The following is a 52,236-nucleotide window of genomic DNA, read 5'->3' on the forward strand; positions in this document are numbered from 1 at the left end:
CATCCTCTTTTACGCCAAGTCCGAACGGTGTGCCGCATAGTGACTCTATTTGGTAGAGACGTTTTAATATGGCAGGATACCTTACAAATATAGCCAGCATTAGTAAGGGGATAAACAGCGCTGAAAATTTGTTCTGTTGTTGTTGACTTGGGTTATAATGGCACACGCAAAAAAGGCTGTAAATAACCTACAATTGTACAACATAATCGTTGTCAAGGGGCAAGAGCCAATGTAGAAAACCTGAGCATAATCGGAAATCGGGACAAGGAGAGTGTGGTGCAAAACCGATTGCAACAAAACCAAGAAAAAACAGCATCTGCAGCACGCCCACTATGCCCAACCATACCATAACTCTTAAAATTGAATCGGACAGCACTCATTGATATGTGAGAAGCGTGCCCCAGTTCTTTCTTTCACAATTCTAAAGGATGGTGCTTCATCACCATATATAGAGTGGTACTTTATTAAGCTCACTGTTCCAAATTTCAGCAAAATCGGGCAAAATATGAGCCTGTTATGAGATGTAAATCCTATACTGGGAGATCGGTCCATATGGGGTCTATATGAAAATCTGGACCGATCGGGACCATATTAGTAGCGAATATTGCTAGTACATCTCACTGTTTTAAATTCGTGGGAAATCGGGTAATTAATACGCCTGTTATGGGTTCAATACCCTAAATCGGTAGATCGGTCTGTATGGTAGCTATAAGTTATTATGAACTGATCTAGTCAGTTAAAGAACTTAAACAGAGTATAGAAAAAATAAGGGTCTATGCCGAGTTTAAGCGCAATCTATATACTTTTAAAGGCTATAGCATGATTTCAACTGACGGCCACACAATTGTAATAGATGAACAAACGGACATCGTTAGATTGTCTTAGAATTTTACGACGATCAGAAATGTTTATACTTGTGGGGTCAGAAATGTCCGATATGTTGAATACGGAAGGACTAAATGAATAGATAAGGGATCCTATGGTGGTGAGTAAAAAAACATATGTTAATGGTTTTAATACCATAAATACATATATTACAAAGTCGACTCCAGAGTCGGAGTCGAATACATTTTGAACTTGAAGTTGGTGTTGAGCAAAATTTACCCTGTTTGTGACTTGAGCCGCAACTATTTATAAACAGATTCTATAATTAGCTGAATTGAAAATCACTTCTGGATTATTTATAGTAATCATACATTTCCAATTAGATGAGATTAGTTTAAATCACAACTGATATTAATATAAAATTCAATACACTCAACCGACTATAGTTCTACACATTTACAAAAACGATCTCTACACACTTAATCAAACTAAACTTTTATGTACAATCTTTGATGTACCTTAAACAAATGAAAACAGACCATTACACTCTAAACATTCTCTTTGTAAATAAATGCTAGTTCTAAATCAGAATACCTAATTTCCTATCCTATATGCCTAAAACTGGATAAATAATGATGGAAAAAAAACTAGAGAACATTTTCAATCAAAAGCTTGTCAAATTTTCAATTTTATAAAATCATTAAAATTTTTGGAGTAAAAAAAACTGACATGATTTTTTGTTATAATTTGCATTTAAAATGTGTTGTTAACAAGTTTTGGGATTTAGACACCAAACTAATCATTAACCCAAAATCTTTGTCTAAATGTACTATACGTAGTAAATACAAATATATTTTTATAAGTAGTATAACAAAATTTAATAGGATTATGGAATACATGTTATTATCTGATTAATTTTGTCTTTTTGATTGGGATATAAAAATATTAATTTCGAAGGTAAGTGGGTTACGATTTAAATTATACTTTATTTGAACAAAGTGATCATATAGACTGAATTCCATTAGAAATCTTTTGAGCTACAATATTTTTTACCTAACCAGTAAGGAAGGGCAAAAGTCGGGCGGTGCCGACTGTATAATACCCTACACCTACCCTATAAGTACAATGCGGGATCTATATCCAATTCTGAACCATTTTTGATGGACCTCGGAGAGCAAAAATATGTTAAAACTGTAATAACTACGGTTGACAAATGACAACATTATTGCAAATTATCCAAAATCTGACGAAGATATATATGGGAACTATAACTAATACTGGACCGATATCCATGAAATTCATCAGTAATGTCGAGAGTCAAATTTCGAGAGAATCGGGTAACAAATGATCATTTCATTGCATTATTACTGCAAATCGGACGAACATATATATGGGAGTTATAACCAAAACTAAACCGATTGCTATAATCATCATAAGTCATAAGAAATTCCTTCCTGCCAAATTTCGAGAAAATCGGATAACAAATAACTATTTTATTGCAGTATTACCGCAAATCGGACGAATAAATATATAGGACCTATATCGAAATCTAAACCAATTTCTATGAATTTCACATGTAATTTCGGGAGTTCGGGAGTCCTGCCAAATTTCGCGAAAATCGGTTAACAAATGACCATTTTAATGCAGTATTACAGCAAATCGGACGAACATATATATGGGAGCTTTATCCAAATATGAACCGATTTTTTTCCAATTTCAATAGGCTTCGTCTATTGGCCGAAAAACATGCCCTACCAAAATTGAAGACGATCGGATGAAAATTGCGACCTATAGTTTGTACACAAATTAACATGGACAGACGGACAGACAGACGGACTTAGCTAAATCGAATCAGAAAGTGATTTTGAGTCGATCGGTATACTTATCAATGGGTCTATCTCTCTTCCTTTTGAGTGTTACAAACTAATTCACTAAGTTGTAATACCCTGTACCACAGTAGTGGTGTAGGGTATAATAAAAACTCTACACTAAAATACAGAGTATCGCATTATGTACTTTGCTTTACTTTGATTGGCTATGACAGAACATTTGTCCCATTAGCCGAGCGTAGAATATCGTTCCAAGCGCCTCGATTTTCTGCGCTTATTCTAAAATCTAAGACACCAAGTTTAGAAGTGTCTCCAACCACTAGATCTTTCCATCGAGCTTTTGATCGTCCCGGTTTGCGTGTACGACATCCAAAGGCTTCTTTGCTAGAGCTTCTTCATCCAATCTGACAACACGACCTAGGCAACGCAACCGTCGTATTTTGATACCTGTAACTATGTTATCGTTGTCGTACAGCTTGTGATTCATACGACGCAAATTCAAATACTCCAAGCACTGCCTAAACTGTTTCCATATTGTGTAATCTTCGTCTGTCAAGAGCTGGCCTTGTTTCTGAACTACCTACTTAATTCAAAGTAGCCTATGTTTGCCAGTATTATTTTTCGCTTTATTTTAAAACTGGTGTCGTTCGTTTCGGCTAACGCGTTGCCGAGGTAGATAAAGTTACGGTGTCCAACTTTCTTCAATCTCTTTATCCGATCGGTTTTAGAAGGCTTTTCTGAAGTTTAAACCATCCATTTCGTCTTATCTCCTTTTACTGCCAGACCCATTTTCACCGACTCTCTTTCGATTCTTTCAAAGTCTGCAGTTACTACATCCGGTGATCGACCTATGATGTCGATGTCGTTGGCATGGGCAAATGAGTTCTCTTGTGAGTAGTGTGCTATATCTATTCGCATCTACATTTCGTATAATCTCCCCCAGCAACATATCAAAGAGATAACACGATAAGCTGACCCTTTGTCTCACTCCTCTTTTGGTATTGAATGGTTCGGAGAGATTCTTTCATATTCTACTGAGGGACGTGTTTCAGTAAGTTTCATCTAAATCATCATCGTCTCATGGCAGCCCTTTAATATGGGCGCCACACCACACGGTGTTGTTGTGGACATTCCCGAGCCATCGCACTTTCTGTGTTGCAGTAGTGTCAGACATTCCATACGCAAATCATGGTTCCTAAAACGTTTGCGGGAGCCGTCAAAATGGTAGGATCCGTTTTTATACCCACCACTGAAGGATGAGGGTATATTCACTTTGTAATTCCGTTTCCAACACATCCAAATATTTATCCCCGACCCTATAAAGTATATATATTATTGATCAGCGTAAAAATCTAAGACGATCTAGCCATGTCCGTCCGTCTGTCTGTTGAAATTACGCTACAGTCTCTAAAAATAGAGATATTGAGCTGAAACTTTGAACAGATTCTTTTTTTTTTGTCCATAAGCAGGTTAAGTTTGAAGATGGGCTATATTGGACTATATCTTGATTTTGCCCCCATATAGACCGATCTGCCGATTTAGGGTCTTAGGTTTATGGGCCTAACACATTTATTATCCGATTTTGCTGAAATTTGGGACAGTGAGTTGCGTTGGGACCTTCGACATCCTTCTTTAATTCGGTTCAGATCGGTCTATATTTGGAGATAGCTGCCATATAGACCGATCTCTGGATTTAAGGTTTTGGGCCCATAAACGGCGCATTTATTGTCCGATGTCGCCGAGATTTTGGACAGTGAATTATGTTTAACCCTTTAAAATACTTCTGCAATATGGCACAGACCGGTCCACATTTGAATATAGCTGTCATATAGACCGATCTCTAGATTTAAGGTTTGGGTCCCATAAAAGGCTCATTTATTGTCCGATGTCGCCGAAATTTGGGATAGTGAGTTATGTTAAACCCCTCGACATACTTCTGCAATATGGCACAGATCGGTCCACATTTGAATATAGCTGTCATATAGACCGATCTCTAGATTTAAGGTTTGGGGTCCATAAAAGACACATTCAGATTCAGATTTGCACACATTCTTTTTTTGTCTATAAGCAGGTTAGGCTTGAAGATGGGCTATATCGGACTATATCTTGATTTTGCCCCCATATAGACCGATCCTCCGATTTAAGGTTTTAGGCCCATAAAAGCGACATTTATAATACGATTTTGCTGAAATTTGGGACAGTTAGTTGTGTTAGGCTCTTCGACATTTTTCTGCATCTTGGTCCAAATCGGTCCGGATTTGGACATAGCTGCCATATATACCGATATCTCGATTTAAAGTGTTGGCCCCATAAAAGGCGCATTTATAATCCGATTTTACTGAAATTTGACACAGTGACTTGTGTTAGGCTTTTCGACATCAGCGTCGTCTATGGTTCAGATCGGTTTTTTTTTAGATTTAGCTACCAAAAAGACCATTATTTTGTTATACACAATTGAACAATGACTTGTACTTAATAGTATTTGGTCCAAATCGGAACATATTTCGATAAAGCTGTTATGGGGCATAAGGTATGCATTTTTCACTGGATTTTGACAAAAGTTGGTTTACGTATATACCCGAGGTGGTGGGTATCCAAAGTTCGGCCCGGCCGAACTATACCCCTTTTTACTTGTTACTCATCTGCGTTCGCATTTATTGTCCAATTTCTCTGAAATTTGGGATTAAACCCTTCCGATATCCGACTCAAATATGGTTCAGATTGGTCGTTATTCAGATATAACTGCCATATAGATGGATCTGCTGATTAAGGGTCTTAAGCTCATGACACCGTGACTTGTATTAAGCCTCCCGTCATCCGACCAGCTTATGACTACATTTAGATATATCTGTCATATAGACCTATCTTCCAATTTATGGTCTTAATCCCATAAAATACGGATTTGTTGCTCGATTTCTCTAAAACTGTGACTTTTATTAGAGTTCTCGGGACCTGAATTCAATATGATCCAGGCCCCATTTGCATATTACTATGAATATGGTATTGGTGTTGTTATAAAAAAGAATGGTTAACTTATACATTGTGGTGGGGGTATCCAAAGTTCGGCACGGCCGAACTTAACACATTTTTAATTGTTCTTTGTTTGGTTTACGAGCTTGTTATTTTAATTTAACCCGAGATAATTTTAAAGATAGGTTTCGTCAAGAGATATTAGTGAACCGATTCCAAACCGTAGAGGGACGGAAGAAGGGCAGATTTATATTTAGAGTTGTTATAAACGAAAAAACTGAATTAGTTTACCATCATTCGATGGTAGCAGCTTTAAAGCCTTTAATGAGCTTGAAACGGTAAATCGGGGGATGGGTATATAAAGGAACCTTTTAAAGATATAGTCCGATATAGACGGAGATCAAGAATATATATAATCAGAGTTGAGTATTGCTAGATGTTGCATAGAACCCATAACGGCGTGTATAGAAAGAAAATTGAAAAACAGGTAAAAGCGCGCTAACTCTGGCAGGGCTGAATCTTGGGCATCGGGGGATGGGTATATATAGAAACCTTATAAAGATATAGTCCGATATAGACGGGGATCAAGAATACATATAATCAGAGTTGAGTATTGCTAGATGTTGCATAGAACCCATAACGGCGTGTATAGAAGGAAAATTGAAGAACAGGTAAAAGCGCGCTAACTATGGCCGGGCTGAATCTTGGTCACCCGCCACAATAATTCCACTTAAAATAAGTGACATATTTATACTTTACGTACAACAGCAAATGCGATTTTCAGTAGCTTAGAACTTCTAATTGAGAGAAACGTTTATTTGGGAGCTATATCAGGTAATAGGTCGATTTGAAATGACACGATTGTTTGAAGTCGTAACAGAAGAGTCCGTACAAAAAATTGTGACTTCCCTGAGCTCAAGATGTCAAATCGGGAGATTGGTTTTTATGGGAGCTAAATAAGACTGGGCACCTATTTAAACCACACTTGTCACGATTGTTAAAAGTGATAACAGAACATTTAGTGCGAAATTTCAGTTTTATCGGATAACAATAGCGGCTTCTAGGGGCTCAAGATATCAAATTGAAAAAATAAAGTTGGTTTAAGCTAACCGAAATACTAATTTATAGTTGGGATAAATCTATTGTTGGTTTTCTGGTATACTTTTAAGGTAATTTAGAAGATATGGCAACACTACATAGCAATTAGCAATTACAGTGTTCGCGTTCTTAAAAATTTACACAAACTTTTACTGAATGTTGATCGTTTTTTAGTAAGGGAGAGTGTCACAGTGAAAAACATTTGGAGAGTTTTGTAAATGAGAGGTTGCAAATTTCTGCTGGATGTTTTTTCCTGCAAAGTTTCTCACTTTTTGCAAATTTTTATTGGCAAACTGTTACTGGATAAGTAAGCGAAAACACCGTTATATTATGCCGCAATCGGTAGACAAAACACAGCTGTATTTATCGCACGATAAGTCACTAAACGGTACCCATCTAAGGGTTAAGGTTTATTGTTAGGATAAGAAATAGCATATATTCAATAATTCAAATTCCTTTAATCAGAAGAATATCGATACGATGACTAGTAACCGGAGAATGAGAAACCCGGCGTAAATCTTGCCATTGTATAGTGCTCTTTAGCATTTATTGTCCGGCATATCGCTACCATGTTTTCACGCTGAAACCAAAACTGAGAGCGAATGTAATTTTACATTCTCTAGCTTGTGGTTTCAATCGTATTAGCTTTGAAAGAATAATAATTCTCAATCGCAATCTTTCAAAGATAAGCTTTAGTATTATTTGTGTAGACTTATTAAAAGGTCGATGAAAGTGAACTACGCGTCATTATAATTCGCACATTTTACTTCACATTGAGTAATAGATGATTAAATTAAACCACAACTATATCCAATGCCGGAGGTAAACAGCTTAGAGATTTATAAACTACCCAATTTTCTTCTTATCCTTATTTACGAATTTAGGTAAATCGCCACTTTGAAGACCGTGTACATGGTGTGGATTTTGTTTTGGCTTATTACAGTAAAGATCAGCAGGATGATCGTACGAAAAAACGAAAAATATTTGAGGCGAATCTGATTAGAGAAGGCCTGCAACTTGAATATGACAAAACTCAAGATATTCATTTCGTTAAGATACACTCACCTAAGGAAGTACTGTATCGCTATGCCGAAGTTCTCAAAATAAAACTGCCGATGAAAAGGGTATGTTAAATCGAATTCACCCCATATTGATTTATCGAACCACAATATTGTGATAAATGCGAGACCTTACATATTTCCTAAATGACTCCAAGATTGATGATATTGGATTAACTATTTGCAAAGCGTGTGTGCTATTTAGTGAAAAAGTGACAAGTTGAAAAATACTACTGGATTACAAATGAACTTATAAAGAAGTAAAAATGTGCTGACTTTGCCCGGGCCAAATCTTATATACCCTCTACCATTGATCGGTTTCTATTTATAGCAAGAAACTTAAAAATATAATTAGAGGTCAAGCAATAAATGAATAAGATTTGCTCAAGAAGTCAAATCAAAAGATAAGTTTATATGGGAGCAATGTCATGATATGGACCTATTCAGATAATACACAGCATGGATGTTGTTGGTATTAATAGACGTCAATTTGCAAAATTTCAGCTTAACTGGCAAATACTTGCGTCCCAAGAAGTATGAGTATAAACGGGAGATTGGTTTACTAGCTATTTCAGGTTTTGGATCGGCTCGGACCATTCTTAGCACATCTGCTGTATGTAATAGAAAACATCGTAGTACAAAAGCACAAAATTTAGGTCAAGTCGGATATACATGGCACTCTCTAGAGGATCAAGAAATCTAATCGTGAGATTAATTTATGTGGCCCATTTGCAGTCCCTGCCGACCAACATTAATTGAAGTATTTTTGAAAAATTTTAAGTGCCTAACTTTACTTCTTTATAAGTTAGCGTGCTTTCCACAGGCGGAAAGGCAGACGATCAGACGGACGGGCATGGTTAGATCGACTTAAAATATCATGGCGATTGGAATATAAATACTTAAAGGGGTCGTGGACCAATATTTAGATGTATTACAAGCGGGATGACGATGTTAGAATGCACCCATCCTATGGTGGAGGGTATAAAAAAATAAAATGTCTAATAAACCCGTAAATTTAAAGGCTGAGGCAAAATCTATTTAAAAACAATTCTTTTTGTACACTTTATTTTGAAGTTTATTATTAATCAAGCAAATATTTAGATTAGGACCTTAAATGGATGATTTAATTATAACTAAAGTCATAATATTATATTTCTGGCATATTGGGTAAATATTGTTGTATTTAGGAAGTCCAAGCGGTGTGTATGATATTGCAAGTCATATCGATTTATATTTAAATGCTATTGGCGCTTAAAAAGTTACAGTTAAACATGGACCGTTTCGGTCCATTTACAATCTCCCACATCAATAAGACCCACATCAATAAGAAATGTTTATGTAAAACGTCAAGCGATTAGCCTAATTCGTTTGAAAGAAGAACAAACAAAAGCTTGCTGAGTTCGGCAGTGCGGTATCTTAAGGTACCACCATCAGGATGCTGCTAAAAATATATCCTTGTTAACTCAGTTACTGGCTTAGGTGTATATCCATAGTGGTATGGGGAGGATTAATATTCGCACCCTCTTTTCAACCTAACCTAACTCAGTTTGTATTTGCATTATTTTGTAACAATCAAATCGGTTATTGATTGAGATTTATGTGGTCTCAAGAATTCATATCGGGGTATCGGGTTTAAGGGTCTATTTATATTATTAACATATCGGGCTTCTAAGGGCTCAAGAAGTCAAATCTGAGGGTAGGTTTATATTGGACCGATACCAGCTTATAGATAGATTTGGGTCTTACTTGGCATGGAAGACAGACCAGAAGACTTTTTTTCAGTTTCCATCAAAATCAGGAAACAATTTAGGCTTCTAGGGGCTCAAGAAGTCAAATTCGGGGATCGGGGTCTATGGGAGCTGTATCAGTTTACAAACCGATTTGGATCACAGTTGACATAGATGATCGAAGAAAGAATAAAAGTATATTTTTTAAATTACATCAAAGTCGTCTCAAGAAGTCCAATTCGGAAATCGGGGTATATAAATGAAATAAAACACTATCTTATATATAAAAATCATTTTGTGTTTGTTTGTTTGTATGTTTGTGTGTTCCTTATAGACTCAGAAACGGCTGAACCGATTTTCTTGAAATTTTCACAGATGGCAACAATATGGCACTCAAATGAAAGGTATTTAGGATAAAAAAACGTATCTGATATCCATTTGTCGAACCAAGTGCTAGGGGGACCACCCCAACCCCAAAAACACCCTTAAATCGGACATATTTTCCGACCATGGCAATATGGGACTCAAATGAAAGGCATTTGCGAGTAGAATACGAATCTGATATCCAAATGTTGGACCACGTTTCTGGGGGTCCACCCCTTCCCCAAAACACCCCCAAACAGGACTAATTTACTGACCATGGGAATATGGGGCTTAAATAAAAAAATAGTTAGTATTTGCCGACTTTTGCAATATGAGGCTCAAATAAGAGGGTTTTTAGAGCGGAACACGAATCTGATATATATTTTCAAGGCCAACTCACTGAGTGGCCGCCCATCCCCCAAAACACCCCCCAAGCCGATCATGTTTGCCGACTATGGAAATATGAGGCTCAAATTAAAGGTATTTGGGAGTAGACCACGTATCTGATATCAACATTAGGGAACAACTGTCTAGGGGACGTCCCAACACCATAAAAACCCCCAAATAGGACGTATTTGCTCACCAAGACAATTTGGGTCGTAAAGAGAGTGGAACTAAATATTTATAGTTTTTAGGGCCAATACCCCAAACCGGACATATTTGCTGAAGCCTCATCGTGTAAACTCCCCTAAACCAATGGCAATATGGGGTTTAAATAAATGGTTTTTGAAAGAAGAGCACGATGCTGATATTTTTTCACGGCCAAGTTCCTGGGGGACCACCACACCCCCGAAAACACCACTAAATCAGATATCATGAGAGTAGCGGGCTGAAATAAAGTATTTCAAGAATGGAGTACACCTTACATCCAAACTTAAATTCGTAGACCAATAAAGATCATATGAGATTCGAACAAAGGCACTTATGTATATTGTTAAATTGTTAGTCAAGCGATATACTATTTTCGTAGCATGGTATTTCACTAAAAGCTCTTTAATTGTCGAAAATAAATATTCCAAGGAAACTTTTGTTCCATATAAAGTAAAAGAAGGCGCAGCGGAGCGGGACCGGGTCAGCTAGTTAAAATAATAAAATAAAATTTTTGGAAATAAAGCCAAAAAAAAAATTAAATAAAGCAACTTTTTGACAAAACGCATTATTAATTACTGCATAGTTAGCTAATGCGTTCGCCTGAACTTTAGTGGTGCCGGTAATAACGCCCAAATAACTGAAGTTAACATGATGGTCTTCGCTGTTTAGATGATACAACGATTTCAGCCGCTCCTGTCGGTGGTTGTAAGCCGTTTCTTATACTCGTAGGATATTTTGGATATGTGAAATATTATCACGTGTTCTTTGCTTCATGGTTCAACTTTGAATTGAAATTAATACGCAGAAAAATTGCTCCAATGTCTTTCACTGGACTCGAAAACAAACTAAAATCGATAAAATTTAAATTTTTTAACCAAATGAAATTACCATCAGAAAAATTAATAATTCCGAAAAATTTTTTTGGAGTTTGTTTTATTTATAAAATAAATGATATCGGCGAAATTAACCCAAACGAAGATGAAATATTCTCCAGATATATTTTAAGGTTTATTTTAATCTTTTGGCGTGGGAGGTTATTTCATCTATTGATTTTTAAATCCAAAATTTATTTGAAACCAGTAAGGAAAGGCAAAAGTCGGACAGAGCCGACTATACAATACCCCACACGAAAACGAATTTGATATCCAATTTTGAGGCCAATGGCAATATGGGGTTCAAATAAATGATATATGGATATATGAGAATAGAGCACGTTGCTGATATATTTTCCGGGCTTGGAATTTGGGGACCACCCCACTCGCAAAACACCCCTAAATCGGGCATATTTACCGACCATGACAATGTGGGGCTTAAATGAAAAGTTTTTGGGGGTAGAGCAAGAATTGATACCCACTTTCGGAAATGGAGTACACCTTACATCCAAACTTAAATTCGTAGACCATAAAGATCATATGGGATTCGGAAAGGCACTAATATTGTTAAACAATTAGTCAAGCGATATACTATATTCGTAGCATGGTATTTCACTAAAAGCTCTTTAATTGTCGAAAATAAATATTCCAAGGAAACTTTTGTTCCATATAAAGTAAAAGAAGGCACATCGGAGCGGGCCCGGGTCAGCTAGTACTTTTAATATATGGCACTTATATCCAAATCAAGTCAGACTTTAATTTTGCATACCTATAGCCCATATCGGATATATATATGGAAGCTATATATAAATCTGATCCGATTCTGATGAAATTTTTTGCACACATATTGGGATGTCACAAAAAGCATTTCGTGCCAAATTTGGTAAAGATCGGACCAAAATTGTGCCTTCTTTAGCCTTAATGGATCAAATGGAATGAAAGTTATATATGTGACCTATATCTAAATGTGAACCGATTTAGGTGATATTTTGCACACGAAACATCTCATGCCAAAGTTGATAAAGATCGGACCCAAACTGTGGCTCCTACAGCTTTAAAAGGGCATATCGGATGAAAGATATACATGGGAGCTATATCTAAATCTCGACCGATTATTGGGACTTCAAAAAATCTTTGATCATTAAGCTCGTCTTAAAAGAGAAACAGATGAAAAATGTCAGTACATTTTTGTGTGAACCATCAGTTTCCGTTCTGTCTGTAAGAGCCACCTTCTGGGTCAAAGAATCCAGGCTCCTTTTGTCGCCCAGCCGGGCGCATAGGTGGCTTTGGTTTCTAACCTCTGATCCCATTCCAAGAGGAAATATTGCCATATGCAATGCTCTAGATACAACTGTGTAAGTAAACCAATACGTCACAGGCTGAGCCTCTTCGGTTCATACGTTCCTTTTTGCAGAGGTCTGCAACTACATATTCTTCGCTGGAGAAACAGCATGCCCCGAATTCGAATTTAATATGAACAGTGGCAGTGTTTTTTCGCGGGGGCAGATAGCAGATCATCTCCAGAAAGAGCACCCACCATCGTGAGTACGGACGTTTTTTCAGTCAAAATTTGTTAGTAAAGTTCGAAGGGAAATTTAGCATCATCATTTAAGCCGAATGTAGATGGCTCTTGGTCAACATTTTTTTATATCCTACACCACTTCCTGATTCGGTTTAGCTATGTCCGTCTGTCTGTCCATGTATTCCTGTAATCAAGGTACTGGTCGCATTTGTTGTCCGACTGATTCAACATTTTGCACAAGTCAGTTTCTTGGTCCAAGGACGAACGCTATTGATTCATATATATATCATTCATCCGATATGATCTATTAATGCTGTAGAAGGCACAATTTTTGTCCGATCTTTACAAAATTCTGCATGAGATGTTTTATTTTATGTCTTAATTAGTGTGCAAGATATCATAAAAATCGGTTCAGATTGAGATATAGCTCCCATATATATCTTTCATCCGATATGGCTTTTTAAGGCTATAGAAGCCACAATTTTTGTCTGTTCTCTACAAATTTTTGCACGAGATGTTTCATTTACCGTTCCAATACGTGTGCAAAATTTCATTAAAATCCGTTGAGATTTAAATATAGCTCCCATATTTATCTTTCATCCGATATGGCTTTTTAAGGCTATAGAAGCCACAGTTTTGGTCCGATCACTACAAAATTTTGCTTGAGATGTTTTATTTGACGTTGCAACATGTGTGCAACATTTCATAAAAAAAGCGGTTCAGATTTAGATATAGCTCCCATATAAAACTTCCATTCGATATGGCCTTTTAAGGCTATAGAAGCCACCGTTCTGTCCCGATCTTGGCAATATTTTTCACGAAATGTTGTACTTGGCGTTTTAATACGTGTGCGAAATGTTATAAAAATTGGATTAGATTTAGATATAGCTCCCAAATATATAATTTATCCGATATGGCCTTTGAAGGCTATAGAAGCCACAATTTTGGTCCGATCTTTACAAAATTTTGCATGAGATGTTTCGTTTGACTGAGGTGAGACGAGATGAGGTGAAACGTCCCCCAAACACTTGGTCTCAAAATTGGAAATCAAATCCGTTTTTTACTATCAAATACCTATTATTTGTGTCCCTTATTGCCAGAGTAGACAAACATGACTGGTTTGAAAGGAGTTTAGGCGGCGGACACTGAAATAACATCAGCATCGTGCTAGGGCACGATTTTGTTTGGCCCCATAGTGTCAAGCACTTTGAAGGTGACTATCAAGATATTCAGGGCAACGGGTCTCGTACAGATCCACACTAATTATTATTTTGTTGTTGTTTTGGTTATCTACATTCAAAATGATATTTAAAAGCTACCACTTGGCATACCACATTTTTAAGGATCTATAGGTCCTCCTGTGTCTATCCCAATTTGAGGGTAAAAAGTGTATTCTACTTCCAAAGACCTTGTATTGCTGTCCCATTCTATCCTGATCGGCCTTCATATATTGTTTTTTGTACCCCCCACCATAGGATGGGGGGTATGCTAATTTCGAGAATCTGTTTGTAACCAATCTAAATATTCGTCTGAGACCCCATAAAGTATATATATTCTTGATCGTCTCGACATTTTATGTCGATCTAGCCATGTCCGTCCGTCCGTCGAAAGCACGCTATATTCCGAAGGAGTAAAGCTAGCTGCTTGAAATTTTGCACAAATACTTCTTATTAGTGTAGATCGGTTGGTATTATAAATGGGCCATATCGGTCAATGTTTTGATATAGCTGTGTTTTGTTATGATATCCAATAACTGTGCCAAGTATGGTTCAAATCGGACCATAACCTGATATAGCTGCCATATAAACCGATCTTGATCTTGATCTTCACTTCTTGAGCCTCTAGAGTGTGCAATTCTTATCCGATTGGAATGAAATTTTGCACGACGTGTTTTGTTACGATATCCTACAATTGTGCCAAGTATGGTTCAAATCGGTCTATAACCTGATATAGCTGCCATATAAACCAATCTTGGGTCTTGACTTCTTGAGCCTCTAGAGTGCGCAATTCTTATCCGATTTGAATGAATTTTTACACGAAGTATTTTGCTATGATAACTGATATAGTTGCCATATAAACCGATCTGGGATCTTGACTTCTTGAGCCTCTAGAGGTCGCAATTACTATCCGATTCGCCTGATTTTTTGTACGACGGATCCTCTCATGACCATCAACATACGTGTTTATTATGGTATGAATCGGTCTATAGCCCGATACAGCTCCCATATAAATCGATCGCTCTATTTTACTTCTTGAGCGCCCAAAGGGCGCAATTCTTATTCGAATTGGCTGACATTTTACACAGGTCTCCAACATATAATTTAATTGTGGTCCAAACCACACCCTATCTTGATATCGCTCTAAGAGCAGAGCAAATCTTTTCTTATATCCTTTTTTGCCTAAGAGAGATGCCGGGAAAAGAACTCGACAAATGCGATCCATAGTGGGTATATAAGATTCGGCCCGGCCGAACTTAGCACGCTTTAACTTGTTATTCCTTTTTTTCGGGTTGAATAGGGGGAGGTGGATTGCCCTGCAACACATCCATCCTACATGACAGCTTGGTGTTGTTTTTATTGGGAGGAGATTGTCGCTCGCCCAGACGCTAAAACCCGAAAGGCAATTTATTTGAGTCCTTTATTGTTGCGATATACATATTCTGCTGAGCGGCAGGAGGGCTTGACGTGACCCAGATTCTAAAAACCTTATACCAACATTAGATTCGAACTCTACCGACATAGACCTTAATTTTAGTTCACATATTATCCCACTCGAACTGCAAGTCCTATTGAAGGGCATTTAGTGGGTGGGCCGGTTCCAGACTCTATCTCAAATATGTATACCAGATTCGTAGTCAACACCCAACGACCTTTCATTTGATACCCATTTTGTGACGTTGGACATTCACGCCCGTTTAAGGGGTTGGGGATCCTTATAACAGATGTTCACTCAACTTCTAAACACCTCTAATTTGATATCCATATTGTCCCAATTGGTAAATATGCCCTGCGGGGGGGTTTTGGAGGGTGGTGGCGTTTCAGATACCAAGGAATGCATTTTTATATCAGATTCTTACATAAGTGTGAAATAGCTTTCATTTGATACCCATATTGCCCAAACCGCTGAGAGAAATCTCTTGGGGGGTTATTTGGGGGTGGGGGACCCCCCGTACACTTGGGGCGAAATTTGTATACCAAGTTCGTACTCTACTCTTAAATACCCATATTGTCCCAATCGGTAAAAATGGCCGCCCGGGTGGGTTTTGGGATGGGGCCAGGATATTGGACCCAAAAATCTTATACCAATTTCGTGTTTTTGGGATAGCATAAGGTGGCATACAAAATTTCGCTTAAATCGGTGCACGTATCTCCGAGATCTGACGTTTTTGAAAATTGAGGTACAGGGGAGGGTCCGTCCCCCCTTCGCCCCCTTCGGATATCAAAAAATGTAGTACCCTTTTTTTCACCGGGGGTCCAAACTCTACCATCTGCGAAAATATAATGATAATCGGTTTAGCCGTTTTTGAGTCTATACGGAACAGACAGACAAACTAACAATCAAAGCGCAACAATTTAATTTTTATGTTATAGATGGTCTTTAAGGCTCTAGTTGCTATAATTTAGGTCCTATCGTAAGAAAATCTTACAGGATTCTATTCAATATATCAACTATATTTCTATGACTATATTTCAACATAGTTTCCATGCATTAAAAGTAGTACGCAGACTGGGTGGTGTAGGGTATTATATAGTCGGCTTCGCCCGACTTTTGCCTTTCCTTAGTTTTTTTTATTATTTAACAATTTTGCTTAAAGTTTTCAATTTAGTTGGGTAAAATTTTATTGTAATAAAATTCATTTCGAACCAATTGACCGACACAAACAATATCCTATTGAAATCATAAAACTAGTTTGAGAGCAAATTAAAATGAGCAAAAAAGAAGAAAGTTGATCTAAATACTGAAGCTGATTCACCAAAATATCACAATAAAATAATAAACAGTGCGTTGGCAAGCAGTACAAATTATAGCTCTGACTTTATGACAAAGGGTCACCGCCGTAGGTCAGTTCATGCACCCAGCAGCGACCACAATTTTCAAAAAAATGTGAGATATCCATACTAATTTCACAGCAACAGAAAAAGGAATTTGGCAATTTTTCGATATTGCAAAAAATATGAGGTGCCCATCCCTTCCCCTCCAAGAAAAACAACAAAATAAAATAAAATCCTAGCTATGTCCCTGATGGGGACTATATCCAAATTTTAACCAACATGGCCCATTTGCAATACCCAACGACTTACAGCAATAAGAAGAATTCAAGCAAACATCTTTATTCGTTCGAACGCTATCGTGATTTTGACAGACGGATGGACGGACATGGCTAGATCGACTCAGAATATCAAAACGATCAAAAATATATATATATACTTTATAGGATCTCAGGCCAATATTTCGAGTTGTTACAAACTGAATGACTAGACTATTGTACATACCCTCCATACTACCGTCATGGGTATAACAAAGTTATTATAAATAATTTTAATAGCCTTGGGTATTTGTTGCGGTATGTGTATGGTAATAATAAATGTTGGCTTTTCCAAAATGACAGTTGTACAACTTTACAGTAAAGAATGTTTGCCCTTCAAACATTTTTCATAATTTTGCACGATCGTTCGTCCCAATCCACTTTTTTCGCATTTTTTCTGAAAAATAATGAGGTCATTTAATTATTTTGTAAAAAATTTCAGCAACTAAACTTTAGTATTTTAATGACGATTTTTAAACCCTGCACCACCACTGTGGTACAGGGTATTATAGATTTGTGCATTTTTGTATGCAACGCTAAGAAGGAGAAGAGCTAGACCCATCGATTTGTATACGGATCGGCTTAGAATCACTTCCTAATTCGATTTAGTTATGTCCGTCTGTCTGTCTGTCATGAATTCTTGTAATCAAGGTACGGGTCGCATTTGTTGTCCGATTTTCACAAAATTTTGCATAAGCATATTTTTTGGTCCAAGTACGAATGCTATTGATTTTGAAAAATCGGTCCAGATTTAGATTTAACTTCCATATATATCTTTCATCCGATGTGCACTTTTAAAGCTGTAAAAGCCACAATTTTGGTCCGATCCTTACAAAATTTGGCCCAAAGTGTTTTTTTCAGCGGCCCAAAATGCTTGCAAAATTTTATTGAAATCGGTCTAGATTTAAATATAGCTCCCATATATATCTTTCATCCGATATGCCCTTTTAAAGCTGTAGGAGCCGCAATTTTTGTGCGATATCTACCAAATTTGGCATGAAATGTTTCGTGTGACGTCCCAATACGTGTGCAAAATTTCATCTAAATCGGTTCAGATTTAGATATAGCTCCCATATATAACTTTCATCCGATTTGATCTATAAAGGCTGTAGAAGGCACAATTTTGGTCCGATCCTTACAAAATTTGGCATGGGCCATTTCATTCAACGTCCTCATATGTTCGTAAAGTTTCCTAAAAATCGGTCCAGATGTAGATATATATCCGATTTGACCTATAAAGGCTGTAGAAGGCACAATTTTGGTCCGATCCTTACAAAATTGGGCATGGGCCGTTTCATTCAACGTCCTCATATATGCGGAAAGTTTCATAAAAATCGGTCCAGATGTAGAAATAGCTCCCATATTCATTTTTCATCCGATATGGTTTTTAAAGGCTGTAGAAGTCACAATTTTGGTCCGATCTCTACAAAATTTTTCATGAGATGGTTTAATTGACATCCCAATACGTTTGCAAAATTTCATCAAAATCAATAGATAGATAAAACTCCCATATATGTATATCTTTTATGCGTTTCGACTTTAAAGGCTGTAGAAAATCGTATAAGGTTCTACTCCATATTTCATTAGGTATGCAAAATTAAAATCTGACTAAATTTGGATATAAGTGCTATCTGTTAAAAGTGTTACGTATACTCGGTGGTGTAGGGTATAATACACCTTTCCTTACTGGTTATACCCTGCACCACTACTGTGGTACGGGGTATTATGGATTTGTGCATTTGTTTGCAATGCTAAGAAGTAGAAGAGCTAGACCCATTGATAAGTATACCGATCGACTCAGAATCACTTTCTGATTCACTTTTTCGGCCCAAGGACAAATGCTATTTGATTTTGAAAAAATCGGTTCATCTTTAGATCTAGCTCCCATATATATCTTTCATCCGATATGGCTTTTTAAGGTTGTAGAAGCCACAATTTTCGTCCGATCTTCACAAAATTTGGCATTGGGTATTTTTTTTGAGGTCTACATATGTGTTTCTGAAAAATCGGTTCAGATTTAGATATAGCTCCCATATATATATTTCATCCGACAATGGACTTTTATGGCTGTAGAAGCCACAGTTTTAGTCTGATCTTTACAAAATTTGGCATGGGGTGTTTTATTTGACGTCTCCATATGTCTCCAATTTCATAAAAATCGGTCCAGATTTAGATATAGGTCCCATATATATGTAACGCCCGATTTGCACTTAAATAGCCGTAGTAGCTAAAATTTTCAACCGATCTGCACAAAATTTGGCACGGACTGTTTTGTTACTGATCATAATATATCTGACATTTTAAGGCTGTAGAAGCCACAATTTTGGTAAAATCTTTAAAAAATTTTGCATGAGGTGCTTCATTTCACGTCTTCATAAAAATCGGTTTAGATTTAGATATAGCTACCATATGTATCGTTCATCCGATATGGCCTTTAAAGACTGTAGAATTCACAATTTTCGTCCGTTTTTACATGAGATGTTTAAATTAACGTTCCAATACGTGGGCAAAATTTCATTAAGTCAGTCCTAATTTAGATACAGCTCCAATGTGTATATTTCATCCGATATGGACTTTTATGGCAGCAAAAACCACGATATTGGTCACATCTTAATGACACAGGTTTCGATATAACTCCCATATAATCTTTTATCGGATATGGCCTTTTAAAGATGTGGAAATGCAAATCTATTGTCCTATGGTAGGAAAATCTTACAAGGTTCTAAATTGCTATTTCAATATGTAGAACTTATCTAGATTTCGAGATAAGTTCTACATATAAAAAGTACTGCATGTTCTAGGTGGTGTAGTATAGTCGGCACCGCCCGACTTTTGCCTTTCCTTACTGGTTTTAATATCTTTCTAAAAAGTCTCAGAATGCAATTTTCATCCGATTTGTCTAAAATTTGTCATTGATTTCTCTCATGATTTCCAACTGATTTAATTAAATCTCCTTTTAATCGGTCTATGCATTGAAATTGTTTTTATAAACCGATCTCCTGACTTTTACTTTTCGTTTGTATTTGAAGTTGATAGGGAATTAACGATAGTGTCGATACTAAAATGCAAATAAAAAGTTTGCCCATGAACATTTCACTAAGGAACAGGGCAAATTATCTATCGACATTCATTATAAACTATGATATCGATTTTTATTAAAAGAAATATCGAATATTGCGAATATAGATAGTTTGCCAGCTCTGAAATTATATTGCATAAAAATACGGAGATTAGTTTTTAATTCTCTGGAAACTCAAAGCTTCATGCACGTAAAGTTTTAAAGCGATTGCATCACTAGGACTGATAGGAAGTAAGAAGGAGGTCAGTAAAGCTATTGGTACCATGACGGGACACGTAAACCAACTTAGGGGAGCGGCATGGAAAATAATTATGGGTTTTGTAAGTAGCATGGAATTCCTAACATAGATTTTCTTTTTCGAGATTTTTTTTCCGATTTGTCTGAAAATTTTCACATAGTTTTCTGTTATGACTTTCAACAACTTTGACAAGTAAGGTTAAAAACCGTCTATAACCAGATATAGCTCGCATATAAACCGATCTCACGATTTAACTCAGGAAGAGTTCCTTGAAGCCTCAATTTTTGTCTGATTTGGCTGAATTTTGCATAAAAGATTTTGTTATGATTTTTAACATTTGTGCCGAGTATGGTTTAAATCTCCCGTTTTGACTTCTTGAGCCCCTGGAAGCCGCAATTTTAGTTCGATTTGGTTGACAGTTGTTCAATAACTGAGCCAAGTACGGTCCACATCGGTTAGGAACCTGATATAGCGCCCATGTAGACCCTTTCGATCATCCTTGTTCGATTCCTGGTGCTTCAATTTTTGCTGGAATGACAGAAGTTTGGTACTCGTATGTAGCATAAATTTATGCCCATCAACTAAAATTATTTTGTGATCATTTTTAGCAGAATCCATGGTGGTGGATTCCCAAGATTACTTTTCGAGCACACAAAAGCCGATTACTGGCTTAGGTGTATGTCCATAGTGGCAAAGAGGATATCGTGATTTCGGCTATCTGCTGAACGGACGGTCGAATCTGGGTAGACTGACTTAACCCATTAACGACGAATGGGTAGAAATATATCCAAGCGTAGAACTGTCTTAGAAACATGAAAGAAAGTGAAAAAAATTTGCTGTCAAATTAGGTCTTGTCGAAAATTTTTACAGCTAAAAAATCTAACAATAATTTTTCTCAATTTTCTTAGGAGTGAAATTTCTGGAAACCGTTTTAGAGTCTTGCCGCATTTGATGGTTTCTATATTAAAAAACAAATAAATGGCGATACTACTTTTGGCAGCAGGTGCTGTTTTATGTCAAAGTCATTAATATCCACTTTCCCTCGCTAAATGGTCAAAAATATTAAGAAAATTATTTTTTGTTTGCTATAAAAGCATAGCTCTTTAGAAAATATTTTTTTTAATTAAAAAAATTAAAAAATTTTAAGTGCTCGGAGTCGGAGTCGAACAATCTTTCCAGAGGGAGTCGCTGTCGAATTTCGACTCAAAATTGTTTGACTCCGCAGTCCTGGGTTTAATAACCGATAGGCAAACCTAATGATATTTAACATACAATTTTTCATTTACAGATTCCGGGCCAATCTCAAATCTATGAAGAGGACAATGAATCCAGTGATAGTAAAGTTAGTTCTTGTTGGAAATTGTTTCAACCTATACAAAATACTGCTTCGATATTGCCGTGTAAACAAAAACGTATATATGCCGAGTTTCAAATGAAATATGAGCAATTGTAAGTATTGTACTAAAAACAATTAAAAGCGTGCTAAGTTCGGCCGGCCGAATCTTTTATACCCTCCGCCATGGATCGCATTTGTCGAGCTCTTGCCACGGTATCTCTTTTTAGGCAAACAAACGATAAAAGAAAAGAATTGCTAGGTTATTGGAACAATATCAAGTCATGTTTCATTTCGGACCATAATTTATGTGAATAATGGAGACCAAAGTAGAAGTCATTGTGTAAATTTTCAGCCAAATCTAGTAAGAATTGCGCACTTTAGGGGCTGAAGAAGTAAAATAGGGAGTTTAAAGGGTAGCTGTATTAAGTTATAAACGGATTCACGCCATATTCGACACATATGTTGAACGTCATTAGAGAAGCCGTTGTACAAAATTTTAGCCAAATCGGGTAATACTTGCGCCCTTTAGAGGCTCAATAAGTCAAGACCCCAGATCCGTTTATATGACAGCTATATCAGGTTATGGACCGATTTCAACCATACTCAGCACAGTTCTTGGAAGTCATAATAAAACACCTAAAGCAAATTTTCAGCCAAATCGGATAGAATTGTGCCCTCTAGCGGCCCAAGAAGTCAAGATCCCAGATCGGTTTATATAGCAGCTCTATCAAGGCGTGGACTGATATAGCCCATTTACAATCCCAACGGACCTACACTAATAAGAAGTATTTGTGCAAAGTTTCAAGGGGCTAGTTTTACTTCTTCGATAGTTAGCGTGCTTTTGACAGACAGACGGACGGACGGACGGACGGACATGGCTAGTACCAAATTCTTCCCCAAATGAAATGAATTCCTTAAAAAGGTGGAGTGCCTTGTGTGACAACTAACAGTAAATTTTGCCCATGAACATTCCACTAAGGAACAAGGGCAAACTTCTCCCATATCAATGAGCGCAGTCCGGCGTGCCGCAGTGCGACTCCTCTTTGGAGAGAAGTTTTACATGGCATAGTACCTCACAAATTTTGCCAGCATTAGGAGGGGAAAACCACCGATGAAAATTTTTTTCTGATGGTCTCGCCAGGGTTTGAACCCAGGCGTTCAGTGTCATAGGCGGACATGCTAACCTCTGCGCTACGATGGCCTCCAACGTACAGTGAAATGGTGGAAATAAGTGTCACATTTTCGAGTGGATAAAGATATCTTCGTGAAATTTTAAAAAGTCATGGCTTATGTCCATTGGTGTGCCTTCAAATTTGGTCACCTCGGACCTACAAGATTTTGTACGGGCTGACAAAAAACTACAGAAACATGCTTAAATGTGCGGGACATCTTTTATAGTATTCAAAAAATTCGACTAACAAATTATTGGACATTTTTCCTGCTTGTGAAGGCGTTTTAATTTTTTAAACGATTTGCATTTTATAACTCTACTACTATATCCATAGTTATATCCAAATAGGGGCTGGTCTCGATCATATTTTTTCATGTCCTGAGAACTCTTATAAAAGCAACAATTTTAAATAAATCCTCTTTTTATGGGACTAAGACCCTTAATTAGAAGATCGGTCTACTGGATAGCTATATCTGTATAGTCTGATCTGATAAGAAAAACTCTGATCGGAACCATATTTGCGTCGGATGTCGGGCGGCTTAAAATCGCTCACTGCTCACTCTCACGTACAGCTTTTTATGGGCCTTAGATCCTTAACTAGCAGATCGACCTGTATGGCAGCTATTTCTGAATATATTTCGATCTGAGCCATATTTGAGTCGGATATCGGGAAGCCTTAGACTATTTACTGTTTAAAATTTCAGCGAAATCTTGTAGAAAATACAGCTTTTATGAGCTTCAGACATTTTATCGGCAGATCGGTTTATATAGCAGCAATATCCAAATATGGCCCGATTTGGCCCGTTCAAGAACTTAACCAGCGTGCATCAAAAGGACGTATCTGTGCCAAATTTCAGCTCAATATCTCAATTTTTGAAGGCTCTAAAGAGATTACAACACGGACATCGTTAACTCGTCTTAGAATTTTACGACGATCCGAAATATATATACTTTGTAGGGTCGGAAATTGATATTTCGATGTGTTGCAAACGGAATGACTAAACGAATATACCCCCTATCCTACGGTGGTAGGTATAAAAACAAAGCTTTGTAGTTAAATAAAGCCTTCCTGGCCTTTTCCTATAGGGTATTGACATGTCTATCAAAATATGAAAATTTATCCATATAAATCTCGACATCTGACGTAATATGGTTCAGACCGGATTATATTTAGATATAGCTGTCACATATGCCATAAAAGCTTAATTTTTTAACCGATTTCGCTAAAATTTGAAACAGTGAGTTATTTTTAGCCACCTGATACCCGACCTAAATATGGTTCAGATCGGACTATGTTTAGATATAGCTGCCATATAGATCGATCTGCCGATAAGGGGTCTGAAGCCAATAAAAGCTTTATTTATTACCCGATTTCCCTGAAATTTGAAACAGAGAGTAGGTTAAGACCTCCCAATATCCGACCTAAGTATTTTTTAGATTGGACAATATTTAGATATAGCTGCCATATATATCGATCTGCCGTTAAAGAGACTGAAGCCCATAAAAGCTTTATTTATTAACAGATTTCGATGAAATTTGAAACAGTGAGCCTCACGATATCCGACCTTAATATGGTTCAAATCGGTTTATAATTGGATATATCTGACAAAGAGACCAATATTTTGTTCTACAAAATTGAATAGTGACATATATATTAGACCACTCAATGTCCGTGCCGAATTTTGGTGCTTAAGTTATCCAAATTTCACCGGATTGTGACGACATGGGATTTACATATATTCCCGAGGTGGTGGGTACTTGTTTCAAGACAAGTTTCATCAGATGTAAATGTACTGCCAGACTTTAATACGACCTGTGGTGACGTATGGTTGTGCTATATGGTTCAATATTTCGCCATCTTATACGGAACGAATTCGCAAATTTGAGAGAACATGCTTACGTTCCTGTACCAACCCTTTTAGATCGAATAGAGTAACTACCAGAAATATGTTGCTAACAAGGTATTTTACAACAAAGCTGACATACATAGAATAGATAACTTTATGATAAACTAATAAGAAACATATCATTAAGACAACAGAATGTCATTGAACAATTTAATAATGGCGCCATATTACACAGACGATCTTTATATAGAGTCCACGCTTCGACAGGATTGGTGCCACCTGAGGCCTTTCTATTCTTGGACAGGAAGAACCTTATTCAAAAAGATGAAGGCATCCAAATATTTCACCATAAGTTTGGAAGGGCAAATGTAAAGGCCTCTAAATCAAATAGAGGCATCTACAAACAACGAATTTAGTTTCGTTACCAGTGTTTCCGACAGCGATCGTCTGTCAAGATAAAAAACAAATTAGGATATATATTGGTGGATTACGAACTAAGCTTTCTCCTTTTTGTTAATGTATTGACCACCCTTTTTAAACCCTCCATCCCAGGATGGGGGTATACTAATTTCGTCATTCTGGTTGCAACACCTCGAAATATGCGTCTAAGATCGTATAAAGTATATATATTCTTGATCGTCATTTCATTTTAAGTCGTTCTAGCCATTTCCGTACGTCTGTCCGTCTGTCTGTCTGTCGAAAGCTCGCTTACTTTTGAAGGAGTAAAGCTAGCTGCTTGAAATTTTGAACAAATACTTTTAATTAGCGTAGGTCGGTTGGGATTGTAAATGGGTCTAATCGGTCCATGTTTGGGCCGCCATATAAACCAATGAACCTCTAGGGGGCGCAATTTGCGTCCGATTTGACTAAAATTGTCCACGTAGTGTTTTGCTATCACTTCCAACAACTATGCTAAGTATGGTTGAAATCGGTCCATAACCTGATATAGCTGTCGTATAAACCGATCTGGGGTCTTGACTTCTTCAGCTTTTAAGGGCCGCAATTTTTATCCGATTTGGTTGTAACTTTCCACGTGGTTTTTCGGTATCACTTCCAACAACTGCGCTGAGTATGATTCAAATCGGTTCATAATCTGGGATAGGTGCCATATAAACCGATCTTGGATCTTGACTTCTTGAGCGGCTGGAGGGGGCACTCCTCTTCGGATTTGGTTGAAATTTTGCATGAGGTGTTTTATTATGACTTCCAATAAGTGTGCCAAACATCGTGCAAATCGGTATATAATCTGATATAGCTGCCATATAAACCTACCTGGGATCTTGATTTCTTGAGCCTCTAGAGGGCGCAATTCTTATACTATCTGGCAGCAATTTTGTACAACGACTTCTCCCATAACCTTCAACATACGTGGCCAAAATGGTCTGAATCGATCTATAGCTTGATACAGCTCCCATATAAACCGATCTCCCGCTTTTGCTCCTTGAGCCCCTACAAGGCACAATTCTTATCTGAATAAACTGAAAAAGCACACAATGACTTCTACAATGTTCGACATTCAATTCATTTATGGTCCGAATCGGATTATGACTTGGTGTAGCTTTAATAGCATAACAGTTCTTATTCATTATTCTTTGTATGCCTAAAAAGAGATACCTCGCAAAGAAATCGAAAAATAGATCCATGGTGGAGGGTATATATGATTCGGCCCGGCCGAATATGTTATATATGTAAATATATACTCGTAGATGTGTTTATTTGCATTTAAAACTAATTTTTCTCCTCTTTCACTTTTAGGTTTGATTGTGATCAACCAGATTTCTTTGATGCCGGCACACGTATCTTTATCATAAATTTTATATTGGAACGACAACATTTTGTTGAGGGCGAAGAAACTCCCAATAATCTTGGGATTGAGAAACTTTTAAATGATAAGGTATATGCTAGTGCATACGCCCTGCATGATGTGAGTTATAAAACATTAAATAAACATGAATTAGTGTCAAAGCTATAATAATAACATTTATTATATAACAGAAAAGCAATCGTGAGTTGTTGGTACGCGAATGGTCTGACTTAGCAAACTGGAAGCAGTAAGTCCCTAACAAGGCATCCATAAAACCCATAATTACTGTTGGACTTTTCCTTAGCTTTCAACCCCTCGATGAGATCAAGGAATATTTTGGTGCTAAAGTTGCTATTTATTATGCATGGCTTGGATTTTACACTCGAATGTTGATTCCTCTTAGTATTTTTGGAATACTGTTCTTTCTTTATGGATTTATAACGTGGCACTCTGATCCCATTAGGTAAACCATTTTGTAAATTTTTCACAATAAGTATCCAATAGGCATCATTATACTTAGAGTTAGTTTAGATCATCTCAGAATGTGATGTTGGAGACCAACATAGAACTCTATATACAAATTTTGATATAAATTTGTTAATATGGAGTTAAGTAAAAATGGACCCATATTTGGCACGACATAATTGGAAGTCATGAACAATTTTAGCTAAATTGAAAGTTAGTGTCATTTCAATACTCAGATGGGCAAAAATCCCTGTAATGACTTAAAATGCAAGCTAACGCCAATATCAGCCATTGCCATGGTAAATGACTATTCGAAGGAGAGTTGTCGCCTGATGGAAATCTCATCATTGCTTTCAGTGAGCAACTGGGAGTTTTTTTTTTTGCCAAAACTGCTGCACTGTTGCTAAGGAAACTAAAAATTTTCTTTGCAATATTGACATTAATTCGTCACTCTTGATCGTTCCATTGAATCTTGCGGGGAGGTATCGTATCGAATTGGGTCAATCGATTGTGGTACCCCGCACTGTGGGCTAAATGACCGAGCGCCTCAAAGCTTGTGGCGCTTAGGATAATTTTTGTTTGTTTTGCTAATAATTTTTTTAGTCAACAATAGATTAAGGTACAATTAAAACGAATTCCATTTTTGTACCCTCCACCATAGGATCCGAAATAAATATAATGAATATATTCCCTATATTTATTTAGTCATTCTATTTGCAACACATCAAAATATCAATTTCCGACCCTATAAATAAATATAAATTATATAAAAATAATAATAAATTATATATATTTCGGATCGTCGTAAAATTCTAGGACGATTTGCCCTGCGTATATGTGTCTGTCCGTCTCAGATCTCGGATCGGACTATATTCATAGCTGCCATATAGGCCTATCTGCCGATAAAAGGTCTGGAGCCTATAAAAGCTTTATTTATTACCCGATATCGCTGAAATTGAAAACAGAGACTTATTTTAAGCCCCCCTGACTTTTGAACTAAATATGGTTCAAATCAAACTATATTCGAATATCGCTACCATATATACCGATCTCCCGATAAAGGGTCTGAAGTCCATAAGAGCTTTATTTTTTATTTGATTTCGAAAAGAGTTGATTTAGGCCTCCCAACATTCGACTCAAATATGGTTCGGATCGGACTATATTTAGATATAGCTGCCGTATAGACCGATCTCCCGATAAAGGGTCTGGAGCCCATAAAACCGTTATTTGTTGCCCGATTTCACTGAAATTGAATGCAGTGGGTAGCTTTAGGCCTCCCGACATCTGATCTTAATATGGTTCAGATCGGACTATATTTGGATATAGCTGCGTGTAGACTGATCTCCCGATAAAGGGGTCTGAAGCCCATAAAAGCTTTATTTTTATGTAATTTCGCTGAAATTTAAAACAGGGATTAGTTTTAGGCCTCCCAACATCCGACCAAAATATGGTTCAGATCGGACTATATTTAGATATAGTAACTATAAAGGGTCTGCCAATTAAGTGCCTAAAGCCCATTAAAGCTTTGTTTATCACCCGATTTCGCTAAAATTTGAAACAGTGAGTTGTTTAAAGCCTCCTGTCAGCCGACCTAAAATTGGTTCAGATCGGACAATATTGAGATCTAATTGCCATATAGACTAATCTCCCGATAAAGGTTCTGAAGCCCATAAAAGCTTTCATTTTTATCCGATTTCGCTTAAATTTAAAACAATGAGTAGTTTAAGGGCTCTCAACATTCGACCCAAATATGGTTTAGATCGCATTATATTTAGATATAGCTGTCATCTAGACCAATACGTCGATTAAGGATCTGAAGCCCATAAAAGCTTTATTTATTACCCGATTTCGTTGAAATTTAAAATAGTAAGTTGTTTTAAGCCTCTCGACATCCGACCCAAATATGAATCCGATCAGACTGTACAGGTATAGCTGTCATATAGACCGATCTTCTAATTTTTTGTCTTACTCCCATAAAAACGGATTTCTTGCCTGATTTCGCTGAAACTGTTACTTGTATATGAATTATCTAAACGTGAATAAAATTTGATCGAGACCAGCCCTATTTAAATAACTATGGATATAGTAGTGGAGTCATAAGAAAATAGGATGTTTATTATATCCTTGTTGGCGGGTATCCAAAGTTCGGCACGGTCCAAATTAACACGTTTTTACTTGTTTTATTTTTTTTATTTTTGGGTCGTATGAAAATTCCAAAAATTTTTCATATTTTAAATGTTGTTTTTATACCCTTCACCATAGGATAGAGTATACTAATTTCGTTATTCCGTTTGTAACACCTGGTAATAGTAGCCCAAGACCCCATAAAGTAAATATATATATTCTTCATCGTCATGACATTTTCGGTCGATTTAGCCATGTTTGTCCGTCCATCCGTCTGTCGAAAGCTCGATAACTTTCGAAGGAGTAAAGCTAGGTGCTTGAAATTTTGCACAAATATTTGTACGGTTGGGATTGTAAATGGGTTATATCGGTCCATATTTTGATATTGCTTCCATATAAACCGATCTTGGGTATTGATTTCTTGAGCCACCTGTGGGCGCAATTCTTATCCGATTTAGCTGTAACTTTGACTGAGGTGTTATGATTATGATTTCCAACTCTGCGAAGTATGGTCCAAATCGGTCCATAGCCTGATATAGCTGTCATTTAAACCGACTTGGGATCTTGACTTCTTGAGCCTCTAAAGGTTGCAATTGTTATACGATTTGGCTGAAATCTTGCGTAAGGAATTTTGTCTTGTCTTGCAACAACTTCGCTAAGTATGGTCTAAATCCGTTCATAAATTGATGTAGCTCCTATATAAACCGATCTCCCGACTATCCTTCTTAAGCGTGTAGAGAGCGCAACTCTTGTCCGATTTGGCTGAAATTTTTTACCACGGCTTCACCTTGACCTTTAACATACGTATCAAATATGATCTGAATCGGTTTATAGCCTGATACAGCACCCATATAAACAAATTTCCCGATTTCTTTAAAGGTTGCAATTCTTATCCGAAAATCTACACAATGACTTCTACTATGGTCTCCAACATTCAATGGTCCTAATCGGATCATAACTTGGTATAGCTCCAATAGCATAGCAATTCTTACCCATTATCCTCTGTTAGCCAAAAAAGAGATATAGGACAAAGAACTCGACAAATGGTCGAGGGTATATAAGATATGTGCCGGCCGAACTTAGCACGTGTTTAGTAGTTGTCAAAGATGACTTGTCGGAAACTCTGACGTAAGTTACATACATTTCCGACGAATAATACACTTGTCGAAAATGTCGTTAACCAAGCCTAAATGTATAGTTTTTGACAGAGTTAAAAATTAGTTAGTACAACTAATTTAAACTTTTGTGAAATGATGATTGTGGCCACCCTCCTGCATAGGTTGGAAGGTGTGTCTTTGTTCGAATTTTGTCAAAAAGATCAAATACATTTTCAGCTGTTTTCCCCCTCACTAATACTTGTGAATTTGTGATTGTTTTAGCGTGGTTAAACTGCTTCATGGAGCGATGACTATAAAAAGATTTGAAGCAAAATCTTTTTATCATAAAACTATGAATTTATATTTACAAATGAATTTGTAGCAACAACAACGAATCTAAAACAATGATATGACTCAACATGTTGGATAGCTTTTACAAGGTTTATGACGTTTACTACTTTTTATACTTTTTATACAAGTATATGACGTTTTCGGTGTTTAGAACTTTTTGACAGCCGAAAACCCACAAAATTGTCATACGGACCATCTCTGTTTGTTGTACATACTACCGTGGGATGGGGGTATAGTCATTTGGATTGCAACACTTCAAAACATTGATCTGTGACCCTATAAAGCGTATATATTCTTGATCGTCTTGATCTACGACCCTATAAAGCCTATATATTCTTGATCGTCTTGATATCCAAGTCGATCTAGCCATGTCCTTCCGTCAGCCGAAATCACAATTGATATCAAACGAATAAAGCTAGCCACTGAAACTTTTCAAAGATACTTCTTATTGACGTAGGTCATTAGAGATTGTAAATGGAATGGAAATATCGGTTCAGATTTGGATATAGCCCCCATATAAACCGAACTATCGATTTGACTTGTTTAACCACTAAAGGGCGCAATTACTATTCGATTTGTCTATAATTTTGCACAATGACTTCTACTACAACTTTCAACAACTGTGCCAAGTATGGTGTCGTTCTATAACCTGAAGTAGGTCCCATATAAACCGATCTCCCGATTGTACTCTTATCCGATTAGGCTGAAATTTTGCGCAACGGTTTCTTGTGAAACCTCTGACATCTCTATCCATAACCAGAAATATCACTCATATAAACCAATCTCTCGATTGTCAGACTTCCAGTCTGAGGACCGTCCAGTCTGCCAGCATATGATTCATAACGCAAAATAATTACAAGAAAATATAGTAGTTTATGAAAAAGAAAATAGATTGAATCCCGTTCCACTCCATGGAAGTCACAATCTGATTTTATATGAAGAAAGTAAATGCATTTTTAATAAAACTTGGAATGAACTTTAATCAAATATACTTTTTTTACACTTTTTTTCTAAACCAAGCTAAAAGTAACAGCTGATAACTGACAGAAGAAAGAATGAAATTACAGAGTCACAAGCTGTGAAAAAATTTGTCAACGCCGACTATATGAAAAATCCGCAATTACTTTTTGGGCAACCCAATAGTTTTGGTATAAGCTACTTATACCAACTGATCTACTAAGATCAGTAGAATGTTGGCGATTGACTGAGCAGGTTAAGTTCGAAGATGGGGTATATCGGACTATATGTTGATATAGCCCCCATATAGACCGATCCTCCGATTTAGGGTCTTAGGTCCATAAAAGCCATATTTACAATCCGATTTTTCTGAAATTTTGGACATTGAGTTGTGTTAGGCCCTTCGACATCCTCCGTTAATTTGGCGCGGATCGGTCCAGATTTGGTTATAGCTAACATGTAGACCGATCCTCCGATTTATGGTCTTAGGTCCATAAAAGCCACATTTATTATCCGATTTTGGGACAGTGAGTTGTGTTAGGCTCTTCGATATCCTTCGTCAATTTAGCCCAGATCACATAGACCGATATCTTGATTTAATGTTTTGGGCCCATAAAAGTCGCATTTATTGTCCGATGTTGCCGAAATTTGGGACAGAGAGTTATCCATATAGACCGATATCTCGATTTAAAGTCTTGGCCCCAAAAAAAGGCGCATTTATAATCCGATTTAACTGAAATTTGACACATTGACTTATGTTAGGCTTTTCGACATCCATGTTGTATATGGTTCAGATCGGTTTATTTTTGATATAGCTACTAAAAAGACCAATATATGTTATACAATTAAACAATGACTTGTACTTACAAGTATTTGGTCCAAACCGGATCATGTTTCGATATAGCTGCTATGGGGCATAAGGAATGCAAGTTTCACAGGATTTTGATGAAAGGTTATTTACATATGTATATACCCGAGGTGGTGGGTATCCAAAGTTCGGCCCGGCCGAACTTAACGCATTTTTACTTGTTTATCAAAAAATTAAAAAAAAAAAAACAAATAAGAGCGTGCTAAGTTCGGCCGGGCCGAATTTTATATACCCCCACCATGGATCGCATTTGCCGAGTTCTGTGCGCGGTATCTCTTTTTAGGCAAACAAAAAATATTGAATAATAACTGTTATGCTATAGGAGCTCTATCAAGTTATAGTCCGACTCGAACCATAAATAAATGCTGAACAATGCAGAAGTCATTGTGTAATATTTCAGTTCATTCGGATAAGAATTTCGCCTTCTAGGGGCTCAAGAAGCAAACTCGGGAGATAGGTTTATATGGGAGCTATATCAAGCAATTGATCGATTCAGACCATATTAGACACGTATGTTGAAGGTCGCGAGACAAACCGTTGTACAAAATTTCAGCCAAATCGGCTGAGAATTTGCGCGCTCTATTAGCTCAAGAAGTCAAGATCCAAGATCGACAAAAAAAAAACCACAGTTCGGTCTTTATGGGAGCTATATCAAGGTTTAGTCTGATTTAGCCCATCATCGAACTGCCTACGGGCAAAAAAGGGATCTGTCCAAAGTTTCAGCTCAATATCTCTTTTTTTTAAAGACTGTGACATGATTTCAACAGACAGACGGACGGTCATGGCTAGATCGTCTTAGATTTTTACGACGGTCAGGAATATATATACCATATAGGGTCGGAATTGGATATTTCGATGTGTTGCAAACGGAATAACAAAATGAATTTACCCCCATCCTTTGGTGGTGGGTATAAAACATCAAAAATCTTAATTAAATGTACACAATTATTTAGGAAATATATATATTTATTTAGGAAATATGTACCAATTAGTTCTACAAAATTTTTGCGGATTTTTTTTTCATATTAAGAAAAGTACCCTACGACGCTTTAAATTAATTGTTCACAAACGTATCTTTATTTATTTCCTTTAAGTAAACACCAAATAATTTTCCGTCGTCTAGTTGACGATTTTCTATTAGTTAACGGAAACAACAGGTTTTTACTTTTGTTAGGCGGTATTGAGTGTCCTTCCACTGCGCTGCTTAATGCCTCAATATGAAGATTTTTGACTATACTAGTTTAAGCTCATTGAGCTTAAAACTTGAATCGGACTGCACTCATTGATATGTGCGAAGTTTGCCCCTGTTCCTTATTGGAAAATACACGGGCAAAATTTGTATTTTTAGGAAGTAGCTATTCCCAGATACAGATATTTTTCTCTTTGAGGAGCGAAATGAAAACCCATACACTCCACTCATAGGTTATTTCTAGTTTAAGTAAAATATTTTTTGATAGTGCTCCCAATATTCTTCGTTAATGTTCATATCATAAAAACCTTACTCCCAAACACTATGTGGTGCCGTCTGCCTGAAATTAACATTTCAGACTCGTAACGTACTTCTAATTTCCATATTGCTTTTCCTATCAGTTAACATAGCAAACAAACATTTTAATTTTTAAGTTCTTCTGTAGCAAGGAAATATGTAATACGAATAAGACCACCTTAATGTGCCCTCAGTGTGATCGAAATTGCGATTATTGGGAACTTAGCAAAATCTGTAAAACTTCAAAAATCAACTATCTGCTTGATAACAATATGACAGTAGTGTTTGCCTTTTTTGTTTCCATGTGGGGTAAGTTCGTCGTAGTACACTTTTAAAACATTCAAAAATATCTTGCGAAACCATCCTCTTAGCTGTTATCAATTTGGAGCTTTGGAAACGTTATTCAGCAGATATAATACACAGATGGGGTCTAACGGGTTACACACAAGATGTGGAGCATCCACGTCCACAATATTTGCAGAAGCTGAGGAATAATGTGAAATTTTCTAAAAAGTTGGAGAAACAAGATCCTGAAAGTGTATTTGAGCCCGAAGTACCATTTTGGTCTATAAAGTTTTTACCAAGTTTCACAAGCTACAGTATAGTTGTGCTGTCGGTAGGTATTTTCGAATAATTTTATTCCACATTCTGCAATTTGTTTTTTTTTTTTTTTTGCAGATATGTGTATCACTAATGGCAGTTTTTGCAATGGTTATTTATCGCATGGCCCAGAAGGCATCACGAAGTGTTCTAGGCGATGAAAATTCCACAACATACAAAGTAATGACATTACCAATAACTGCATCGATCATTTATTTTGTGGCTATATCTATACTACATCATGCCTACAGCTTTTTGGCTCGTATTCTTACTAATTTGGAGTATTGTCGCACCCAGACGGAATACGATGAGAGTCTTACTATAAAAATCTATGTTTTCCAATTTGTCAATTACTACTCTTCACTTTTCTATGTAGCCTTTCTAAAGGGAAAGTTCGTTGGCTATCCTATGAAATATAATCGGATATTTGGATTTCGTCAGGAGGAATGTGCGCCCGGTGGTTGTCTGATGGAACTGTGCCTACAGCTAGTAGTTATAATGGTGGGTAAGCAATTAGTCTACGCCATTATTGAAGTCTCTCTGCCATATTTGATGAGAATCCTGAATAAATGCTTGAAAAACGTAACCAACATACGTCGCAATAGCCAGATGCAGTCTGTAAAAAGTAATCAATGGACCGAAGACTATTATCTGCAGCCGTGGGCACCACGTATGCTGTTTGCAGAATATTTGGAAATAGGTATTGAAAACCCCGAAATCCTTTAGAAATCGATTTAAGTAAAATTTTGCACGTGGTGTTTTAGTATCACTGCCAACAACTGTACTAAGTATGATTCATATCGGTTCATAATCTGGTATAGCTGTCATATAAACCGATCTTGGATCTTGACTTTTTGAGCCAATATAGCGCGCAATTCTCATCCGATTTGGCTGAAATTTTACATGAGGTGTTTTGTTATGACTTCCAATAACTGTGCTAAGTATGGCGTAAATCGGTATAGAACCTGATTCTTATCCGATTTGTCTAAAATTTTGTACAACGGTTTCTCTAGTGACCTTCAACATACGTGTCTAATATGGTCTGAATCGATCAATAGCTTGATAAAGCTCCCATATAAATCTATCTCCCAATTTTGCTGCTTGAGTCCCTACAAGGCGCAATTCTTATCCGAATGAATTGAAATACACCGTACACCATAACTGTGGTACAGGGTATTATAACTAAGTGCATTTGTTTGTAACACCCAGAGAGAGAGAGATAGACCTATTGAAAAGTATACTGATCGACTCAGAATCACTTTCTCATTCGATTTAGCCATGTCCGTCTGTCTGTCCATCTTAATTTGTGTACAAACTATTTTTTTTGCTTATGAACATTACACTAAGGAATAGGAGCAAACTTCTCACATATCAATGAGTGCAGTCCGATTCAAGTTTTAAGCTCAATGATAAGGGGCCTCCTTTTTATAGCCGAGTCCGAACGGCGTGCCGCAGTGCGACACCTCTTTGGAGAGAAGTTTTAAATAGCATAGTACCTCACAAATGTTGCCAGCATTAGGAGGGGAAAACCACCGCTGAAAAATTTTTTTGATGGTCTCGTCAGGATTCGAACCCAGGCGTTCAGCGTCATAGGCGGACATACTAACCTCTGGGCTACGGTGGCCCGCCTGTACAAACTAGATCGAAATTTTCATCCTATCGTCTTAAAATTTGGTATATACATGTTTTTCGGCCTAGAGATGAAGCTTATTAAAATTAGAACAAATCGGTTAAGATTTGGATATAGCTTTCGTATATATGTTCGTCCTATTTGCAGTAATAATACAATAAAATGGTCATTTGTTCGAGCGAAATTAGCAAAATAAATTTTCTTATGACTTTCGAAATAACTGGTGAAATTTGGCAAAAGATATTTTCTTATGACTTTCGACATAACTGGTGAATTTCATAGAAATCGGTTCAGATTCAGATATAGCTCCCATAATAAATGTTCGACCGATTTGCAGTAATAATGCAAAAAAAATGGTCATTTGTTAACCGATTATCTTTAAATTTGGTACGATGGATTTTCTCTTGACTCTCGACATTACTGGTGAGTTTCATTGAAATCGGTTCAGATTTAGATATAGCTGCTTCTAGAGCCACTGCAAGCGCATTTATTGACCAATCTTGCCAAAACTTTGTACAACGCTTTCCTTATCAACTGCCACAATATCTGAGAAGATTGCTCCAAGTCGGATCAGATTTCGATATAGCTCCCATATATATGTTCGACCGATTTTGGGAAATATATTTCGAATATTTTCATCATTTTTTTTATTTCTTATTGTTCTCTATTCCTTCTACTAACTTCGTTGGCCGGCTTACAACACTATCCCGTTAAGGGCTCCATTCAAAAACATAAATTCGGACACTATTTGAATAGAATATACCTTACACCATGTTTGAATATATCTTCGAAATTAAATTCTTGGGCCCATAGAAGGCGTATTTATTACTCTTTTTCGTCGAAATTGGTGACATAGTATTGTATTAGGCATATGGACAACCTTGCAGCATATGATCGGTATCGGGACATACTAATCATATGCATGGCAGCAAAGGCAAGGGTTGCCACCCTAGGTGTAACCGGTGCATGGAGTTGGTGTATTTCCGATCTAGATTTGGCCTTATGTCAATACGGGAGAATAGCCGCAAGGTGTTGTGTAAACATGCACAGCTGTGGGTTAGAAGCGTTATCGTCTTCAGACTATGTGACCCTTCTTACCTCTCCCGATCGACAATATATGCAACAGCAACACCCCAGCCCAAATTTTGCCGGGCTAGTCCAGAGAAGTGGATCTTTCTTGCAATTGACTCCGAGGCAAGATCGGCGAGATCGTAGATTAATGAGTGGGAACAACATATAAGCTGTGCGATCCAGGAAACAAGGCTGGTCTACTACGTTAGGATCGCAAAAGGAGTAGATGTAGGGGATTGGCCTTCGTGATACTCCATTCCGTGCAGTATAGACCAATCTCGCCAAAGCCAGGCGCTAGTGAATGAGGATGCCCCACGAGGATAACGTGGAGCTGCACCAGATTTCCAAACATTTTTATTGCATCCCCTGATCTCCTGGGTCAGTCTTCCCGGTAAGCAGCCATTTCTTTGGGATCAGACCACCTCTCCATAATACTCACCATTGACCGACCACCTCTGTACGCCAGACGTTAATTAATCAGATGAAGGCCTACTGGGTCGGCTTCGGAAGGCAAATTAATCGTTGCTTCAGTGAGCTGTCAGTCTTGCAACTTTTTCTCAAAATCCGAACCAAAGTCTGCTAATTCCATTTATACGGAAGCACGAAGTTTACACAATGTACCTAGGTTGGGATTGTAAATGGACTATTTATTAAAATTCGTATTAGATAGTAAAATTGAAATAAAACAAATTCCAAAAGTTTGCTTGATGTACAAATGTAAAATGTCGTATCGGAAAAAAAATGAATCCAACTGGCTAGTTAATGGTGGACATCCATTACCTTATTGGAATTGTGTTATTACTTGTTCGATCTCATAAATTGTTACTAACTGCAAATACCTTTGTCGTTTTAGTTATGCAATATGGTTTCATTATACTGTTTGGTTTGGCATTCCCTTTGGCTCCACTTTTAGCTTTGATCAACAATATCTTTGAAATTCGCACGGACGCAATGAAAATGCTTAAATTTATACGGAGACCTGTTGCCCAGCGGGCCAAAGATATTGGAGTCTGGTTCAGCATTATGATGATAGTTACGAAAATAGCAGTCGCAACTAGTGCAGTGATCATCGCTTACTCCACAAACCTCATACCTAAGATGGTCTATAGATTAACCACTCACGATGACACTCTAAAGGGTTATCTTAATTTCACCTTGGCCTATTTCAACACCAAAGATTTTCTAATTCCACCCGTATTGGGGGATTCCAAATACGGCGAAGTTACAACATGCCGGTATACGGAATTTAGAAATCCACCTGACGATACACATCCATATAAAAGGCCTATGGTCTATTGGAAGATATTTATGGCACGTTTGGCATTCATTGTGATCTACCAGGTAAGTAGATAAGTCATATTTAAGACGACATTATGGTTTTATCTCTTGAATTTTAGAATGTCATTGGAATAATACAGACTGTTATTGCATGGGCTATACCCGATGTTTCAGCCAAGCTTGTGAAACGTATAAAAAGAGAGAACTTTTTGCTACGTGAATACATTATTGAGTATGAGAAGCGACAGGTAATGATGGAGCAGGCGGAGGGCATTGCTGATTTGCTGGAAGTTTTACAAGATGACAGCGACACTTAAACGAACATCTAGAGAAAGTGGAATCAGGAGACAACGAACACCGTTTCAGTTCAACCGAAATTTTGGTTGATTGACAAAAGATCCTATTCTTTTTCATATGTTCCTTTTTAGTTTAACTTATCAAAATACATCAACGTTTCATTTAAATTCTTTAATAATTACAACATAATTTATGTTATGTTATATTTAAATTCGAATATTAAATATGTATGTTAATATGTAGGTCAACCATTGATCTGTCATGATGTAATATAGACGAATATTTTAATTTGCTTTAATTTACAGACTTAGAAATATTCTTAGGGAAGAAGGCACCCACAGGTATTCGGGGAATTGAAAATGCTTGCGTTTTCTACACAAGGACAAGGGGTAGGTTATGCTGGGTTGAGGTTGCCACCAAATTATCGTCTCGTAATTAGCTGCGGCCTTTAATATGGGATATTGTGATTTGCCATTTTTTGTTTTATCCCGCAAAAAGTTTACCGTTTAGCACCATGGCTTCTGCATCTGAGTCTGATGCGATTATTCCCCTTTACTTCCTCTAGTGGTTAAAACAACAAATATCGCTGTAGTCAATTTTTACCCTGACTTGAAGCCGGGCATAAACATTCTTCCCTATCCATCCTATGGAAAGTAAGTGCCTTACTGATGCCTTTTATGAGGGCCAATGTGTCCTTACTATTGCTATTATACTGCTTCGTTTCACTTTGTCCTTCAACAGAAGGACAACAGTCCACTTTATAGTTAATCATATAAACAATATCCGTGAGTGGTTCGCTTCAAAATTCGCAGCAAGTCCGCCTTCCCTTTTCTTGCTATGACTTAACCCTTTGAGGGTATATTTGGATGGAATTCAAGATTAATAAGTATCTGTAGTGCGTTTAGACCGCCAGAGATGAGAGGGTGGTGGGGTATACAGTGCCAAAATGAAGTGTAGAAACGCATTTGATAAAAAAAAAATTATTTCATCTTAAAATTTACTAGTTATACGAAATAATAAAATAAACAACTTTACTTTCTGAAACGTTTATTTAGTGATGAAAGTAGGATTACGGTATTTGGCAAAAAATACCTGTAAAATGACACTTTATGTTGGCGCTTACTGTAAGCTTATTTATGTAACAAAAATCGATCAAATCCGATAAAAATTAGTTATCTGGAGACTCAGGAAGCAAACTCGGGGCTATTTCTTCTTATATAATAAAACAATTTGTGCTTGTTTGTTGGTTTGTTTGTTTGTCTGTTCCGTATAGACTCAAAAACAGCTGAACCGATTTTCTTGAAATTTTCACAGATAGTGCATAATAATCCCATGGTGAAAATAGGGTACTACATTTTATGATATCTGAAAGGGCGGCGGACCCTCCCCCTTACCCAAATTTTCGAAAACGCCAGATCTCGAAGATGGGTGGTGCCATTTAAGCGAAATTTTGTGTGCTCTCTTATAGTAACCTGAAAACAAAAATTTGGTATCCAAATTGTGGTCTATATACCAAATTTGGTATATAGACCAACCAAAGTGGGACCAAGTGTTTGGGGGACCACCCCAACCCCCAAAACACCCCTAAATCGGACATATTTACCAACCATGGCAATATAGGATTCAAATGAATTGTATTTACGAGTAGAATACGAATTTGATATCAAAATGTGCCACCAAGTGTTGGGTACCTAAAAAAACCCAAACAGGACTTATTTATGGCAATTTGGGTCTTAAAGAGCGTGTAGCTCTCCACAAAGCGGACATTTTTGCTGACTTTTGCAATAAGTGGTTTAAATAAATGGTATTTGAAATTAGAAAACGAATTTGATATGCAACTTTGAGTCCAATGGCAATATGGGGTTCAAATTTATTTTCAGGGCTAAGTGTTTGGTGTTAAGATTTTCTTTTAATACCCTCCACCATGGGATGGGGGTATACTAATTTCGTCATTCTGTTTGTAACTACACGAAATATTCGTCTGAGGCCCCATAAAGTATATATATTCTGAAATTCTTGAAATTTTATGTCGATCTAGCCATGTCCGTCCGTCTGTCTGTCGTAAGCACTCTAACTTCCGAAGGAGTAAGGCTAGCGGTTGGTATTGTAAATGGGCCATATCGGTTCATATTTTGATATAGCTGCCACATAAACCGATCTTGGGTCTTGACTTCTTGAGCCTCTTCAATGTGCAATTCTTATCCGATTGGAATGAAATTTTGCACGACGTGTTTTGTTACGATATCCAACAACAAGTATGGTTCAAATCGGTTCATAACTGATATAGCTGCCATATAAACCGATCTTGGGTCTTCACTTCTTGAGCCTCTAGAGTGCGCAATTCTCTACAATGTGCAATTCTTATCCGATTGGAATGAAATTTTGCACGACGTGTTTTGTTACGATATCCAACAACTATGCCAAGTATGGTTCAAATCGATCCATAACCTGATATAGCTGCCATATAAACCGATCTTGGGTCTTCATTTCTTGAGCCTCTAGAGTGCGCAATTCTTATCCGATTGGACTGAAATTTTGCACGACGTGTTTTGTTACAATATCCAACAACTACGCCAAGTATGGTTCAAATCGGTCCATAACCTGATATAGCTGTCATATAAACCGATCTGTGGTCTTGATTTCTTGAGCCTCTAGAGGGCGCAATTCTCTACAATGTGCAATTCTTATCCGATTGGAATGAAATTTTGCACGACGTGTTTTGTTACGATATCCAACAACTATGCCAAGTATGGTTCAAATCAGTCCATAACCTGATATAGCTGCCATATAAACCGATCTTGGGTCTTCACTTCTTGAGCCTCTAGAGTGCGCAATTCTTATACTATCTGGCAGCAATTTTGTACAACGTGTTTTGTTACGATATCCAACAACTGTGCCAAGTGTGGTAAAATCGGTCCATAACCTGATATAGCTGTCATATAAACCGATCTTGGGTCTTGACTTCTTGAGCCTCTAGAGGGCGCAATTATTATCCGATTTGACTGAAATTTTGTACGACTGACCCTCTTATGACCATCAACATACGTGTTTATTATGGTCTGAATCGGTCTATAGCCCGATACAGCTCCCATATAAATCGATCTCTCTCTCTCTCTCTTTTACTTCTTGAGCCTCTAGAGGTCGCAATTCTTATCGAGTTGGCTGACATTTTACACAGGTCTCCAACATATAATTTAATTGTGGTCCAAACCGGACCATATCCTGATATCGTTCTAATAGCTGAGCAAATCTTTTCTTATATCGTTTTTTTGCCTAAGAAGAGATGCCGGGAAAGAACTCCAAATGCGATCTATGGTGGAGGGTATATAAGATTCGGCCCGGCCGAACTTAGCACGCTTTTATTTGTTAGTGGTTACTTTATAGTTTTCAGAGCGCACAACAAGCCGATTACTGGCTTAGGTATATGTCAATAGTGTCATAGGGCGGATAAATATCTGCACCCTCTTTGCAACCTAACCTAATCTAAGTGTTTGGGGGACAACCCCACTCCCCAAAACACACCTAAATCAGACATATTTACCGACCAGGTCAATGTGGGGCTCAAATGAAAAGTATTGGGGAGTAGAGCACGAAATTTAAACCCATTTTCGGGACCAATTTTCTGACGGTCCTCTTCCAAAAATCACCTCACAAACAGCAATTATTTATTGACCTTCGTAATATGGGGTTCAAGTAAATGTATTTGGGAGTAGAAAATTAATCTGATATCCAAGTGTGGGACCATGTATTTGGGGCATCGCCCCTTCCCCAAGAGTATAAATTTACCGACCAAATGAAAGGTATTTGAGATTAGAAAGCAAATATGATAATCAATTTTGGGGCCAAGTTGGGGTACGCCTCATCTCACAAACTTCCCTCTAATCAATGGCAATATGGGGATAAAATAAATGGTATTTGGGAGAAGAGCACGATGCGGGTCAAGGCAATATGAGACTCAAATGTAAGGTTGGGAGTAGATTACGAAATTTATACCCACTTTCAGGACCACGTTGCTGGGGGTCCACACCACTGCCTTAACATACCAACCGTCACCCTGGAAGCCTTTTACTTCCAAAATCCCCATGAGAATATCGGGCTTAAATAAAGTCTCTTAACTAAAATGGCCCAAAACCATTGAGTGAATTCATAAATCAGTAAAGATCATATTTGATTCAGATAAAGGCATTTAAATTGTTAGCCAAGCGATATACATACAAATACTATTTTCGTAGCATGGTATTTCACTAAAAGCTCTTTAATTGTTGAAAATAAACATTTAAAGGATAATTGTGTTCCATATAAAGTAAAAGAAAGCGCATCGGAGCGGGCCCGGTTCAGCTAGTTTTTTTTATAAAACTATCTCGGCCGTATCGTATTGGGTATTGGAGACATTAAGTGTACTATGAATAGTAAATTCCAGTCAAATTAGATATATCTTAAGGCTCGTAGAGGCTAAAAAGCGAAATCTGAGGATTTTGGGATATATTTAACCAATTTGCAATAACTAGTCCGGATTTTTAAGAAAAATCGAAATGTTTGCATCTATTATTTGGCAAATGCTGTGGTACTTTGCATAAGATCATGATTTCGATAGACGGGGACACATGGATTGACTAAGAATACAAAAACAATTAAAAATATATATCAAATAGAGTCGTAAATCGATTTTTTGAGGCGAGGCGAGTAAAAATATTTTTCGAATCTTATGGCGGTAAGTGCAAAAAAGATTTTCCGCCTTAAATTTTTGCCTTGGTAAGTCAAAAATATTGAAAGAGGGGACTGGCCGGCAGTTATTGGGCTAGATCATTTTCGCGCTCCATTTTGTCAACAGTTCTATCCTGTTACATACAATAAAGGAAGATGACATCTAACCATTCGTAATCCTTTCCAAAACTCGCTCTCAAAACCCGAAATTTAACGATGATACTGCTTTAAAAGAGTTTCTGTTGTAATTACGATAGATACTGAAATGATAACTATTCCAACAGAAAACTGCAAATCGTTGAACACTTAGACGCTCTAATTTATATAATTTTATTGATTTGTCTACTAACTATTTTTTTATGAACTAAAAATATATATTTAAGCCTTACAAATTAATATATAGGAATAAGTCAAAAAGAGATTTTTTGTTACCTTTAAGGACGAATGGGACATATATGTCCCATCAGCGTAGGAGTGTAAAGGTTAAAGTATATAACCACACCAAATTATGTACAAAGATTTCGATAGAAGAGGCATTGACACCTATAACATTAAAATAGAAGCTCCGTAATCTATCGAGTTTTTGAAATAAAGACATTTTTAATTTATGAAAACAAGTTAGAACGTAAAAGTTGTATTGAATGTTTGTGACATTTATACCCTTGTTGGTTCTCTATCGATTAAATGCAAATTTTCAAAAATCTATCATTAAATGTGGATTTTAAATCAAAAATACGAAGTGAGACTTATATGTCCCATTCGTCCTCAAAGGGTTAACAATTTTTTTGTTTCCAAAGATATAAAAAAATTTAGTTTTTGGTGATCTGGGTGTACTCCAAAACTGCACCAAATGTTATGATTTTAACATAGGGTTGTCGCCAAAAAATGAAACATTTTTTCTAAATCTTCACAACACTCAATCAGAGTTATGTCGATTTTAAACTACGAAAAATGTGATTCATTCCTAACTCCCTCCAGTTTATAGTCCATGAAAGCGTTTACACTTGACTCATGCAATGTTATTCTACATGACTTTCCAAGATGTAGAATAATAGAACAACATTGAAGGAACATAAAATGCTGTTCCTTTAGGATAACTTCCAATTTATTATGCTGGGGTGTTTACATCTTGCAATCGCTATAGCGATTTACCGCTTGATTGTCGTTGAATATTCAAATTTTATATGGTTAATGGTTAGTTTGCCCCTGTTCCTTAATGGAATGTTCATGGGCAATTTTGCATTGCATATGGTTAATGCTTGGACAAAAAAAGCTTCGCTGCTCTAGCTATTGATGCTGCATTCGTTGTGTCTGAAAATAAACTTTGAGTTTGAGATATTGTGTATCATACACTGCCTTTTATACATGATAAAAGGTATGACTTTTATACATGATACATGGGGGTATACTAATTTCGTCATTCCGATCGTAACACATCGAAATATTCGTCTAAGACCTAATTAAGTATATATAATTTTGATCGTCATGACATTTTAAGTCGATCTAGCCATGTCCGTCTGTCTGTTCGTCTGTATGGCGAAAGCAAGCTTGCTTTCGAAGGAGTAAAGCTAAGCGCTTGAAATTTTTCACAAATACTTCTTATTAGTGTAGGTCGGTTGAAATGCTAAATGGGCGATATTTGTCCATATTTTGATGTAGCCGCCATATAAACTACACTTGGATTTTGACTTCTAGAGCCACTAGAGGGCGCAATTCTTATCCGATTTGGCTGAAATTTTGCAAGAAGTGTTTCGTTATGATTACTAATAACTATGGTTTAAATTAGACCATAACCTGATACAGCTGTCAAATAAACTGATCATGGATTTTGACTTCTTGAGCCAATATAGTGCGCAATTCTCCTCCGATTTGGCTGAAATTTTGCATAAGTTTTGTTATGACTTTCAAAGACTGTGTATGATTCAAATTGGTACTATGTATGATTCAAATTGGTACTTAACCGGATAAAGCTGCCATATAAACCGATCTGGGATATTGACTTCTTGAGTCACTAGAAGGCGCAATTCTTATTCGATTTGGCTAAAATTTTGTTCCATAACCTGTTACATCTCCCATATAAACCTATCTTCCGATTACGCTTCTTGAGGCTTAATTCTTAAAATCGATAAAATTCTTAAATGGGTAAAATTTTACCCAATGACTTCTACCATGGTCTTCAACATTCAATTCATTTATGTTCTGAATCGGACTATAACTTGATATAGCTCCAATAGCAAAACAGTTTTTATCCATTTTCTCTTTTTAGAGATATCGCGCTAGGAACTCGACAATTGCGATCCATGGTGGAGGGTATGTTAGATTCGGCCCGCCCAAACTTAGCACGCTCTTACTTGTTTTCTACCAAATTTCGTCCTTTGGCCCCAAAAAATTTTTAGTGTTAAATTTCAACAAAAAAATGCGATAAAATGTGATCTTTACTTTGCCACAAAAAACGTACATGGACAAACGGACATCGCTTAACCGACTAAGAAAATGACCTCATCCGATAAATATACTTAACAATGGTTCTCCTCCTATACTCTTTTTATGTTTGATACAAACAAAATCACTTCAAGTCGAAAATTGAAAAGCATCTACTTAAAATCATAAAATAATGAAAACTTTGTGCTCAAAGCGAATAAAATTTGTTTTCTCACTCAAAGCATTTCTTATCTAAAGTTGGGCTTATCACATGTTTCAGTTGTTCGAAGAGAGCGCCCCCATTTTAGCTGTTCTTAGAATTTTAAATATAACTCAATTGTATGTGAAAGAGTAGCCCATCGCAGAAATTCGGTCGAGCCGAATAATCGTCAGCATGGCTCGCATTCGACTTGTAATAAGCTCGACCCTTGCATTTGTGAACATTTTGAATGTCATATACATATGTGCAAGTAGGTCCATGAAGAGGTTAATTTGAAATATTGCACAACCGCAATCCATCATAACGGGTATATAAGATTCGGCTAAGCTGAGTCTGATGAGATTTCAATTGTTCCAAACTAGGTTTGGCATATAAAGGGCGATTTTTTAGCTATTATCTTTTTGGCAACACTGGGTTTAATATGACCGTGCTTCTTTAAATGTGGTGCGAATCAAAACGTAACTGTGAATGGTGAGCGCATAACAATGGACTTATTGAGAGGCGAGTTTGGTGAACATTTTATTTCACGCTCGGGACCGGTCTATTGGCCGCCTAGATCGTGCGGTTTAACGCCTTTAGACAATTTTTTTTGGGGCTATGTTAAAACTTTCAAGCGCCTAGATTTACTATAACATCTAAATCTATCATTGGCCAAAGCCATGTCTTGTTTCCACGATACATGGGTTGATTTTGCCATCAATATAGGAAAAGTTGTACACATCTTCAATAAAATTACCGTTTATAGGACGGCTCCCTTTTCGATTGAAACCTCGTCATTCTTATACAGCTCCTTAATTAGCGTCACGATCATTTCTAGAATGCCCTTAATCAACACCGTACTCCACATCGAGCTTCGCAAAACTGTTCATAAGCACGCTCGAAGTCGAGAAGAAAGGTATAGGTGTGTATTAAGTTTTGCAGACTGTTCAATGATTATACGCAAGGAGTTGATGTGGTCGGCACAAGAACGCACTGGCCGAATATCATCGTGTACCTTTTGCAAAATGCAGTCGTGTGCAGACTAAATACGCTGAAGCATAAGGCTTTCCATTACCTTTTTTTATTGTGTTTAGCAATGCTATCCTCCTCCAGTTTTTACACTGCCTGAGTTCACCCTTCTTTGAGGTCGTGACCATGATTCCCTTCTTCGACTCTGAGGGAATAACATTTATATCAGACCAGGCCTCTTTGAAGATTGCGAGAGCAATACCGCAATATTTCGGCAGGTACGTTGACACGACCCGCTGATTTGCCGTTTTTTAATGAGACCAAAACGGCCTCAGTTTTTCGCAGGTTGGTGGGGCTGCAGAGATATCCCGATTCGGTTGAAATTTTCATATATTGTTGAGGAATGACTTCCAACAATTGTACCAAGTATGGTCTAAATCAGACCATAAACTGATATACCAGCCATATAATCCGATCTTCCGATAAGATTTCTTGCTCTTCTAGTCGGCGCAATTATTACCCAGTTCGGAAAATTTTGAAAATATCGTTGAGGAATGACTTCGAACAATTGTATAAAGTATGGTCTAAATCAATCCATAACCCGCCATATAAACCGATCTTCCGATTAGACTCTTTAGCTTCTAGTCGGAGCAATTCTTATCCAATTCGGTTTAAATTTTGCACATATCGTTGAGGAAAGACTTTCAACAATTGTACCAAGTATGGTCTTAACCAGACTATAACCTGATTTAGTCGCGAGCGGTTTTGGGTTTTTTAAGGTCAAAGTGGTTGAGCTTTGTGCTCTTTGTTTGATCCCTTTTTACGACGGCTGGGCGTGGACGTAAAGTGGTTACATGTGCAAGTCCTTGCATTCCCATGATTGATTGTAGATTATTGTTTTTATTGCCCACCTGAGAATTGAAATCCCCCATAACAATTTTAATGTTTCCTTTTAAAAGAGAGCGTGTTACTGAATTGAGTTAGGAATAGGAATCTTTTGTTTCGTCGCCATCGCGTTCGGTTGGCGCGTAGTGTTGGACAATAGATGTTTTGCCGAATTTTTAATTTAATCTTGCAGTCGTGATGTGCTCATATATGACATTTTATGATACAAGAGCTCACTTTGCTTTCGGCGACAATAAAAGACCAATCCCATTTATTCTGTGGACTTCATTGCCTGAAAATATTGTGATAATTCTAGCTACCGTGATGATCCATAGTTCAGCCATCGTACTTCACTTAAACTGAAGATGTCTAGGTTGTATTGTAGTTTAACATCTCGATCTGGACTTGGTAAATTATCTACTATTCGGAGAGAGTTCTGTTGTTCCATGTTCCAATCATAAACCATGTTTTGCTTACAAAAGTCGTCATCGGGGGGTTATCAGGTCCATTGTTTCTTGTTGAGGTGTCCGTAATCGTGTTTTTAGATAGATGACGGATTGGGCCATCGCATCGCTACATTGTGCTGGTGCTGCCGGCGACCCCCTAGATCGTGATTTTTGATGGTAAATCTTCTAAAGATGTGGGAGCGCCACCGTTGGTCATTCCTTTCCTTTGGCCCATCCGTTTCAGACTCTATTGCATGGTCCCATCGTATTCGCATCCGTGCAAGCGGGACACCTGCTGCTTGTGCTCACTTTGTGATTCGCCACGCATATTTTTTTCGGTGGTACACATCATTACTGATGAACTTTACCCTATACACGACACGGGGAGGCGCCCGATGGGAGAAGTAATATGGGTACACCGCATCAAAAGATATGGCCCACATATCTTATACATGATGATCCATCTGTAAGATTTTTGAAGCTCTAAAAGCTGATTTTATTTGAGCAAAATAAAAAATATCTTTGTGATGGATATCTAGATTCGCCACGGCCGAACAACACCATAGGATGGCGTATACTAATCAAGTCATTCCGTTTGTTAAACCTCGAAATATTCGTTTAAGACTCCATATCCTTGATCGTCTCGACGTCCTGAGTCGATATAGCCATGTATGTCCGTCTATCTGCCGAAATCACGATAGCGATCGAACGCGTAAAGTTAGCTGCTTACAATTTTGCATAGGTACTTAATATTAATGTAGGTCATTGGGGATTGCAAATGGACCATATCGGTTCAGATTTAGATGTAGCTCCGATATAAACCGATCTCCCGATTTGACTTCTTGAGCCGCAATTTTTTCCCAAATTGATTTTATGAGTCTCTGGAAACCGCAAGTTTCTATTGAGCAAAAACGTATTCAGCTGCTTGTGGTTTTTATTGCTCCAGTAGCCTTCTCGACGTAGCCAATTCTTATATACCCTTCACCATGAATTACATTCATTAATTTGAATTTTTATAAGGCAAAAACCGAAACAAGTGTACTGAAAGAATTTTATTTAAATTTGGATCGAATTTGGCATGGCACAGATGACAAAAAAAAAATAAAACATTAAATACATCAATAAATCAATTTCTTACATCAGCTAACAAACACCGTCTCTTTGATGGTGAAACAATACCAAATATAAACCAACTAAGGGGCGTGGTATGGAAAACAATTATGGAAATACGGTATTCCTAACTTAAATTTTCTTTTTCAAGGTTACTTTTTATTATTTAAAGCGCATAGTTGCATGGGACGGATTAATATCCGCACCCTCTTTTCAACCTAGCCTATGCCATATCAGCTCAAAATTTCACACTCTGGAAAGCTACATTCCAACATGGACCAATTTATCCATTTAAAATTCCAATCGACCTTAACTACATTTGAAAGGCCTAGCTTTACTGCTACCAAAGATAGCCTGGTTTCGACAGACAGACTGGTTTACACATAGGACATGGCTAAAACAAGTACAAATGCGTTAAGTTCGGGCGGACCGAACTTTGGATACCCACCACCACGGGTATATATTTAAACCACCTTTCGTCAAAATCCGGCGAAAAAGCATACCTTATGCCCCATAGCAGCTATATCGCAATATGTTCCGACTTGGACCAAATACTAATAAGTACAAGATAATGTTCAATTGTGTATAACAAAATATTGATCTTTTTAGTAGATATATCTTAAAATAAACCGATCTGATCCATATTCGACACGGATGTCGAAAAACCTTACAAAAGTCACTGTGTCAAATTTCAGTGAAAGTGGATTGTAAATGCGCCTTTTATAGGGCCAAGGCTTTAAATCGAGATATCGGTCTATATGGCAGCTATATTCAAATCTGGACCGATTTGGGTCAAGTTGCAGAAAAATGTCGAAGAGCCTAACATAACTCAGTGTCCCAATTTTCGGCGGCATCGGAAAAAAAATGCGCCTTCTATGGGCCCAAAACTTTAAGTCGAAGGATCGGTCTACATGGCAGCTATATCTACATCTGTACCGATCTATGCCATATTGAAAAATTTCGTCGAGGGGCCTAACTTAACTCTCTGTCCCAAATTTCGTCGGCATCGGACAACAAATGCGCCTTTTATGGGCCCAAAACCTTAAATCAAGAAATCGGTCTACAAGGCAGCTATTTCCAAATCTGGACCGATCTGAGCCAAATTGAAGAGCGATATCGAAGGGCCTAACACAACTCACTGTCCCATATTTTGGCGATATTGGATAATAAATGAGCCTTTTATGGGCGCAAGGCCTTAAATCGAGAGATCGGTCTACAAGGCAGCTATTTCCAAATCTGGACCGAAGTGGGCCAAATTGAAGAAGTATGTCGAAGGGCCTAACACAACTCACTGTCCCATATTTCAGCAAAATCGGATAATTAATGTGGCCTTAGACATTAAATCTGCAGATCGGTCTATATGGGGGCTATATCTTCAAAATTAACCTGCTTATGGACAAAAAAAGAATATGTGCAAAATTTCAGCTTTTGAAGCTTTTAAAGTGCAGAGTGATTTCAACAGACAGACGGACCAACATGGCTAGATCTTCTTTGATTTTTACGCTGATCAAGAATATATATACTTTATAGGGTCGTAAATGGATATTTCTATGTGTTGCAAACGGAATGACAAAATGAATATACCCCCATCCTTCGGTGGTGGATATAATGACAAGACCAGTAATGTATATGTATATATGTACTTTGCAAAGTCTCAGACCAATATAATATAAATTTATCTGAACCGCATGCAAACTTAACGCTCTGCGCTTTTGAGTACATTTAGCTTTGAGTTTATTTCCATCATTACAGAAATGGTGAAGGGCCAAACTGTCATAGTTTAAAATCAGTACTTTTGCAACATTAATTGTCGAGAGAACGGTCGTCAACTAAACGCATAACCATAAGACGCAGAAATCGTGTTGTTCCATAAAATCGGCAGGCCTAAAAAACATATTTACTATAATGGAGCAGATACCATTAAATAAAATCTCTTGTGGGGTGAATTATTGTTGTGTGTTTCAAATGTATATGCATATAAAAGATGAAAATTAATTTTAAGGCATGGTAAAGGAACAAAAAATAAAATGATAATCATACGATACAAAATGTATACGAGTATACAACACAAAATCGCATAAATATAAATTACATAATGTTAACCAAATTTGTGAAACAGCCAAAAAATCATCTCAATTCAAATAGAACGTTTCCACCTAAAATCTTAGTGGAAAAGTAATTTCAACAAGTAAAAAGGCGTTAAGTTCGGCCGGGCCGAACTTTGGATACCCACCACCTCGGGTATATATGTAAACCACCTTTCGTCAAAATCCGATGCAAAATTGCATAACTTGACTCATAGCCGTTATATCGAAATGTGGTCCGATTTGGACCAAATATTTATAAGTACAAGTCATTGTTCAATTGTGTATAACAAAATATTGGTCCTTTTAGTAGCTATATCTAAAAATAAACCGATCTGAATTACATACGACAGAGATGTCGAAAAGCCCAACATAAGTCACTGCGTCAAATTTCAGTGAAATCGGGTTATAAATGCGCCTTTATGGGGCCAAGACTTTAAATCGAGATATCGGTCTACATGGCAGCTATATCCAAATATGGACCGATTTGGACCAAGGTGCAGAAAAACGTCGAAAAGCCTAACACAACACACTGTCCCAAATCTCGGCGAAATCGGA

General features: G+C 37.2%; 1 protein-coding gene across 2 annotated transcripts; it reads left to right on the plus strand.

Annotated features, from left to right (window-relative positions):
• The first annotated feature begins 7,408 nt into the window (after positions 1 to 7,408).
• Positions 7,409 to 39,158, plus strand: LOC106093988 (anoctamin-2). Of its 2 annotated transcripts, none has more exons than XM_059367434.1 (11): positions 7,409 to 7,544; positions 7,607 to 7,846; positions 21,767 to 21,927; positions 26,588 to 26,756; positions 26,828 to 26,883; positions 26,941 to 27,099; positions 34,133 to 34,293; positions 34,356 to 34,600; positions 34,663 to 35,284; positions 38,139 to 38,626; positions 38,683 to 39,158. In XM_059367434.1, the coding sequence occupies exons 1-11, from the start codon at positions 7,536 to 7,538 to the stop codon at positions 38,878 to 38,880; spliced, it is 2,508 nt and encodes an 835-aa protein (XP_059223417.1). In that variant the 5' UTR covers positions 7,409 to 7,535; the 3' UTR covers positions 38,881 to 39,158. The 2 variants fall into 2 exon arrangements, with proteins under 2 accessions (XP_059223417.1, XP_059223418.1); XM_059367435.1 differs by having other exon boundaries at positions 38,199 to 38,626.
• Positions 39,159 to 52,236: the final 13,078 nt, after the last annotated feature.

This window comes from Stomoxys calcitrans, chromosome 4 (genome assembly GCF_963082655.1).
Source record: "Stomoxys calcitrans chromosome 4, idStoCalc2.1, whole genome shotgun sequence".
Taxonomy (NCBI): domain Eukaryota; kingdom Metazoa; phylum Arthropoda; class Insecta; order Diptera; family Muscidae; genus Stomoxys; species Stomoxys calcitrans.

What these genes read in the sequence shown, in the direction of transcription:
- LOC106093988 (XM_059367434.1), top strand. An exon ending in CAAATGAAATATGAGCAATT is followed by an intron (nt 21,928 to 26,587) that starts GTAAGTATTGTA and finishes TTTCACTTTTAG; the next exon opens with GTTTGATTGTGATCAACCAG. An exon ending in GACTTAGCAAACTGGAAGCA is followed by an intron (nt 26,884 to 26,940) that starts GTAAGTCCCTAA and finishes ACTTTTCCTTAG; the next exon opens with CTTTCAACCCCTCGATGAGA.